The following is a 72089-nucleotide window of genomic DNA, read 5'->3' on the forward strand; positions in this document are numbered from 1 at the left end:
TGAGTAAAATAAGGTTTTTTAAATGCTAATTCCTAACTATATATGGTGTATAACCTATGGTTTTTTCAGTGAATTTTCAAGGTTTTGTAAATGCTAATTCCTAACTATATATGGTCTATAACCTATGGTTTTTTCAGTGAATATATATATATATATATATATATTCATTGAAAAAACCATAGGTTTCACACGTTATAGTTAGCTGAACATTTCTCTCATACAAAACCTTTTGAAATTCCTTCGTTATAGTTAGCTCAGCTAACTATAACTTGCGCGCCCGCAATGCACTGCTGATGATGTCACATATTACATCGCTCATGACATGGTCAGTGACATCACTCATGACATCACTGATGACATCTCAAATGACATCCCTGATGACATCACTGATGACATCATCCAGTGAATGTGTGTCTTTCTGAAAAATATTAGTTTTTTATATATGTATATGTAAAGGTCTATGGAAGAATAAATGGGTAAATAAGTGTCTAAATGGATGTTTATTTTTGTAAAATTGATTGTATAACTGACTTATTAAGTATATCTTAGTGAATAGGTGTACTAGCGAGTAATCTTTAAATATTTAAATATCTGTATCAGTGTCTCACTTTGTATATAAGTGGTTGCATGGGTTGGTGAGTAGCTACACGAGTGTGTACATGGGTTATTAGTTGGTTTTTTGAGTACCAAAATGAGTGTTTGTACGGTTCGGTGGGGAGTATTACTTAGCACACAGATGCATGAATGACTGACTCACTGTTTGTATGTGTTTTGAAGACAGCATGTGTGCAGGACTGCATGGGTGGATGAGTGTGTGTATGGGTGTGTTAATGAGTGAATGACTGTCTCAATAGTATCTTTATGAGTAACTACATATGTTTTAAATAGTATATGTGAGTATTGATGTATATAAGTGAGTATATCTGAGAGCGAGAGATTCTAAGACTTCCTGTATAAATAAGTATGTGTTTCTATAAGTGATTGGTTAAGAGAGTAAGTATGTCTACGATTCTGTAGAAGTTAGTGTAGTGTTGGGTGTATAGCTGTATATGCAAGTAAATGGATATTTGATAGTTTATTTGCATGTGTGAGTATGTGTGTGAGTAACTCTATAGATGAGTGTCGGTGTATAACAGGATATATAGGTGTATGAGTACATATGATGAGTGAGTATATGTATGAGTGACTATATAGAACTGTTGGTGAATGAGTGGATGTGTATGCAGATTTTGGGATTACTCAATAGGTTGTTCTAACTGGAATTGGTATCTCCATTTTTTTGAAAAATTTAGTTTCTATTTTTGATCGTGTGTATCAAAGGTTATATTACAGTAAGAGGAGGTCTGCCATAAGGATGATGTCATCAGTGATGTCATCAGGGATGTCATTTGAGATGTCATCAGTGATGTCATGAGTGATGTCACTGACCATGTCATGAGTGATGTAATATGTGACGTCATCAGCAGTGCATTGCGGGCGCACAAGTTATAGTTAGCTGAGCTAACTATAACGGAGGAATTTCAAAGGTTTTGAATGAGAGAAATGTTCAGCTAACTATAACGTGTGAAACTTATGGTTTTTTCAATGAATTTGCATGGATTTTTTAAATGCTAATTCCTAACTATAACGTGTGTGAAACCTATGGTTTTTTCAATGAATTTGCAAGGTTTTTTAAATGCTAATTCCTAACTATAACGTGTGTGAAACCTATGGTTTTTTCAATGAATTTCAAAGGTTTTGTAAATGATAATTTATAAATGTAATAATTATTATGTCTTTCTTTTTATACTAATTTCTTATATTTTTAATATAAATATTTATATTTATTTTATTTTTAGATTATATTTCATATTTTTATTATAAAATAATGACAAAACTAAATTGCAAAGTAATTTTTGGATGAATTATTGCTTGACGTCGGTTGCAAGTATAACACAGCTCCAGCAATTCTCTTGGGGCCCTATGCTCACAATGCTGTATCAAATCTTACACCTGCTTCAAGCATGTGCAAGGTTTTGACGCAGCATAGGCTCAAAAGTCACTAAATAAAATGTTATACATTTCACTCAGTCACTTTTAGGAGGGCTTGCTGCACCCCCTTCTGCACAAGAAAGCCTCTTCTGGCGCAGCGCTTTACAATGTAATATACCCTCCAGATGCGTCACATTGTTAATAGCACACACCATGGCACATCTTTTGCACCACTGCTGTGTCACAAAAGTGATGCAACGGCTGTGTAAAAGAGGCACAAGGGGATTGTAAATCCGCCTCAAACACATACAAATTCACCCAGGCACTTTCATCAGCAGTGCTAATTGAACCATAGACTTGTAACATATTTATGTACATATAATACATTCAAGTGCTTCGGACATACTACAGTATACTATAGATAAACACCTTATAGATTTATGCTGTAGCAGTTCCTTATAGTTTTGCACTTTCACATTCTCCATACACTAGTAACATATTTATTCATTCATTTATGAACTACACATTCATTCTGACAAACGTTTACACACTAACATAGAAATATAGTTATTTCTTTGACCAGTGAAGGTAGTTCTAAAAAGAACTGTTTTTTTTTGTTTTGTATTTTTTTGGTGTTTTCTCAACAAATTCCAAGCGGAACAAAAGAATGAAAAAAAGAACAACTAATGTTGAGGACAGCAATGATCCTGCATCCTGCTTTTCATCAAGTCTATAGACTGTTCCTCATAACACAAAAGTTTATCGCAATAAATGCATAGAATTTTAACTTTAGCAAAGTCAGAATGAATATGTGGGTGTGGACTGCTTGCTGAAAATGCTGCTGCCGCAGTTGATGTGCTTGGTGTAGCAGCAGGTGGGTTCTCGTGCAACCTCCGTCTTGCAGCTCGAGCAAAGTTCTTGGGGTGCAAGTTCTTCACGTGTCGCACCATATTTGCTGTGTCAAAGGAGTATTTTTTACATGGCTCACCCCTTGAAAGAGTTGTATGGCAAGATTTTACAGGTTGCCTTTGGAGCATTAACCTTTGTTTGACCTTCTGGAAAAGTGAAAAACTTCCAAATTAGAGCTTCTTTCCTCTTCTTTGGACGTTCTTCAGGAATGAAATCCCCCTCTGAAGAACTGCTGGAAGATGACTCCATTGCTCTTATTATTGTGATCTTCCTTCTATTTGAGAAGATTCTCAGAACAAATGCTTCTTCTTAGAAAGTCAAAGTCGAATAATTATAATGGGACGGAACTTTCAACAGGGAAAGTTATGAACCAATCAAATCTCTACTTTTAAAGTCACATGGCTTTGCGTATGCTTATGATGCGCTTGCGCAGCTCTTTCAATACGAGTACGCATGATGTTCTACCGCGATTTGTGTAATTCTTTTTAAAAGTAATATATGATTATTATAAGTATTAAAAAAATTCATACTTATCCCAAATGTCTGCCCTTAGTATGTACATTAAATACATACATGTTTTAAACCAAGTAGAAACATTGCCCCCTTTCACGTACAGAACGCCGTACATAACGTCACACCGAAGCTTTAATGTGATGCGTAACGTCAAAGCATATTCGTACCGAATGCGCGGGTACACGCTGAGTATGATAAGCAGTACAAACTATGGTGCGATCACCCTCTCAGAGACAAATCAGAGCTCAGGGCGCGCTAAGGAGAATGATTAGAAGTGCTGACTCATTGCAGATCCGGGCCTGCCTCTGCCTACATTATAACACCGCCCCCACCTCTCCCTGTTGTTAATTGTTAGTGCACACACTCATACTTTACATGCGTGGTGCACACCCGCCCACACTACCCACATGCCACCACCTAGCATGCTTGCTATCATTTAGCCTGGAAACCAATACATTACCCAATGGAATGTCCCCCAGGGCCATCATTCTTGCAGACCGCGAAAACGCTACCAATGACGGCCCTGGGCTTGGTTTGGTAAGCCCCCGCGGTTCCCATATAATGCGGGCACTGACGTGAGCATGCTCTCTTTTGCCTGCCTGTGATGTGGTGACAGACAGACTGTCCAAAACACCTCAGACTCAGCGAAACCGCAGCCTTTCAAGACACGACAAAAGACGACAGAAGCAAAGGTAAGAGAAGACGTCACAACATCAGCCTCCACTGTAAAGTGTATATGCATAATGCTATTTTTTTATCCTTCATATGGCTTTCCTACCCCTCAATGGTTTTAAATTGTACTTACATATTTGAAATATTTCTTTATAAGTCACGAGGTCCTATACACCTCTACTATTAAAAATTGTGCGTGCATACAGTTCTGTGTCGTATTTCTGTACTACGCCACACGCTTAGGCCTCTATAATTATTAATTGTGCGTCCATGATAGTATTTTTGTTTCTGCGTCACAAGGCCGTCCCAGGCCTCTATTAACTAATTGATCTTCCTTTGTTTGCTGGAGCTGCAACAGTCTTAACTACAGAATATTAAGGACCCACATTAAAATTCACTTTTGATAGTAGTTACGCAACTCAGTTTACGATGACTAATCAAAATGTCCTTTTGTTTCCTTCACCAAACATTGTTCAGAAGCAACAGCAATGGAATTCTATGCAACTTATTGAATATACTTTGAAGTATAGAAGCAGAGTTCAAGTCGAATGGTGAACTCCGGTGGCCGGATTCTTTATACAAGGTAAGCACAGCAGCCTAGATCTACAAAGCCTTCATAGCAATGCATTAGAAATAAGTCACCATAACGGGCGTCAGTAACGCAGTCGGCACTTCCATATAGACACCACTTGAACGCTGCACTATAACAACTGAAATATACCAGGTACACTGCACTTGTAAAACTGTAGTGTTAGCTTTATTTGTGAAATGAGAGAGGGCCATATTATCAAGCCTGGGCGACAAAATTATCGCAACTTTATCGGCAGGAAAGTGCCGCTAAAGTGGCGATAATGGGTTTGATAATATTCTCTATGGAATTCCAATCGAAGCTCATGTTAGATGTGAAGCACATCAGACATGAGCTTCGATTGGAATTCCTTAGAGCATATTATCAAACCCATTATCAAAACTTTCCTGCCGATAAAGTGCCGATAATTTTGTCGCCCAGGCTTGATATTATGGCCCAGAGTGCGTACTGTACAGCAGCTTCTCTGTAAAATCTATAATTACCTCCGAGCAGTGACAACAGATAGGTTACAACAGTCTGACAAACAGATCCACAACCTTATTACGCCACTTTTGAGTCACTTTTAACATGGGTAAAGTGATGCAAGGAGCTAGCAAATCTACATCTGACTTTTCAAGAAAAAATCTCAACTCCAGACTCTGCGACACAGTTTTGATGTTGTTTTCTCTCTCTTTCTCTCTCTCACTCTCTGTGACATCATTTCTCTTTCTCTCTTAAACTTAGACACTGCTGTCTTGGACGTGTAGACATTTAGAAGAATTGTTCAGAAAAGTTGTGACACCAACTGCCTGAAATTTTCACCCACCCTAGATCTACAAACCCTTCATAGGAATGCATTAGAAATAAGTCGCCATAACGGGTGTCGGTAACGCAGTAGGCACTTCCATATAGACACCACTTGAACGCGGCACTATAACAGAACTGGAATGTACGAGTCACACTGCACACGTAAAATCGTAGAGTTACCAAAACGTGTAGGGGCATAGGAACGGCAAAAAAATTATTGCCGTTTCAGCAGCAGGAAACTGCCACTAAAGCGGCGATATTGGGCTTGAAATTATATGCCCTTGTGAATTCGCATAGTAGCCCAGGTTAACACTAGAACCTGGACTGCTATGGGAATTCACAACAGCATATTATCAAGCCCATTATCGCCGCTTTAGCTGCAGTTTCCTGCCGCTGAAACAGCGATAATTTTATCGCCGTTCTTGATAATATGCCCCGTAATGCTTCAGCTCATTTACTCACATCTACATAATTCTAAACTCTAATTTTCTTTTTTCTTTTGCAGATTACCAATCGGACACCTTTTGGAATCCATTTCACAATTTGTTTATAACATTGTTTAAGTTTTTTTTCCAGTTCTAATATAGTTATAATTGAGTTTCGTTTATATTTATTGTTTAATAAAAGTTAATAAAAAAACTACATACTTCTTCTATTTTGTGGGGGACGGGTATGACGGTCCACAATAAAAATAATGTTGAAATACTATAGTAAGATATTCAAGACTAGGATTGAAAACTACTGAGTTCTAACTAACAGATATAATAAAAACAACGGTGATAAACTACTAAAATGGCGGTGGACGGAGTACGTAATCAAAGTTTGGTGCCTCGGCACTACCTTTCAAATAAATATATAAAAAATATGACTATTAATACTGTACAAAAGTACAGCAGCGTGTCAGGACTCCCAGACACTTAGTGGGGTGGATTGCATGGCATAGGAGTAGTTTTAGCAAGAAGTGATCACGAAGAATTCCTTGGACTGACTTGACTCGGAAGCGGCATTTCAAGATGGCCGCCAATTCCGAGTAGAAGTTAGCAGCCTAGTCTTTTGCTGCATCGCAAAAGAATCCAGGTGAAGCGCGCGTGAGGGAGAAGCTGCGCACTTCACCCGAGTCTTGACCGGAGAAGGAGCGTTTCTGAGAGAATCTTGACAATTCATAGAAAAAACGAGAGTTACGAACAAATACCCCCTTAATATCCTTAGTGAATATTTTAATCTCATTAAGTAATCTTTTAAAGGCAATTCTGAGCTCAACTAAATTCCGATATAGAGTCGGTCCTTTTGAACGTGAAGAGAGCAGAGTAACGGAAGTATCAGTGTGAGCGGTTCACACAGAAAAATACGAAGAGAACCTTGAGGCAATACCTGACAGTCCGGAATTTGGCAATTCTTGTGAGAAGCCTCAAAGTCCCGATCAGCTGCACCTGGAGAAGAGAGATGACAAGACTAAGCTAAGTGATACTAATGATTAAAACCTTGAAAAGACTGTATATTAACTGTAAATAGCTAAAGGAAAAGACGAGTGCTTACCTTATTAGTTGTAGGGTTCAACCAGACACACAATCCAAGGTGTTCTTCCTAAGGAAAAATAATAAAAGACATTAGGAGAGAACAAGAGATAAGGACAGCGAATAAAGGAATACAGATTTCCACAAAACAAGTAAGTTAGGGCCAATACCATATAATATTAGAGGGATAAAAGAATACAGGGAAGCCTAACATTCTCACATTTAATCAATAGGAAGGAGGAAACAAACAGACAAGAAGAGTAGACCACAACGAATAAGAGACATCACATGAATAGGAAGGAGTTTTCAGAAATAGTAAGTGAGTAAGATATATAGAGAGTGAATTAGTATATCGTTTAGAGACAGTGATTAAAATCCACTTGTGAATTTGCAGGAGAGAACTAATTAGGACAAGGCATACTCCATATGTTGAGAAGATAAAAGAGGAGTGGGTTCTGGAAAGATAACGGTAAGGGAGAGTATCTAAGGAAACTTAGTTAGAAGGGTAGACTGAGTAGATAATTAATGACATTCCTTCCCCTTAGGTTAATCCATTGATGGAAGTCTGCTGGCGGACAACCAGAGGAACCAACCAGGAAGTCTCTTCTCTTTTGTTATTGTACACACTTTCCCCTTTCCCCCAAAGGTAACGTCCTAAAGACTCATGAAAATCGAGCTTTGGGTTGTTGTCTAGGTGGATTCGGGATCTAGCATCTATGTTCCTGTGTAGTGTAAACCACAGTATTTTTTAGAGTCTGACACAGCGGATGACACACACAAACCGGGAAAAGAAAGCGACAGATTTACTAACTGATATAAAGAAAGGTTTGCTTGTTGAACTTGAAGAAAAAGAAAACGTGGGCTTCGAAACGACACTGAGCATGCAAAGAGAGTACAACTGCTACACCAAAAAAAAGGAAAGCTTTACATACTATCATAGAAATGAAGGAGCATATTATCAACAAAAGGCGATACATTATCGCCGCTTTTATCGACCGGAAACTGCTGATAAAGCGGTGATAATGTGCTTGATAATAGGCCCTTGTAACTTCCCATAGCAGCCCAGGTTCTGGTGTTAACCTAGGCTCCTATGGTTATTCACAACGGCATATTATTAAGCCGCTTTATCTGCAGTTTCCTGCCAATAAAAGCGACAATAGTGTATCGCCTTTTGTTGATAATATGGCTCATTGCTCTTTTTTTGACCAGTAAACTTAGGTGCATATTATCAAGGCCCGGTGTTACAATTATCACCGTTTTATTGGCAAGAAACTGCCGATAAAACGGCGATAATGACCATGATAATACGGCCTTGTTATTTCCCATAGAAGCCCATGTTAACACCAGAACGTAGGCTTCTATGGCAATTAACAAGGACGTATTATCAAGTCCACCCTCCCAACATTAATAAAAAACCATAGGCCCTTGTAAAGTCCCATAGCAGCCAAAGTTCTGATGTTAACCTGGGCTGCTATGTTTATTCACAAGGGCATATTATCAAGCCCATTATCGCCGCTTTATCTGCAGTTTCCTGCCAATAAAAACGACGAGAGTGTATCAACTTTTGTTGATAATATGGCCCATTGCTCTTTTTTTTTACCAGTAAACTTAGGTGCATATTATCAAGGACCGGTGTTAAAATTATCACCATTTTATTGGCAGGAAACTGCCGATAAAATGGCGATAATGAGCTTCATAATACGGCCTTGTTTTTTCCCATAGAAGCCCATGTTAACACCAGCACATAGGCTTCTATGGGAATCTACAAGGACGTATTATCAAGTCCACCCTCCCAACATTAATAAAAAACTCCAGACAATGTAGGTACCCGGAGCTGGAAGGTCATTTTACATATCACTGCCCCAGAAATGTGGCATTCCCCGCGACGTGTACAGGGAGAGAAAGAGAGCTCAAAACATATTTTTTTTTTAAAAAGACCCGAGGGGTGCCGCTCACCGAGACTGCGGGGAGTAGGACCGTACCCCCCCCACATACTTCAAAATAAAACCAGAGGAGTGCCGTTCACCAGTGCTCGGGGCACCGTACAAGCACCCATTAGCGCCGGGACACTCCCCGGAGTAGCCGTGCGCTATAAAAGTACCCCCTAACATAACATAACATATTATGCAGAAAACTTGCCCCCGTAATTTGCCCCCGGGACCTAATGAATAAAACGGACATCTACTTTTTTTTCACCTTTTCCACCGTGTACAAGTACTGCACGAGTACCCCGCCATTTTTTATTAAAAAATAAATAAAAATTAAGCCTAAAGATCCATGTACCACCCCTTGACCAAGACTATAGGCTCAGAATGTTTCTACCCTGCCCCGTTTCCTTATTTCTCAACTTTGTTTTACTGTTTTCATGTGACTCTGCTCTCCCGACAAACAACATGGCTGCCAACACTTCCTGGTTTGGAGTATTGACAGCCAATCAGCATGCAGCTCCTGTTCATAATTGTACATATTTCCATATGCGTACGATGCGATTTTTCTTTAAAAAAAATAAAAAATAGAGCCTAAACATCCATGTACGACCCCCTGAGCAAGCCTAGAGGGTCAGAATGTCTCTACCATACCCCCTTCCCTTATTTCTCAACTTTGTTTTTCTGTTTTCTGGTGACTCGGTTCTAGCGAGGCACAAGATGGTCGCCAACACTTCCTGGTTTCGAGTGTTGACAGAGAGTTCACAGCCAATCAGCATGCAGCTTTCGCTTGTAATTTAACAGATTTCAGTACGCGTGCTGAACTCCGTCTCTAGATATCGCTATGATTTTACTTGCAAATTTCTCAGAAACTACTGAACAGATTTACACAAAAAGCACAATCTGCGAACATAACTCTACCTCTCTGCCAAATTTTGCGTAATTCCGTTCAGCCGTTTGGGCTGTAACCCTGGCTAAAGGTCCCTATAGAAAATTGCATGGGGAAAACACGTTTTGGGACCCCCCCTTTTTTCTCGGCCTCCACTTGATGAATCACCCCCAAACTTTCAGGGAAGGAGCGGAACTGAGCAGGCCATTATATATATATATATATATATATATATATATATATATACATATATATATATATATATTACCTACTGGCGTCGCCAGTAGGTAGTTATAGTTAGGACCTATTATCCTTAGGAAATCCGCAACATTCTAAATAACTTTTGCGCCGATTGATGAGTCTTTGTGACATTTTCCAAACTTTTGGCCAGCTCTTGTCCGCTCCTATCCTGAAAGTTTTTGGGTGATTGGTCAAGTGGGGGCCGAGAAAAGAGGGGGTCCCAAAACGTGTTTTCCCCATGCAATTTCCCATAGGACCTTTAGCCATAGCTGCAGCCCGAACTGCTGAACGGAATTACGCCAAATTTGGCAAAGAGGTAGTCCTCAGTTCTGACTTGTGCCTTTTGCTTATATGGTGTCAATCTGTTCATTAGTCCCTGAGAAAATTACAGTTAAAGTCATTTATATATCTATGGGCGAGGTGGATCCGCAGAGTGTGCAAGGATCGTCATTGTACCATAAGCGCACTGTCCCGATCACGCGCTGAATTCTTATTGGCTGTCAAGTGGTTGTAAACATTCGAAACCAGGAACTGTTGGCAGCCTTTTTGTGCATCGGTAGAAGCGAGGCTGAGGAAGTTAGTGGCATATGTGTGCAAAACGGAGAAAGAGGGCAGGGTAGAAATAACTTCACCCTCTAGACCTGCTTAGGGTGTCCCAGAAGGACCCCCAGGGCCCACATTTTTTTTAAGCCCCCCCGGGCTAAAGTGAAAAAAATGGTGGGGGGAGCGGTAGAAGGTCCTCAAAGCCTTGGGGACCATCATCCCTCGGGGCTTTATGTATTTTGGGAGGACGACTACGTGGCCCCCCTCCTGGAGCACTTGAGGGCCCATTACCCCCGGGGCTACAAAAAAAGTCATGGCTGGGGAGGGGGGGCTGTAAGGTCTCCAAAGCCCCGGGGACCACCACTCCCCGGAGCTTTATGTATTGCGGGAGGGCCGGCTTTTGCAGTGTCCCAGGGTGTTTGCGAATTGAGGTTTGCTAATTCACGCAAATTCGCCAAAAAATCCGCTTATTCGCGGATTTCCCCGCGAAATCGCGGATTTCTGTGCAATTGCACTATACTCAACTGGAGTACTTTCTACTGGCTAATCAGTAAGTGCTACCTCGTTGGGTAAATGTATCGTGCTTTTCCTACACTACAGCTGCGTAGAGGCCCAGAAGAGTTGTCTTTAGTGACCCCGTGTGTCTGTAACTTTAACACCGCGCCCATAGGCGCCGAGGTCCCTCGAGTGAGCTGTCCATCACAGTGGGGGAAAGGGCGGAAAGAGGTTGTATAGCCTAGAGTGTGTGGGGCCGGGCTTCTGTGCGAGTTCACATGTCTCTTGTTTATAAAGGGTCATACACCGATCAGAGCAGCAGATGAGGAGAAAGTAGTAAGTGCTACTTCGTTGGGTAAATGTATTGTGCTTTTCCTACACTACAGCTGCGTAAAGGCCAAGAAGAGTTGTCTCCAGTGACCCCGTGTGTCTGTAACTTTGCCACCGCACCCATAGGCGCCGAGGTCCCTCGAGTGAGCTGTCCATCACAGTGGGGGAAAGGGCGGGAAGAGGTTGCATAGCCCAGTGTGTTTGGGGCCGGGCTTCTGTGCGAGTTCACATGCCTCTTGTTTATAAAGGGTCAGACACCGATCAGAGCAGCAGATGAGGAGAAAGCAGTAAGTGCTACCTCGTTGGGTAAATGTATTGTGCTTTTCCTGCACTACAGCTGCGTAAAGGCCCAGAAGAGTTGTCTCCACTGACCCCGTGTGTCTGTAACTTTGCCACCGCACCCATAGGCGCCGAGGTCCCTCGAGTGAGCTGTCCATCACAGTGGGGGAAAGGGCAGGAAGAGGTTGCATAGCCTAGTGTGTGTGGGGCCGGGCTTCTGTGCGAGTTCACATGCCTCTTGTTTATAAAGGGTCAGACACCGATCAGAGCAGAAGATGAGAAGAAAGCAGTAAGTGCTACCTCGTTGGGTAAATGTATCGTGCTTTTCCTACACTACAGCTGCGTAAAGGCCCAGAGGAGTCGTCTCCAGTGACCCCGTGTGTCTGTAACTTTGCCACCGCGCCCATAGGCGCCGAGGTCCCTCGAGTGAGCTGTCCATCACAGTGGGGGAAAGGGTGGGAAGAGGTTGCATAGCCCAGAGTGTGTGGGGCTGGGCTTCTGTGCGAGTTCAAATGCCTCTTGTTTATAAAGGGTCACACACCGATCAGAGCAGCAGATGAGGAGAAAGTAGTAAGTGCTACCTCGTTGGGTAAATGTATCTATCGTGCTTTTCCTACACTACAGCTGCGTAAAGGCCCAGAAGAGATGTGTCCAGTGACCCCGTGTGTCTGTAACTTTGCCACCGTGCCCATAGGCGCCGAGGTCCCTCGAGTGAGCTGTCCATCACAGTGGGGGAAAGGGCGGGAAGAGGTTGCATAGCCTAGTGTGTCTGGGGCCGGGCTTCTCTGCGAGTTCACATGCCTCTTGTTTATAAAGGGTCAGACACCGATCAGAGCAGCAGATGAGGAGAAAGCAGTAAGTGCTACCTCGTTGGGTAAATGTAACGTGCTTTTCCTACACTACAGCTGCATAAAGGGTCAGAATAGTCGTCTCCAGTGACCCAGTGACCCCGTGTGTCTGTAACTTTGCCACCGCGCCCATAGGCGCCGAGGTCCCTCGAGTGAGCTGTCCATCACAGTGGGGGAAAGGGTGGGAAGAGGTTGCATAGCCCAGAGTGTGTGGGGCCGGGCTTCTGTGCGAGTTCAAATGCCTCTTGTTTATAAAGGGTCATATACCGATCAGAGCAGCAGATGAGGAGAAAGTAGTAAGTGCTACCTCGTTGGGTAAATGTATCTATCGTGCTTTTCCTACACTACAGCTGCGTAAAGGCCCAGAAGAGATGTCTCCAGTGACCCCGTGTGTCTGTAACTTTGCCACCGCGCCTATAGGCGCCGAGGTCCCTCGAGTGAGCTGTCCATCACAGTGGGGGAAAGGGCGGGAAGAGGTTGCATAGCCTAGTGTGTTTGGGGCCGGGCTTCTCTGCGAGTTCACATTCCTCTTGTTTATAAAGGGTGAGACACCGATCAGAGCAGCAGATGAGGAGAAAGCAGTAAGTGCTACCTCGTTGGGTAAATGTATTGTGCTTTTCCTACACTACAGCTGCGTAAAGGCCCAGAAGAGTTGTCTCCAGTGACACCGTGTGTCTGTAACTTTGCCACCGCACCCATAGGCGCCGAGGTCCTTCGAGTGAGCTGTCCATCACAGTGGGGGAAAGGGCGGGAAGAGTTTGCATAGCCTAGTGTGTGTGGGGCCGGGCTTCTGTGTGAGTTCACATGCCTCTTGTTTATAAAGGTCAGAGACCGATCAGCACAGCAGATGAGGAGAAAGCAGCCTCCTTGTCACTGGAAGTACAGGGGGATTGCGCTCGAGAAACTTGTGGATGCCTAGACCTCCATCACGGATTACAGCTATTTGTAGACGGTAGATTTGGGGAGAAAGCACACCTGCCTAGCATCGACGGTGCTCACTAGATTCTTGGGCTGATTAATAATGCGTTACTGAATTTGAGCTTCAACTCGGGCACCTGCTTTATTTATATCTGTAAGCGCTTCCTGCTGAGGTGTGACAGGAGCCTCGTTGCCTTATTGTAACTATTCTCTGACCCTGCTTCGAGAGTCAGAGCAGGGTCAGAGAATAGTTGCAAGTAGGCAACGAGGCGCCGCTCAGGAAGCATGATGCGGAAAAGTAATGCCGTCCCCCAAACAGATAGAAGTTGTGCAGCAAAGGCGCTGGAGTTGCTCAGCCTACAGATTATGAGCCATGCATCCAGTGTGTGCACACCAGGGGGCTGCACTGAGCGCTGCGCTGGGTGCGCAACTTTTACCTTTTTCCGTTAAAAAATAGCCCCTATCAGTACTTTCTAATATTCCAGGGGATCGTATCCCTCGGGTCTTATAAAAAATGTTGGGGACCGTAAGGGGAGCCACAATGCCCCCATGGTCCTGCAAGCTTCTCGCGTTCTTCAGGAGCCGGCATTGCTTTTCCGCAAGGGGAGATGCTAACTTGCATATGGAAATGCAATCTGCTTTGGATTTTGAAAGTGAGAACAGATTTTACTGCTCTGTCTTTCAAAATGCAAACTAAGGGCCCATTAGGATGTCGGGCGGATCGCCGCCGCCATGCGGGGGGTGGTGATCCGCCCGGCATCCTAGTCCCCCGCCACCCATTTCCACCCGCCATATTACTATGGCGGGGGAACCGTGGCGGACGGAAACACCGTCCACCGTCTTTCCGCCGTGGTCGCCTTGCGGCCGAGGCGGAAAAGGGTCCATATTAGGATGGGCGTCGTCAGATGCTTTTCCGCCACGGAAAAGCATGCAGTCTTCACTTTGGGGACCCGTTGCAGGCCCCCATGGTACCCCCCTGCATTTGCAAACACAATGCAGCATTTATAACATTGCGACGGGTGCGGTGTAAACACCGCCCGCCGCATTGTTATAAATGATGCGCCCGCCAGTGTGGCGGGCGCATCATAATATGCATGGCGGGACCGCAAATGAGCTCGCGGGCGTCCTGTTTTCCGCGAGGATGGCGGGCGGGCAAAGTCCGCCCGCCATCCTAATGGGGGCCTTAGTTCGTTATGGGAGGGTGGAAGGCGCGAGATTCTCGCCTTCTCATAGCAAACTGCAGTGTCCCGGGGGTAGGCGCCCCGGGGCACTGTAGGAACCGGCCCTGGGCGTGGTGGTCCCCAGGGCCCACGAGGGCACTAGGCGGAGGGTCACGCAGCCTGCCTCCCACAATACACAAATCAATGGGGGCTGGTGGTTCCCAGGGCTTGAGGGGGTCATAGAGGCCCACACACTTCTAATTTTGTAGTGGGGGGCCTTGGAAGAGAAAGTGGTGCAAGGAGGTTGTAAATCTGGTACACAGTGTTTTGTTTTACTTTGCTTTCCTTTCTGTAAGTTAGAGGATCCAGGGTAAATATAACAGCTTGTGTACAGCCAGTACCTTTCAACCCTACCCCCAAACGGCTTTCTTCCTGTTACCATAGTAACAGTTTATGGAACACTTACATGAGCACAGAGGTTAGAAGTTCACCACACTATGTTTCTAATGGAAAAAGTTACTGTGCTGGAGTTTTAATACTTTTCCATGGGAACAGGTTAGTCGTAGCTATAGACTCTGGTAAAGATCTGGTAAAGAGTTAGCCTCAGAATTATACTTCAAATTATAAATATCATTTTTATTGAAGACCATCACCCCTCAAAAAAAGAACGTATATACTTTTATCATTAACTTTTATTAAAACAGCAATAAATAACTGGAAATGTAACTTAAAGATAACAATACAATAAATATCTAGAAACATAACTTTAACAAAAAAATATAATAAACAAAATGTGATATGGGCTAAAATAGAAATACGGTAGGTAATCTGCAAAACAAAAAAGAAAATTAGCGTTTAAAATTAGATCAATGTGACTAAATGAGGTCAAACATAGTCAAGGTAACATGAAGATATTTCCATATTTTTACGCGTGCAGTGTGCCTGATACATTTCACTTGTCTTATAGGCCTGCCTTCAAACGGTGTCTGTATGGAAGTGCCTACTGCGTCAGATTTACATTATAGATCAACAGGTTTTAGGGCTTATTTACAAGACGCTTGCTCCACTTTTGTGTCACTTTTCTTATGTTGAAAGTGACGCAAAAGTGGCACAAGGGGCTTGTAAATAAGGTATTTTAATTCTAATGCATTTAATCGGAGGGATTGTATATCTAGGCCGCTCTGCTTACCTTGTGTAAACACTGTGACCAACAGAGTTCACAACTTGAACTCAGCTTTGGTTCTACACGTCCGAGTGGACAGCGACATCCATAACTTTAAAAGAGAAAGAGAAACGATGTAAGAGAATGTGAGCAAGATAAAGAGAGAAAAAAACGACATTAAAAGTGTGAGAGAGAGAAAGTTATAGATGGAGCAATTAATACTGGAGAAAATACTCGTAGCTCACCTTTTGCCTACTTTGTGTGTCCAAGGACGTGCTGCTTCATAGTGCACCCTCCAGTTTAGTGATCTGAAAGATAGTATATAGAGTTGAGGTTCTGAGATTCTGAACCCGTTCCATAAATATCGTCGTATCATGACGATTTTGGTATCAGCGGACCGAAAATGGCGAGCGTAAGAAGTACGAGTGTTTTCGTCATGTTCGAGTAACAAGATCATCATGAAATCGTGGATTCCGTTCTGAACCCTTGGGTTCCATTTTGTGTACGGCAGCCATTTTGTGGTTGCCCTCACATAGGCCTTGACTAAGGCCGAACGAGTCCTTGGGACACGTACACCTTTAGCTGACTTCTGTGTGACCTGGGCAAGCTGACTCCGTTGCCCGAGGCCAAACTTGTTGAGCCAGTTCCTTGTTCGGCAGCTGGTCAAGATTGAGGATCAGGGCACAGGACATCATAAACCTTTTATTGCACACAACTATGTCTTATCTTACTCACACCTGTCTCTGCTCCTTTCTTTATGGTCCGTTTACGATGGGGAGGTGCCCGTTTTTATTAGGGGTCCGTTCAACTTATCTGATGAAGAGTGTTGGGCCTTCCCGGGTAATTGATGGTGGGCTGGACAGTGAAATGTGGGTTTGTCATGCAATGCTTTTTGTCGTGTACACATGGGATTGGTCAACTGTAAATAAGGAATGTTTGCCTGAAGCACAATATTTGGTATAAAAGGGATGGCTTGCTTTGTAAAATTGAGCAGTCTCCTACGAATATACAGCCGTTGTACTTCGTGGACCTCTGTTTCTGGTTGCAGCCAATAAATTCGATCTTTGACGTCACCAAGAAGATTCCGTGTCTCTGTGTTTAGAAGACAGGTGAACTCGGAGACTTTGGGCGTGTCCCCTGACGCCGCTGGGTCTTAATTAACCCGGTTCTTCATTTGGCGCCCAACATGGGGCGACTTCAGCGGTACCGGTCCAAGCCTGATGATCGTGAGGAGCTTCGTGTGGAAATTCTGGAGGAAGGCCTGCCACTTCATCGACCCCTGTATGTCGTCGTGGTCCGAAAGTCTTTGCTGCGAGGTTCCCCGCTTTCCGACGGCTACAAAGGACTGCTGCCCTGACTGTCGCCCTGTCTTCGAGCCTTTGATGATTTGTAGAGCAAGACGATAGACGGATCTTCTGGCGACGTCATCGATATTTCAGTTAAGTATGAGTGGAGAGTCTCTCAGTCCTTAGTTTTGGGTATCCCTTGGGATCTTTGATTTGGGTTCTTTGATTTGAAGCTTGCAAGCTCCAAAGCCGAGGGACTTGTGTATTCACGAGACTATCGTATTCGATATTCCCTTGAAGTTTAAAGCTAGACTAGAGAGCGAAGATGCCTGGTCTTAGCAGACTTGGAAGAATATTTTGTTGTGGTCGTAACAGGGATTCCCGATTGGAGGACTCGTGTCCGGTTCCTCCGATTGGAACTCCAACCTATGAGCTGTATGTGAAACATGGCGTGGGCCCCATCGCGTATAATGAAGTATGGATTAAGTACACAAGGAAGGACGGTGTCCTCAAATGGCCCCAATACGGTAGTTTTGACACGCAAGTTTTAGATAATCTGGAGGTTAGACTTTTTAAGGAGAAAGCCCGGCCGGCGATGTTTGACTCTTTCTGCCTATGGCGAAAGGAAGCCAAACAGAAAGAAATTAAATTAGCGAAGAAAAATAAAAGAGAAAGGGGTATATCGGTAATGCAAGCTGCTATACAGTTTAAAGATAATGAAGAAGAACAAGCGAGTGAGCAGTTGCATAGGCAATGTGAAATGGCGATAGATAAATGCTATCCAGCTTTGCCGCCTCTTCAGCAAGATGCGATGAAGGATCTTGTGAAAGATCCTTTGATGTCGCATTTGTTAAATTCGCCACCCCCTTATGCTCAGAATGCTACCGCACCTCCGCAACCTTTAGTTGCGCAACCACCGGCTGTTTTGCCTCATGCTGTTGTACAACCGCCAGCTCCTTTTCAGTTGTCCCCTACTCCTCTGGTGCAGCCTTCTCAAGGGCAGCCGACTTTGCTTCCTGCTCCGCCTTTAACCTTTTCTCAATCCGCTTTATCTCCTGTCCTGTCAACTTCTCCTTCTTTTCGACAGAGGATGACTGATACTGTCACTACTCTCTTGTCTCCTTTCTTTGGGTCATTTAGTGCGACCCCCGTTTCAGAGCGTAAACAGTTGCGTAGTCAACTGCCTGATTCCCGAGAGAGGGAATTATTGGATCATTTAGCGCATAAATGGGTCACTCGTCCTTTGAGATATGATGTAGAGTCTGTTATGGATGTCTTCCATCAATGGGAAGCGCCGAAGCAGAGATACGTCTTTGACAAGATGTGCACGTTCCTTCGTGAGGAATGGGAAGATGGTGATCTGGAACTAACCCCGCCAGATTTGTACAATGTGCAATCCGAGTTTGCAAAAGGCACGATTGTGGGTCCCGACGTCGAAAGAGCGGTAGCGACGCTGCTTTCGTTCAGGAATGAGTCTCCTTCTCGGTCATTGTTTGAGCCTGATCCCTCTGTTAGGAGAAAGGTGCGGCAATATCCAATGAGAGAGGTTCCTCCGGTATGGAAGGAAGCAGTTCAGGCTGATGCAGGTCTTAATATTGTAGCTGCGCCGGCTCATTTTCAACGTGTTTGGGTACATGTTCCGTGGAAACGTGCTGAAGTTTTGGCTCTTAAGCAGAATTTGCCTGACCCCCGTAAAAATCCTGCAGGGTATTATAAGGAATTATCACAGACCGCAGACTCATGTGTTATGAATCTAGCTGATATAGATATGTTGTTTGGAAACGTGGTCCCACAGCCTTTATGGGGTTTGATTCGTCAAACTGATCATGCGCTGGAGCTAGGTGAAACATGGGCTAATATTGGTGCTGCGGGCAATTTGGTGGTACTAAACCTGAGCCTTTAGTTGCAGAACTTCCTGGTAGGATCATTACCTACATGAAGACTTTAATGCCCGCTATGCGAGTAAACTGGGACAAATTATCTGCGTGTAAGCAGAAGAAGGATGAAACTGTATCTGATTTCTTCACTAGGTTCGAAGAAACGTTCATTGACCACAGTGGTCAAGACATGAGTACCGAGGGTGGTCAACGGTTGTTTGTTGATAAGTTTGTGCATAATTTACTCCCTGAGTTATGTACCAAGTTAAAAGATTCAGAGAGTTCTTGGGCTGTTTCCTCGTCAGCACAGATATTGACTACTGCACAATACCCTTGGGCTTTTTCTATCCTAAACCTAAACCTCACCCTTACTTGAACTTAGGTTATGACCAAGGCAGGGGATTTGATAGGACACCTAGTTTGCCCTCCTATCCTGTTAACACTCGACCAGAACCAGACTATAGCTGGTCCACGATTAATAGGTTGAATAATCATAAGGCGGTCACATACACTCCAATGTCCCTTAATAGCCCTTTAACCCTGCATAATAGATTCATGCCCTTGGCTCAGGCGGTTGAACATAATTGACGCCCAGCCATTACCACCCCTATGCTTAGACAATCTATAGGGAACTGTCCCCCTCTAGGAGTTCCCAGCAGAAAGCCTAAACTCATAAGCTGGAATATAGCCGGCCTTCGCTCAAAAAGGGAGGACAGTGTTTGGCTGAACCTTCTGAACCAATATGACATCATAGCCCTGCAAGAAACTTGGGACCGCGACAACAATTTCTGGGTTCCGGGGTTCACATCCTACTTTGTCCCAGCGACCAGATCTTCCAGTGGGAGGGACAAAGGGGGCATTATGATCCTGACTACTGTCCAACTGGCGGGAACTGTTAAACAAATAACCACTAACTCCCCCAACTTCTTGTGTCTAGAGATCAGCTTAGCCAATGGTAATAAATACATCCTTATTAATTTTTATAATTCTGTAGTAGATGGACACTCCACTGAGCATCTCTGTTCCCTACAGTCTTTTTTGATTAATCTTAAAGAACGTCAAACCTCTTTGTTGCACATTATAATTATGGGGGATTTTAACACGCATCTCTGTAGGCTTTCCTGCCACATTGAAGACACTGACTGCCCTACCTCAGGCGATTACCAACACTTTGAACACAACCCCAAAGGATTGGCATTAGAAAACCTCCTTGCAAACGTTGACCTCTATGAACCGGGGTTCAATGCCTACAGTGAAAGGGTTATGACATATAGTGCTAGAAACTCCGAATCCATCATTGACTACATTTTTGTTTCCCCTGGATTATTAAGTTGGGTCGTCTTTTACAACGCAGTTGTGGCTGCGTTTAGTGACCACAACCCAGTCATCCTTGAGCTTGCCTGCTCTGTGGGCCTACTCAAGGAGGGAACAACAAAAATGCCCGCGCAGGCTGTGCGGCCCACGGACCAAGGAAGAAGGCTGAAGTGGTCCAAAGTAGTTCCAACTGAGTTTTTTAACACTCTAAGCAGCAAAGCCCGCAATGAATTAGATATCTGCCAAGACAACTCTAAACAGGGGGAGGATGTAATCACCGCCTTTGATACCTTGTGTGCTTTAGTTTCTGATGAACTCACAGTTAAACCCAGGAAAAAGACTCGATCGACCAAGGGCTGGTTCAACAAAGCCTGCTCGAAAGCACACACTTGCCTCCTGAATGAACTAAAAAAATCACCTAGGGACAGAAGGGAAGTTGCCAGATTAAGAAAAGAATACTATAATATTATTCATGAACGTAAAGAAGCTCTTAAAAAGGATGCATGGGCCTCACTAATGGAAAAGGCCACCTTAAGAGACAGCACTAGCTTCTGGGCTATTATAAACAATCCCCTGTTTTCTGGAGAAGCGAATGATATCCTAGAGGCCAACATCAGTGAGGAGGATTGGTTAGCTCATTTTAAAATCATCTATGGGAGTGACCAAATATGTGAAACACCTACTATCCTCAAATCTAATCCCCTCAAGCCAGCACTCTCCTTTAATATGGTAGAAGTTGAAAAAGCCATAACCAACACAGTAGGGAAGAAAGCGCCAGGCCCAGATGGCGTCCCAGCCGACATGTTCAAGGCCAACGTCTCCTTTTGGGCAAACATCCTGACCAATGTCTTCAACGCCGCCATGAAACATAGCCTGCCTGTCTCCTGGTCACACGCCACCATCATTCCAATCTTCAAGAAAGGCCAGAGGGGAGACCCGAAGTGCTACCGCCCCATCTCACTTATCGACTCGTCTTTCAAAATCTTGGGGAAAGTGATACTGGCAAGGATCGACGAATGGGCTGCCAGTAATAACATCTTATCAAATGCCCAATACGGGTTTCGTAAGGGAAGAGGGACGGAGGATCAGTGCCTCAACCTACATCTGATCCTAGGCAAATATACAGTGGCATCCAGAGGATCAATCTACCTAGGGTTCATGGACCTGTCCACAGCCTTCGACCTAGTGAATAGGTCCAGGCTGTGGGACATCCTCTTGGAATTGGGGATGGACCCTTTCTTGGTTCATTTTCTGGCTGAGGCTCATCGGGACCTAGAAGCGTCCATCAGGATGACACAGGAAGGAGCCTGTACAGCTGGATTCAAGTCTACAAGAGGGGTGCGACAGGGGTGTATCCTCGCCCCAATGTTATTTACACTCTATATTAACCACCTTGAATCCACATTGGAGCTGGCAACACTCGACGTCCCGCGTTTTGGTGGACTGACCACTCCGGTCCTCCTTTACGCGGACGACGCGGTGCTCGTGGCACGTACTCCTCTTGGGCTACAAAGACTATTGACATCCTTCGATGCCTTCATGACCTCCCTTGAGTTAAAAATCAATACAGAAAAGTCCCATGTTATGGCTGTAGGTGGCAGTAAAAATAAGGACATGAAGACCTTCTATTGTGCTAATACTTCTATTTCCAATGTGAGAACTTTTACCTACCTGGGGGTAGTATACGACGATAAGGGCACGTGGGCACCTCAAATATCTGTCAAAACCAATGCCATGAAAAGAACAGCAGCCGCCATTGTCGGCTTCTCAAAACGTCTGGGAGGTAAGCCCACGGAAGCAATGCTGGCACTCTACAGAGCGAAATCAATCTCAGTAGTAAGATACGGGGCTTCCATCTGGGGTTATTCCAAAAATATAGAATCAATACAGATGGAAGAAAACAGATTCTTACGTATGCTACTAGGATTACCTCAATCTACAGCCATTTTTTCTGTCCATATGGAACTAGGCCAGGGGTATATCAGTGACATCATCAAACAATCCCCTATCTTGATGTGGTTAAAAACATGGCTGAACTCCAACTTAACTCTGAACCACACAATTATGAGAGACTGCCTACTTCTGGACAATATGAAAAATATCCCGTGGCTAGCATACATTAAAAAAACACTAACTTCCCTGGGCCGCCCAGATCTTTTCCATAAACCAGACTGCATCGTTAAGAATGACCTGGAATGGTTCAAAGTGACTTTTTCTAAAGTGAGAGAAATGGAGCGGGAGAGCTGTGAGCTTGCGAAACCCACTGTGAGGGAGCACTATATTTCCAAAACTACACCGGCCATTGAAACTTATTTAACAGTAGTGTCTATTCCATTACATCGCTGGTTATTAACCAAACTAAGATTCAACCAGATTCACTTGCTGTTAAATGACTCGAAGGCATGGGCCAAGCCAGAGGACTTAGCGGCCTGCAAATGTGATGGTTTTTCTTTGCAGGACACTGCTCATTTTATGTTCTTCTGTGGTATATATGATTTGCCCAGGAAAAAGTATATTGTCCCGTTGCTTAAGAACAAGGGGTTCGTCCAAATCAAGCCTGCCCTATTTTACTTAAAAAAGTTAGATTCACCACTATTTATGTTTAGTGTCGCTAACTTCTTGGTAGCTGCTTTCCGTCTTAAAAAACGTTCTGGAAATAGATAACTTATCAGTTTTTGACAATATCCGATGGAATTATTGAATTTTTTTTGCATTTTTTAAAATTTTGTAAATATTTTAATTGATCTATTTTAACAGTGACTGCAAACCGTTGTAACTGTACCCCTTAATTATGTATTTCATGTCTACGTGCTTTTTATGATTCGTTATGAATCGAAATAAAGTCGTTTTTGAAGTTGAAGTTGAAGTACTGCACAATACAACGAAAATAGGGATAAGGATGAGAAGGATAGAGCAGACAAAAAGACTAAAGATTTGAAGACGTGATTATCAACAACCTAAGCAGTTTCAGAGAAGCTCGCAAAGATTTGAGCCTTCTCAATCGCGTTTTCCTGTAGGTCCTAATCAATGTGCATATTGCAAAGAAGAGGGTCATTTTAAACATAGTTGCCCTGTTTTGTTACAGCGTATGAATGGTGTCTCTGATGCAAGAGGTCAAGGTGTTCCGCAAGCTTCTAGAGGTAGGGGACGTGGAGGGTTCCCCCAGAACACGCATTCCTTTCCTTTACAAAATTCAATGAATTGTTTTGATCAGCAGAATAATGCGTCTGGTAGGACGACTCAGTACTACGCTGACGACTACTATGTCGAGGGTGGGAATATGGATGGTAATGATTGCTAGGACAGCCATGGACAAAGAGAGGGAGTTGTTTCAGTTCCAGTAGATCAGAGTGGACCTTATGTTGAAGTGATTACATCGGGTGTGTCAGAAACTTTTCTGTTGGATACTGGTGCTACGAAGAGTTCTATTATGCGATCTTAACTCCCTGGCGCACCTTTGTCTGGCTTAACAAATGTTTCAGTAGGTTTTTCTGGCGCCACAGTTAGAAACCCAATTTCGAATCCTTTGTCTCTTTCTGTTGGACCTCGTGAACTGGAAGCACCCCTTATTCTGACGACAGGTTGTGGTGAGAATTTATTGGGATTGGATCTGTTGAAAAGATTGTATGCAACGTTGTACTGTTCTCCTTCGGGAGTACAACTTACATTGGGTAAGAAAGTGGTCTCTCCAATGTATTTGTCGAGGGATCAACTTCCGGCCGAATTGTCTTCTCTTCCTGATACTATTTGGGCTTCTGGTCCTAATGATGTGGGTCTTTTGGAGATACCGCCATATGTTGTGTCGCTGAAAGCGAACGTTAAAATGCCACGCATTCCCCAATATAGGATCTCTAGTGATGGTGAAAGAGCCTTGCTAGCGATTATCCATGATTTGATTGAGAAAGATGTGATTGAGGAAACAAGAGGTTTTGTGTGCAATAGTCCTGTTTTGCCTGTCTTGAAACGCACTGACTCTTCTCAGCCACCTGTTTACAGGTTTGTGATCGATCTTAGAGAGGTTAACAAGATAGTAGTTCCGCAATTTCCTGTTGTTCCGTATATCACTGCCTTATTGACCATGATTCCAGCTTCAGCCACTTGGTTTTCGGTGATTGATTTGAAGAATGCTTTCTTCAGCATCCCGATTGCCGAGGAGAGTAGGGATATCTTTGGCTTCTCTTTAGGAGGTCGAAGTTTCCGGTTCAAACGCGCTCCTCAAGGCTATTGTGAGAGCCCATCAATATATAGTCAGGCTTTGAAAACACAACTTGACGCGATTGTTTTACCTAATGGTGCTGCTCTTCTTCAGTACGTCGACGATTTGTTAGTAACTTCCGATACTGAGGAGATTTGTAAAGAAGCTACTTTGTCGTTGTTGCGTCATTTGTCTGACTTCCATCACAAAGTGTCTCTTTCGAAGTTACAGTATTGTCGACAAGAAGTGACCTAACTAGGTCATTTCTTATCGAAGGAGGGAAGAAGATTGACCCCAGAACGAATTCAAGCAATTGCAAAAATGAGTGTGCCAATTACACAGAGAGAAGTGCGCCCTTTCTTGGGTATCACGTCATATTGCAGACAATGGATACCGAATTTTTCCCTGCTGGCCAAACCTCTGGTGGCATTGACTTGTAAAGATACACCGAGTCCCCTCCCGTGGTCTGACGATTGTCAGAAAAGTTTTTCCGAATTGCGCAATGCATTGTGTTCGGCTCCTGTGTTGGGTACCCCCGACTACAGTAAGCCCTTTACACTTTATGTCCATGAGAGAGAGGGATGTGCGTTGTCAGTGTTGACACAATCTTTTGGGGACAAGCAGCGTCCGTGTGCATATTTCTCGTCGACCTTGGATCCGGTAGCTAGAGCGTTGCCGCGTTGTTTGAGAGCCACAGCGGCAGCAGCTGTTTCTATTCGACAGTCTGCTGGTTTGGTGATGAATAATGCGCTGATTGTGATGGTTCCACCTGCAGTGGATACCTTGTTAAACAGGACCAAGACACAGCACTTAACTAGTGCTCGATTGTCAGGTTTATGAGCTGACACTCTTAGCGAGTCATATACACATAAAGAGATGCAATACGTTAAATCCAGCTACATTATTGCCAATTTCAGTTGAGACAGACGTCTCTGAACAGCATGATTGCTTTCTCATGACAGAGGAGGAAACGAAAGGGAGAATAGACCTTAGGTACACTCCTCTTGCGAAGTGTGATGGTACCTTATGGGTGGATGGTTCATGCTTCAAGCTTCCGAATGGTGATACGACTGCGGCATATGCTGTTACGACTTTGCATACGATTGTTGAAGCTGCACGTATCCGTATCCCACATAATTCAGCTCAAGCAGCAGAATTGATTGCACTTACGAGAGCGTGTGTTATCGAAAGGAAAGAGAGTGACCATATATACTGACAGCCAGTATGCGTTTGGTGTGGCTCATAGTTTTGGACGCCTGTGGAAGGAACGTGGGTACCTCACGTCTCATGGAGAGAAGATTCAGAATGGTCAGTTGGTAAACGAGCTTCTAGAGTCACTTACCTTGCCATTGCAAGTTGCGATTGTGAAATGCAGTGCACACAAGAAGGTTACCGATGACATTGGTCGCGGTAACGCGTTTGCAGATGAAATCGCGAAAGAAGTGGCGAGGGATGCGATGAGTCGAATGTATGTTTCAGGCCCTGCAAGATGGATTGGTGATGGTGGGATGTGTGAGGATACGATAGAAAGTGTGAAGTCTATTCAAGCTGAAGCTACAGAGAAAGAATTGAGTGTATGGAGAGAGAGTACGGGTAAATTGGACGCGAATGGTTGTTGGGTGGAGTTGTCAGAGCATCAGCGATGGTTGTTACCCGACGCGTATGTGCTTGCAGTGGTTACGATGGCACATGGAATGGCTCACATCAGTGTGAAAGGGATTTGTAAATTGTTGGCTCCGGTATGGCAAAATGCTGGAATTCCTAAGTGTGCAGAGAATGTGGTCAAGAATTGTATGGTTTGCTTGAAGTACAATCCTGGTAAGGGAACTCCAACCCAAGCTGGTCACTTTGCGCCTCCGACGTATCCGTTTGAGGGTTTGCAGCTAGATTTCATCCACATGGAGAGGTGCAACAACCTGAAATACGTACTCGTAGTTGTTTGTGCCTTTTCGAGATGGGTGGAAGCATATCCCCTAAAAGATAATACTGCCTTGTCCACAGCTAAAGCCCTTGTTAAGGAATTTTTCCCTAGGTACGGTCTGCCGAGAATGGTGTGGAGTGATAATGGGAGTGAATTTGTGGGTCAAGTGATGAAGAAAGTGTGTGATGGGTTAGGAATCCGACAGAAGTTCCACGCTGCAAATCACCCACAATCAGCTGGACTAGTAGAGTGCTATAATGGCACTCTTAAGTTAAAACTTGCCAAAAATACAAGCAAGCTCTGGTCTTAAATGGCCGGACGCGTTGCCGTTAGCACTTCTGTCAACTAGAATGACTGTACATTCTCGAGTGGGACTTAGTCCCTATGAAATAATTTTTGGTCGTCCGGCAAACATATGGGGAGTGCCGAGGCCGACGAAATTCAGCGAGATTGAACACCCTGTATTGCTTGATTATTTGTATGATTTGACGGCTAAATTGCGTGTCTTACACCAACAGGTTCATGATACACTGCTTCAGGCTTCTGAAGATCCAGGACATGTCATCGATCCTGGCTCATGGGTGCTGATCAAAAATTTTCAGCGGACAAAGAACGATCAGCCTCGTTGGCTTGGTCCCTACTTGGTGCTGTTATCTACGCGATCTGCAGTGCAAGTGCAAGCAAAGAAGAACTGGATCCATGGCGTACACTGTAAGAGGGTTCCTTTGCCTCTGCCGTACGACCGGTGGGTCCAGGAGGGTATTCCTGATTCAGAAACTGACACTGTGCCTCGTTTTCTGCCTTTTAGCGATGCATGTTTAATTGGGACAAGTTCTGAACGAGAAAGCGACGATCTTCTACAAGAAGCTGTGCCACCGTCAGTTCGATTGGACACTACTGAACCTGAACTCCTGTTCCGAGATCAGACATTGCCTGGGAAAGGCCAATATAATTTGCGACCAAGAGTTTTGGGACTAATAAAATGAAAATCCTTTTTCTTTGCTATTTTTGAACATTCAGCTCTCTCATCTGAGAAACTGTTTTGACTAATTTTTGTTTTTCGAACCGCCATCCGGGTTCAGCTGAAGGGTCGTGGTGCCAAGTCTTTGGAGTGCAAGCCGGAGACACAAGGTGGACGGTTCTGGTTGGTCCTAGGGCGTTCCCTGGACTGACAGACGCATTCCTTAGCACGGAACACCCAACCGCCGCGAGCAGCACGGTTAGAGGATGGAGTTTTTCAAGATGGAGAGACCTGTTGGAGAAATGAATTCTAAAACCAGAATGTGTAAAATCATGAGCAGAAAATGTTTTTTAATATTATGTCTTTTTATGTTACTTAGCTTGATTATGTTTTTAACGGGATATATTATATTCTCTTTTCAAGTGATGTTTGCACCCACTACACAGCCCATACCATCTTCTACTGTTTCTTCGCATTCTTTTCATCCTCTGGCTGAACATGAGTCCATTAGGAGATTTGAATTCGCTAATAACTCCTTTGTTCAGCTTCTACACCAACACCAACTAGTAGTGAACACAACTAACTGTTGGATGTGTGGCCTTATGCCCCATACTACTGATAAGGGTATTCCTTACCTGGTCCTGCCATTTAGTTATAATGGTTCTGTGTGGGCATACAGAACGATGTTCATCTATGCTCGTGAAGTCTACCCCCTACGTTCTGTGAAGGACAATCCAAAGTATAGTGCTCTAGTTAAGGGAATAGTCGACATGATTAGAGGCGTTAGTTCCTATGAGACAATCCAGAGAGATGAGACACTGGCATATATTGGATGGAACGTAACTGGATATGGAGTTAGCCTGGGTGAGAACCAGCGAGCGAAAAGATCCTCTCCGATTTGGATCATACCCCATCAGGGTCATCTTTGTCTGCAAGGTAATGGCAAGAATCCGAGAGCTCAGTTAGGGAAGAGTATCTGCACTGAGACGTATGTTTTTGCGTCCCAGACTTCCCCATCGTTTCTAGCAGCTAAGGGTACCTATTTTGTCTGTTACGATAGAGCATACACATGGTTGCCCCCTGATTTCTCGGGCACATGTTTTGTCTCGTTCCTGTTGCCTCCTACCTACACAGCTGCGGCAGATTACCACAAGACGAGAGTTGTCAGAGGTGTCTTCAGTAAGGAAGATACTGCAGGACAAGAATTAGGAGATTTCTTGAAGGGTTTTCTGCCGTTTTGGGGACCGATGGTTAACAGCAGGAACATACTGCAATTAACGACAGTGGTTAAGTCCACCGTAGTTGAAACTGCCGGTGCCCTTAGTAACTTGACTGCTGAGCTCCAGTCGGATCGTCTTATGACTCTCCAGAACAGAGTTGCGTTAGACGTCATACTTGCAGATAGAGGAGGGGTATGTAAATTGATCCAATCGAGCTGCTGTGTTTTCATTCCAGACAATGCTCCGACAGTATACCAGGCCATTTCCAAGTTACATAAGATCTCCGAATCAATACACGTAAATAAAGGAGATTGGTCGTTGATGGGATGGTTCTGGGAACTGATATCCACGTGGGGATGGAAGATTCTGATGGTCATTGGGATGATCTTAGCCATCCTTTTCCTGTTCTGTCTTTGTGTACAGTGTGCTCCTGCTATATGTGGCCTCTGTGCTACATCGTGTGTAAGGAGACCTGTATCGAGAAACGTGCTAAGTAATAGGATGATGCTACAGCAACATCTTGATGATCTTGATGACCTGGATTCAGACTGACATGGGTTTAGGTTATTGCCTATGTAAGGTCAAAAGGAGGGTCTGAGGTTCTGAGATTCTGAACCCATTCCATAAATATCGTCGTATCATGACGATTTTGGTATCAGCGGACCGAAAATGGCGAGCGTAAGACGTACGAGTGTTTTCGTCATGTTCGAGTAACGAGATCATCATGAAATCAGGGATTCCGTTCTGAACCCTTGGGTTCCATTTTGTGTACGGCAGCCATTTTGTGGTTGCCCTCACATAGGCCGATGACTAAGGCCGAACGAGTCCTTGGGACACGTACACCTTTAGCTGACTTCTGTGTGACCTGAGCAAGCTGACTCTGTTGCCCGAGGCCAAACTTGTTGAGCCAGTTCCTTGTTAGGCAGCTGGTCAAGATTGAGGATCAGGGCACAGGACATCATAAACCTTTTATTGCACACAACTATGTCTTATCTTACTCACACCTGTCTCTGCTCCTTTCTTTATGGTCCGTTTACGATGGGGAGGTGCCCGTTTTTATTAGGGGTCCGTTCGACTTATCTGATGAAGATTGTTGGGCCTTCCCGGGTACTTGATGGTGGGCTGGACAATGAAATGTGGGTTTGTCATGCAATGCTTTTTGTCGTGTACACATGGGATTGGTCAACTATAAATAAGGAATGTTTGCCTGAAGCACAATATTTGGTATAAAAGGGATGGCTTGCTTTGTAAAATTGAGCAGTCTCCTACGAATATACAGCCGTTGTACTTCGTGGACCTCTGTTTCTGGTTGCAGCCAATAAATTCGATCTTTGACATCACCAAGAAGATTCCGTGTCTCTGTGTTTAGAAGACAGGTGAACTCGGAGACTTTGGGCGTGTCCTCTGACGCCGCTGGGTCTTAATTAACCCGGTTCTTCAGAGTTAGTAATAGCATAGTACATACAAATGCACACATATATTTTTGGTTTATTTTTTTGTACACTCAGGATACTATATTTCAACAAGTTCCACTGTAAGGAGGGGTCTGTGCGCTGTTTTTTTCCAAAGTACTATATCCCATGCATTCCCACTGCATAGCGGTGAGTTCTCAATATTGGGTATCTAGACTGTTGCACCCCATTGACTCGCAGAGTCCGGAGGTGAGTGTTTTCCTTGGGAAGTCAGAGGCATATTTAGAAGCTCCTTGCGCCACTTTTCTCATGTTAAAAGTGACAAAAAAGTGGCGCAAGGGGCTCGTACATCTGCCCTTCAAACTGTTGTAACCTATCTATTCTCACTGGCCAGAGGTAATTTTACATTCCTACGCAGTGAAGCTGCTGCACACTACCCACTTTCTCCTTTCACTGATGACTTGTCATTGTTTCGGAAACAAGCTTCTTTGCTCACATTGTGCCATTGGCCTGATTCAAAGAGGGTGCACTACGTGTCGAAGCAGCTTTCTCAGAAGTTGTTACGATGGCAACTCATCATTGCAGAATCCTTGAACGTTGAGTTTTAGAGGTGTTGGGGGGTGCCAATTTGTGAAACACAACCTGTAAGATAAAAAGGAAGGTAACATTGTGTGTAATTTTTTTATCAAAGGAGAGAGGAAGTGAGAGAGTGACTGCAAAGAATATTCGCAGCTCACCTTTCTGTCACCAGTGTGTTTTCACTACGTGCCGGGACATAATGCATCCTGAAGCTCTACATCTAAAAGATAGTAAAAGAAAGATGTTATGATTGTTACTATCTTAATGTGGGATTGAATAACATCGCCCTTTCACACATGTTCCCTCTCACATTTAAAAGTAACTATTTGTATAGTTTATATTCCGGACCTTTGACCAATTATAAAAATGTTCCTGCTAATTGAAAATAAATATATACATGCAATTTAATACACTATATAGGACTGCGTTCGTCTCAATCGCTGCGTCACTTTTTTGTATCCAGTCTGCTACAGCCCTTCGACTCCCTGTGATGCGCACCCAGGCCTCACTGCTCACTTTTTCATGGACAGGACACCTTCTACATCATGTAGTCCCGATCTGCCACTAAGAAGTCTCACATATGGTGCTGAGTGATGATATCTCTATGGCTAACGACATACTCGTGCTCCCATCATCATCATCGCAGGTTCATCACCCGCACAGTCCTTCTGGTACCACTAACTCAGTAACCAAAGAGGCCACGCACGTGGTGGTGGGCCCACTGTTCGGTGGTTCGGGCCTACATGAGGCGTCTGAACCACCAGGACGGGCCATCACAGCGCTTGCGATGGGAGCAACTCTAAAATGGCGTATATCACGTGCGCACCGTCTTTTTTATAGGTACGTTCACGTGTGTAGTGACAGATGCGTTTGATGGGTGTGGTGTGGGTGTATACCAGCCATGAGGGACTGTATGTGCCGCTCTGAGAACTAGACCTGGAACTAAGAAATCACTACAATGGAAATCTGGGCCATGTTTCATTTTTGTGTTTTCCTGGTAGCGTAAGTAGAGTGGGCTGGCCTGACGTACGCTAGTGCTGCGCGAGGCTCTGAAGCATGATTCCGGAGCTACGGGCATGGTCCCGTCGTGAGCTATATGAGAAATTAAGTTATTTGGGTGTCCGTTTTGTAATGCTGATGTCACCCGGGTCTTAAAAGCAAATGTGTCATTATATCACTGACTCTATATTCGATCATAGTTGCATACATAAAAGATGTTGGGTGGATGGACATGACGTATTTCTGCGATTATTAATGTTTATTGTACATTCAGTGGAGTGGAGTGTTGTAGCTGTAGTAATACAGGGCTGTGAAAGGTTTAAGTTGTAGTTTTTGTCACATGAAGGGCAGCTAATATATATACGTATGTGGTCATTCAGGTAGACTGTAGAACTTGATGCTGGAAATCAGTGTTCGAGTCTCGGAGTTGCGTCCACATCCTGTTATTGTAGAGTAATGACGTAATGTACGCGTGCCTGAAAATGTATTGTAAATACGGTGCTCATGTAAATAGCTGATATAGTTTTGGGTTGATTTTGCGCTATATAAATATGCTTTTAAAAAAAAGGAGGAATCAGCCCACACTTAGGGGTCGATTAGGATCGCGGACGGACTTGAGTCCGTCCGCAACCCCTGAGGAGGAGGGAACGTCCGCATGGGCTGCGGCGTTCCCTCCGATCTGATTAGGATGTGACCGCCAGGGTGGCGGTCACATCCACTATCTCTAACATTGCGGCGGGTGCAGCTTCAAGCTGCACCCGCCCCAATGTAAAAAATGCATGCACAGCATTTGCGTGCACAAAGCGGCAGGCACCGCGCGGTGCCTGCTGCATTGTGCACGCAAATGCAGGGGGGTACCATAGGTACCCCCCATGTGCACCCCCCACCACCCCTTCACCCAGGGGGCCCGCAACGGGCCCCCGAAGTGAAGGTCCGTATGCTTTTTCACGGCGGAAAAGCCGGCCGTGGAAAAGCATAGAATTGCAGACATCCCAATATGCCTGGCGGTGTCTGATAGACACCACCAGACATGTAAGTGCTTTTCCGCCGTGGCCGCCTTCCGACCGTGGCGGAAAAGCTGCGGACAGATTATCAGACCCACCAGCCATCCTAATTTGGTGGTGGGTCTGTGGAGGCTCCGCTGCGGTTTTCCCGCATCCTCCGGGCCGGCGGAGGCTTCCGCCGGCCCGGAGGATGCGGGAATTCCGCAATCATAATGACCCCCTTACTGTCACAGGTAAGTTGGTTGCATACGCTATTTATAACACAATATAATGTGGTAGGGCGGAGTAGCAGCATTTTACAAACACAATGAATATACAGGCACAGATAGATAGTTGAAGTGGGTACGGGCACGTGTGCTCGACTCCATTTTATTACGATGTTGTTGGTAACAAGTAGAATAGTAATCATGATATCATATACAGATATTTAATCATAACGGTTTATAACTTCTGTTGTACAAAGGTAGGAGCATTGTATGTGAAATAATACACAGAACATTCTATTGTAAAGGGTTCATGAGTTGAGGTGCACTGAGGTGGGGGCTGTTTGTGTGGAGCCTGCAATGATGCGTGGTTCAGGCAGACCGCACTGGTAAAGATGTGTTTTGACTATTGAATTATGCCGTAACAAGGGCATTTGGCAATTATTTACGGTGTACTGAGTTAGTGGTACGTCTGGTGTTTATCGTGTGCTCACACTGCGATGAAGCGTGGTCTGAGCGGGCTGTACTGAAATCCTTCACTGTTGCATAATGGACTATATGAACTTCGAGTGGGGAAAAAAAACTAACATCGATGGTTATCAATTGCTCTGTAAACTAGGTCTACTGATTGCCCCCATGACAAATTAAATGATTGCATTTCACGTAGTGCATTCTAACTTTCTCAAAATGGGAACGTATGTCTGGTGGTGATGTTGAAGGTGATGCCCCAGAGGTACTTGGTATTGCCGGTGGTTGAGGTACATTTTGGTGCAATTTTCTACATTCTTTGAAATCATAGTTCACAGAATGCAACGATTGAAGGTGCTTGCGCATACTAGCAGTGCAACAGCACTAATTTTTTTCTCTGCTTTAAATAAATCGAGGCTGAATTTAAAGCTGCCTGTAGTGTAGATGAAAAGGTAAATTCAAGTTGTGAACCCTACTGTGCACAGTGTACATGGAAGCTAGTAGTCAGTACAGTTATAGAACAATGCTTTTTTTCACTTGTTTTAACCAAATCTGAATTCATACAGTATAATTGTCTCTGCATTAAATAAATCAAGGTTGAATTTCCTACTGTCTATAGTCTAGATGCAAAGGTGAATTCAAGTTGGAAACCCTGCTGTCCACAGTGTACATCTTAGGGTGGAGTGCATCACCTGCAATTATAGTGGAAGTGGAAAATCGAACATGTATGCAGCGTGCATTTTATTATTCTACTAAATCTATAAGTGATATAAAAAAAATTTGAAGGAAGCATACTAAAGGGATATTATGTAGGGTGTGATAGGTGTAATACTTAGTTTGGTTTCCACTGAGTTAGTGGTACCTGAAACAACCAGGTTTTGTGGAGCCTGTGATGATGTGTGGACTGGGCAGGACGTACTGATAGTAATGTTGTTTGAGTTATGAATTCTGGGTTAGTAAGGCCAAGTGGCGATTTTGTGTAGGTTTGAGGGACGTTACTTTATTTCGTACTGCACTTTATACATAAATGAATGAAGAATCAGTTCAATTCTGCCTGAATACAGCCATGTGCTGATGAATTATGGTGCCCTGAGTTAGTAGTACCTTTGGGATTGAGCGTATATGTAACCTGCGATGATGCGTGGTCCGGATAGGCCCCCCTGAGGATAATGTTTTTTGACTACAGAATTTTGCCTTAATAAAGGTTTGTGGTGATTATTTATGGTGTACTGAGTTAGTGGTATGACTGGTGTTTAGCGTGTGCTCACCCGGCGATGATGCGTGGTCTGAACGGGCTGCACTCAAAGAATTGAATGTTGCATACTGGACTGTATGTACTTTGAGGGGGAAAAAAGTGCTATAGATGGTTATGAATTCTTCAGCAACAAAATTATCAGAATCAGATGATTCTTCCAGTGGTGAAGCCATTTTTGACTCCAAAAAAGAAATTCAGGTTTCCAATGAAGAAAAAGTGAGGTTCAAATTGTGACCTATGCTATCCACAGTGTAGACTATCATTAAGTGTACCTTAGCACTTGCAGCGTGAAATCTATTATTCAAGTAAATCTATATGTGTTATAAAAAAAGTTGTTAAAGGAAGCATAATGAAGGGATATTGTATAGGTTTTGATAAATGTTATACTTAGTTTGGTATTGTAGTCTGCAAATAATTAATCAACAGTGTAATTAATTATGAGCTCTGATGACCGCAGTGTTGGCAGGAGGCAGCGGTTAGCAAGAGTCCACGACTACCTGGCATTGATTAGAGCTCCACAGTTTTGGTAATTTAGTGTGTGTGCAGGCAGCGATGATAAGTGGTGCAAAGAGTTAGTGGCACCTGAAGCAACTGGAGCCTGCGATGATGCGTGCTCCGAGCAGGACACACTGGTAGCAACGTCTTTAAATCAAGTTTTCTAATAAATATTGGTTGTCCATTTACAGGAGTAAGTTGAAGTAGATTTCCAAAAACTATGATATATTTTCTTCCAAATAAGACATCTGACTCAATATGGTCACGTGGCGGTGATTTTTGGTGCACTGTGTTAGTAGTACCTTTGGCGATCTCCTTGTTCGTACCCTGCGATGATGAGTGGTAAATGGGTGGGCCGCATTCTGACCAATGTCTTTCTCTATTGAATTCTGCTTGAATACGGCCACGTGACGATAAATTAGGGTGCAGTGAGTTACTAGTACCTTTGGCACTGAGCGTGTACGTAACCTGCTATGATGCGTAGTCCAGGCAGGCCGCACTGGGAGTAATGTTTTTTGCCTAGTGAATTCTATCTTAATAAGGCCATGCGGAGATGACTTGTGGTGCAGTGAGTTAGTGGTACCTGAAGAACTCAGCGTGTGCGCACCCTGCCATGATTCCTGGTTCGGGCTGGTCGCACTGGTACAATGTCTCTTGGCTATTGGAATGCGTCATGTGCAATCGCCATTCCACCTGAATCGTGAGCCCTCATATTGTAGATCTAAGGCAGTTGTCAGCACAGATTTCGTCTAATAATTTTTGTGACTTATGTAAAAAAAATCTGAACACATACAGTAGAATTGTCTCTGCATTACATAAATCAAGGCTGAATTCCCTACTGTCCATAGTGTAGATGAAAAGCTGAATTCAAGTTGTGAACCCTGCTGTCCGTAGAGTAAATTTTGGCAGTAGTCCACAGAAACATCGACAAATGCTTTTTTTGTCACATACGTTAACAAAATCTGACGACAGAGTAGAATTGTCTCTGCTTTAAATAAATCGAGAATGAATTCACTGTTGTCTGTAGTGCTTCTCTGCTTCTGGTATCAAGTTGTAAAATCTGTTGATCGGAGTGTACACTTGAAGGTAGTACTTAGTACAGACCTAGAGGAACGTTTTTTGTGGCATCCATTAACAAAATTGACTCTGCCTTTCATAAATCAAGGCTAGCTTGAATGCTGTACGTAATTGTCTATGTATTAAATAAATGAAGTCTGATTTCCTACTGTTCAAACTTTTACAAAATCTGAGAACCTAGTACAATTGTCTCTGCTTTAAATAAATCGAGACTGAATTCAATGTTTTCTGTAGTGCTGATACGCAACTGGAATCAAGTTGTCAGTTCTACTGACCGCAGAGTAGATTGAAGGCAGTTCTCAGCATAGATACCGACGACAAATTTAGATCCAAAGTTGAATTCAAGTTGTGAACCCCGAATTGTCAATGGAAATCACTAGTCGATACAGACATACGTCTGCGTTGGTGTGGTGCTGAGTTCGCAATGGGCCTGTATCGAGGAGGCACACGGTCATGGCGGCAGCCACGTGGCAGGGTGCGGACCTTCGCTGCAGCGCAGTCTGTTCTCTTTGCAGAAGTGAACCACGCCCAAGGCGTAGACTAATTATTTATAGTCTTACGTTGACGTTGTTTATGTTGGACTAGCCCACTCCACTTCTGTTTCAAAGGGAGGGGTGAACACAGCTACATGACCAAAATATTCCCCAGTGTCTGAGATAATATGGTTGCGTCCACTATTCAGTACACCACACGTATCAATGGTATATCTACACACTGAAAAGTTTTTGATTTCTATAGTGAATTGTGTAAATTATTTCACCGGTAGTCTTAGCGTTGTGTACATTATTGTTGATGTTCGAGTTCTTTCCCTTATACATACTGGGTTGCCACATCTCTGTAGATTGAGCTAGTGTACTGTTGAGGCGATATATTATTTTGGAAAGGTCCGTTATCCTGTTTTGCGCTGCCTCTGAGGTAGTAGGGGGGAGGGGTCCGTGGGGATGGTTGTGGTGATTGTGGCGCTTGGTATTTTGATTTTGTTGGGTGTCGGAAGGGTATAATTAGAACCTCTATCACATATTGCTCTTTAAACATGGGTGTGAGTTGAATGTAATTCACGCAGTACATATTCGACGTTCTTACAGTACTTACAAAGTTGATGTTAATTTGTTAGTGGTAAGTGGAACTATGGCCTGATTTTTTAGGTGGTATTGCAGATTTAGTTTCTTGTTGAAAATATGGGGAAGTGGTCAACATTATAAGTAGGAATTGTCATTTAAAAAACCTTTGAAATTCACTGAAAAAACCATAGGTTTCAGGCAGGTTATAGTTAGGAATTATCATTTAAAATACCTTGGAAATTCACTGAAAAAAACATAGGTTTTAGGGCTGTTATAGTTAGCTGGACATTTCACTCATACAAAACCATTGAAAATTCCTCCGTTATAGTTAGTTGTGCTAACTGTAACTCTCGTGCCCGCAATCCACTGGCGATGATGTCACATTTTACATCATTCATGACATGGTCAGCGACATCACTGATGACATCACTGATGACATCTCAAATTACATCACCGATGACATCACTGATGACATCATCCACGTCACAATCTATAGGTAATTGATTACATGTTTGTGTAGATCTAGGAATGACTGAGTGGTTTTTTAGATACTTGTATTGGTGTGTCAATGGATTCAAATATGGTACTCTGTATTTTACAGTGAGTGATGAAAGATTATAGTAGAGTATGATGAGGTGAATCTGATTGTCACGTGGATGATATAAAAGTACACATTATCTGGGATAATAAAGAACATGTTTATTTTAATTTTAAACAACATATATAACTTTAGTTAAGCAACTTTTAAACAACATATGTAACTTTATTTAAGCAACTTTTAAAAAACATATATAACTTTATTTAAGCAATTACAAATCGTGTAAGGGTGCGTACCAAACAGTTCTTTTTACAACTACCTCTACTGGTTAAAAAAAGAACTACATTTCTATGTTTGTATGTAAAAGTTTGTCATACTGAATGTCATAGTGCAAAACTATAAGGCAGTGGTACAGCATAAACCTATAAGGTGTTTGCCTATAGTATACTGTACTACTTCCAAAGCACTGAAATGTAACATATGTATATAAATATGTTACAACTCAATGGGCCAGATGTACATAATCTCGATTTACCTACTCATAAATACCGAGGGCCCGATGTAGGTAATCCCAGATTACCACTTCTTAAATACCGAATCATACCGATTTGGTATTTAAGAACTGGCAATGGGGATGTAGGTATTTTTACCGAATTAATTACCGATTCGGTAAAATTAGTTAATTACCGATTCGATAATTACCGAATCTGTATTTGCCATTGATTCCTATGGGCCTTGAAGCCCATAGGAATCAATGGCAGATACCGATTCGGTAATTACCGAATCAGTAAATACCGAATCCTGCCAGGGGGAACAGGGTGTCACTTTGACACCCTGTAGCACCCCTGTTTTTGGCTTGTGTGCAATGTGACACACATACACGCCCTTAGGGAATGTATGTGTGCCACATGGCACAGGTGTACATGCACAGATGTGCATGTACACAGGAATTCCTTATTTACCACCCAATTGTATTGAGTGGTAAATAACAAATTCTTAGATGCCTCTAGCCCTATCAACAGTGCTACATACATTAGAATTGACAGATTTGGTATTTTTACCGAGTCTGTATTTACCGATTCGGTAATTTTACCGATTCGGTAAATACAGAATCGGTAAAAATACCAAATCTGTAAATAAATGCCTCCTACATAGGAAAATTGTAAAAAACTAGCAAGTGCCTGGGCTCAAATTTCAAATGGACTGTTTATTATTTCGTAGCAGCCATCGGGTTTTGTTTTTTAAAATTAGCAAAACACATGTATTAATTCATACAGTTCATTATGATTTTTTGCATTTATACATCAATTATACGTCAAAGGTTTTCACACACCTATACCGGGAAAATAACTGTTTCACAAAACAATATGACAAATTAGACATCAATGGAAACAGAATGAATCACTCAAATCAAATACTCAGCCCTGAGGAAGAACCCGGTCAACACAGACAAGGGTTCGGAAACGCGTCGGCTGTCCCAAGGAAATCATACCTTGGTTGGCTTTGGAATTGAACTCCACCACTCACACTAGGGCTTGTCAAGTCTGACTTTCATAAAAAAAAGTGATATGTTTTAAGTCAGGACTATATATTGAGATAAACCAATAAGCCCAATGTGATAAGCTATAAGTCAGGACTATATTGAGATCACACTCTGGTGTACCAACTTTTAATTCGTTGTCATAATTGATTCCATCATTAATTTGTATTTGATTTGAGTGATTAATTCTGTTTCCATTGATGTCTAATTTGTCATATTGTTTTGTGAAACAGTTGTTTTCCCGGTATAGGTGTGTGAAAACCTTTGACGTATAATTGATGTATAAATGCAAAAAATCATAATGAACTGTATGAATTAATACATGTGTTTTGCTAATTTTAAAAAACAAAACCCGATGGCTGCTACGAAATAATAAACAGTCCATTTGAAATTTGAGCCCAGGCACTTGCTAGTTTTTTACAATGATTGATTGTCCAGCCCGGGACCATAGGACAAAACCCCTCTAGTGTAAAAAGTCCTACATAGGAAAAGGCATTTACCGGTCGGTAACAGCCAAATTCAGCCGTTACAGACCGGTAAATGCCTACCTACATCGCGTCATTAATGCTGGTATAGAGATAGTGTAATGGTTTCATTGGCATATTTACAAGCCCCTTGCGCAATGTTTGACATTAATGCTGGTATAGAGATAGTGTAATGGTTTCATTGGCATATTTACAAGCCTCTTGCGCATCCAGTGAATGTGTCTCTTTCTGAAAAATAAATAAATATTTTTTATATATGTATATCTAAAGGTCGATGGAAGATTGAATGGGTAAATTATGTCTCTAAATGCATGTTTTTTTTTGTAAAATTGATTGTATAACTGACTTATTAAGTATATCTTAGTGAATACGTGTATTAGCGAGTAATCTTTAAATATTGAAATATCTCTATCAGTGTCTCACTTTGTATATAAGTGGCTGCATGGGGTGGTGAGTAGCTACATGAGTGTGTATATGGGTTATTAGTTGTTTTTTTAAGTATCAGAATGAGTGTCTGTATGGTTCGGTGGGGAGTATTACTTAGCGCACAGATGCATGAATGACTGACTCACTGTTCGTATGTGTTTTGAAGACAGCATGTGTGCATGAATTTATAGGTGGATGAGTGTGTGTATGGGTGTGTTAGTGAGTGTGTTAGTGAGTGAATGACTGTCTCAAAAGTATCTTTATGAGTAACTACATATGTTTTAAACTAGTATAGGTGAGTATTGATGTATATAAATGAGTATATGTGAGAGCGAAAGATTGTAAGAGTTCCTGTTTAAATAAGTATGTGTTTCTATAAGTGATTGTTTTAGAGAGTAAGTATGTATACGATTCTGTAGAAATTAGTGTAGTGGTAGGTGTATAGCTGTATATGCAAGTAAATGGATGTTTGATAGTTTATTTGCATGTGTCAGTAACTCTATAGATGAGTGTCGGTGTGTAATAAGATGTATAGGTGTATGAGTACATATGATGAGTGAGTACATGTATGAGTGCCTATATAGAACTGTTAGTGAATGACTGGATATGTATGTAGATTTTTGAAATACTGAATAGGTTGTTCCAACTGGAATTGGTATCTCCATTTTTTTGAAAATGTTACTTTCTATTTTTGATCGTGTGTATCAAAGCAGAGGAGGTCTGCCACAAGGATGATGTCATCAGTGATGTCATCAGGGATGTCATTTGAGATGTTCTTAGTGATGTTATGAGTGATGTCACTGACCATGTCATGAGTGATGTAATATGTGACATCATCAGTAGTGCATTGCGGGCGCGCGAGTTATAGTTAGCTGAACTAACTATAACAGGGGAATTTCAAAGGTTTTGTATGAGTAAAATGACCAGCTAACTATAACTGGTGTGAAACCTATGGTTTTTTCAGTGAATTTCAAAGGTTTTTAAAATGCTAATTCCCAACTATAACGTGTGTAAAACCTATGGTTTTTTCAGTGAATTTCAAAGGTTTTTTAAATGCTAATTCCTAACTATAACGTGGCTGTACCCTATGGTTTTTTCAGTGAATTTCAATGGTTTTGTAAATGAAAATGTTTTAATGTAATAATTGTTATCTTTTTTATACTGATTTACTACATTATTATAAAATTTTTATTTTTAGATATATTATTTTTTAAATTGCATTACATATTTTTAATATAAATTGATAAAAATGTTTGTACACCTCTCTGCAACGCAGCCCCCTGACGTGTTTGCAGAGGGGGAACTAATTCCACTTGCATACTGTGGGTCCCTGGGGGCCAACTAGCCCACCAGGAACCTCCAGTACTCCCCAGGGGGCTGCATTGCAGAGAGGTGTAATGAGGCCACACCCTTTTTTACACCTCTCTGCAGCACAGCCCACGGGCACGTTTGCGGAGGGGGAACTAATTACCCTTGCATACTGGGGGTCCCTGGGGGCCAACTAGCCCACCGGGTACCTCCAGTATGCGCCAGGGGGCTGCATTGCAGAGAGGTGTAATGAGGCTATGCCCCTTTATACACCTCTCTGCAACGCAGCACCCTGGTGCGTTTGCAGAAGGGAAACTAATTCCCCTTTTATATTGGTTGTCCCTGGGGGCCAACTAGCCCACCTGGAACCTCCAGTATGCGCCAGGGGGCAGCATTGCAGAGAGGTGTAATGAGGCCACACCCTTTTTTTACACCTCTCTGCAACGCAGCCCCCGGGCACGTTTGCAGTGGGAGAACTAATTCCCCTTGCATACTGGCGGTCCCTGGGGGCCAACTAGCCCACCTGGAACCTCCAGTATGCGCCAGGGGCTGCATTGCAGAGAGGTGTAATGAGGCTATGCCCCTTTTTACACCTCTCTGCAACGCAGCCCCCGGGCGTGTTTACAGAGAGGGAACTAATTCCCCTTGCATACTGGGGGTCCCTGGGAGGCAAATAACCCACTAGGAGCCTCCAGTATACACCAGAGGGCTGCGTTGCTTTGCCCCGGAGGGCGGCGGTCCACGGGGCAGTGTGGGGGGGGATTGGCACCCCCCCACTCTTCTTTATCACTATGCCCCCACAATTTGGTCCCCCTGGGGGGTAATTTTTAAATAAACATACCAGGTTTTTAAAAAAAACATTTTTGGCCTTGGGGGTCCTTATGGGACCCCATGAGCAGGCCTAGGGGGTCAGAGATTTTTCTAATTATTTTTTTTCTTTTTCATCTTGGGGGTCCCTGTGGGACTTCCTGAGCAGGCCTAGGGGGTCAGGGTGCTTCTACCCTGCCCCCTTTTTGAGTTCTACACTTTTTTTTCTGCTTTCTTGTGCCTCTACTGAGGCACAAGATGGCTGCTATCAATTTCTGTTTTGGAGTGTTGACAGACAGTGGCAGCCAATCAGCATGAAGCTCGTGCACGGCAAGGTGCGCGCACGGTGCGCGCATGGTGCGCCCACGGTGCACGCTTATAGATATATAATTGATTTTAACTTTAATTTTCTCAGCAACTACTGGAGGGATGTGCACCATTTAAACAAAAGCTTGATCTGCGTACCAGACCCTACCATTTTCCCAAATTTGGTGTAATTCCGTTCAGCGGTTCGGGCTGTAGCCGTGTCTAATCGTCCTATGGAAATTAACATGGGGAAAACACGTTTTGGGACCCCCCCTTTTTTCTCGGCCCCTGCGAATCTTCCTGATACTTGCAGGGAAGGAGCGGAGCGGAGTGAGCCATCTTCTTTGAGAAATTCGCAGAGATTCATCAACCGGCGCCAAAGTTATTCCCAATAGAATGTTGCGGATTTCCTATGGAAACTAGGTCCTAACTATAACTACCTACTGGCGACCGCCAGTAGGTAATATATATATATATATATATATATATATATATATATATATATATATATAATTCACTGAAAAAACCATAGGTTATAGACCTTATATAGTTAGGAATTAGCATTTACAAAACCTTATTTTACTCACACAAAACCATTGAAATTCCATATATAGTTAGTTGTACTAACTATATATCGCGCACCCGCAATCCACTGCTGATGATGTCACATATTACATCATTCATGACATGGTCAGTGACATCACTGATGACATCACTGATGACATCTCAAATGACATCACTGATGACATCTCATTTGACATCAATGACCACATCACTGATGATATCATTCATGTGACAATACAATGCATCTCTTCACATTTTAATATAACCTCTGTTTCACCCAGTGTTAAATACAGAGTATAATTTTTGAAACCATTGACACACCAATACTAGTTACTACATACGCACTCACTGATTCCTACGTCTACACACACCTTCACTCATTCACCCATACAATCATTCATACATACAATCACTCATCTTTACAACACTATCATATGCACTCATACACCTATACAGACACTCACAGTCTGCCACTCATCCATGGAGTTACTCACTCACCTAGTCAGTCATGTAAAGAATCAATGACACTTCCATTTTCTTGTCTATACAGTTAAACATAGAGCACCTTACATTTTCAAACATATACTAACACATACTTACCTTCTTATACAATCATTGATACAAGTACACATTGATCTGCACAGAGTCACACACCTCCCAGCCAGCCACACACACACTCAGTCTCCCATACAAATACTTGGGCAATCAATCAATAACCCATATAGTTACTCATACAGCTACTGATCAACACATGCAGCAGTTTACAGAACAACAGACATAATGATGCACAAATTAAGACAGTTTAGTCACTAACCCATGCACTCAGTGAGACACATTTAATCACTCACTCATACAGTTAGTCATGCACCTACTAAATCCTTCGTCCAGACACTTACACGTCCACTCAATCTTCAATATGTAAGACATATTTAAACTTTACAGAAACAAAAAATCACTGGATGTTGTTATCAGTCATGTCATCAGTGATGTCATTTGAGATGTCATCAGTGATGTCATCAGTGATGTCACTGACCATGTCATGAATGATGTAATATGTGACATCATCAGCAGTGGATTGCGGGTGCGCGATATATAGTTAGTGCAACTAACTATATATGGAATTTCAATGGTTTTGTGTGGGTAAAATAAGGTTTTTTAAATGCTAATTCCTAACGATATATGGTCTATAACCTATGGTTTTTTCAGTGAATTTTCAAGGTTTTGTAAATGCTAATTCCTAACTATATATGGTCTATAACCTATGGTTTTTTCAGTGAATATATATATATATATATATATATATATATATATATATATATATATATATATATACATATATATACATATATATATATATATATATCAAACAACCAATTGTCCTGTCGCAATGGGAGCTCTGTTCCGGTGGGTGCACGCGAAGAGACCAGGGCAGTGTCTCTAATTGATTTCATACAAGAAAAAAGATCGCGGCACACTTTTTGGTTTGAATGCAGTTATTTATTCAAACGTTACACAACACCTCCTACGCTTTCGAACCGTAGTTCCTGCTCACGGTAGTGATTGCGATTAGTCCCTTTTCGCTTTCCACATTTATATCATTACACACCCCATTAATTGGCTGGTGCATGCTGGCACTTGTAGTTTAATCAAATTATCACTTGCACTACATCATGCTTTCCAATATGCCGGCTACGCACACCAACGAGGAAAGTTTTTGTTACTGCATGGGAAAGCGTGCCTATTTTTAAAGGGGCTCTCGCTTCCTGGATGCTCGTGAGACACACGTGCGTATTAAATCAGCCAACTGAGTACCTGATGGCTGATTTTGTGCGTAACTTTAGACTAAATGTCTAGTGCAATTAATATATATATCAAGTACTCCGTTCCAATGCTCGCCGCTGCCAAGAACGAATGCAGACCCAATGACTTGTGCTTAAAGCTGTTTATTTCACCCGCACCACCACCACAACGCGTTTCACCGTGCTCCCAGGGCATAATCACATGACAGTTTCAGGACATTTTTCATCCAATAATATACACCCTTGTAGTTACGTCTACTCTTTTTTCCAATGAGGCATGGACATAGAGAAAATACACATTTTCAGAGCGCTCAGTCTGCTTTTTTCTCTTGCATTGTTACAACACTTCACTGTTAGGGTTGCTTCCAATAACGTGCATATTTCAAAGATTTAAATAAATATATAAATACATGATAATAAATATATAAATATACATAAATGCTAAAAGGATTTAAAACCATTTCTATTGCATAAAAACCTAAGTATTGGTGTTCCCTATTAAGTACCAGTTATAGCAACCGCAATTATGCAATAGCATGTCAAAGACATGTACATTGCTATGAAACATTTATTTCCTGAAGCGTAATTAGACCGCCACTGCGCTATGAACTGTACATCATAGGTTAATCCTAGTTCGCTCAATTAGTGCAATTAATATCGCCTGAGTGGGCTAAATGTCCATCTCCTCTTAAGTGTCACGTAAAAGTGCTAAGGGCAAATGTGTAAAATAGTGCTATAAATCCCAGGTTCAACTATCGTTAAAGCCTATAGGAAAAAAATTCATCATAGAAAACCATTTAAGAATGGAAGGTGCAAATTTGTGCTATGTGTTAAAAACATGTATTTTACTAAAAAGACATAAAATTTATATTGAATTATGCTAAAAAATTATATGAACTGGAATGGTCATTAGTGCATGATCTTAAACCATAAGGGATCATGAGTGGTTCTAGGGCATGCTATTGCAAGTTGTCTTAGATGGGTATAGAAATCCTCACTAGAGTTCATACCCTTCGGAGTCTTACTGTCCATGTTCAGGATATAACAGGTTTGCGTCCACCACCCAATAGCTGAAATCCTCCAGCTTACTGTTATGGCATTCAGAGAAGTGGCATGCCACCGGGTATGACATATCACCATTAGTTATCGCCCTCATGTGCTGAAGTACTCGTTTGTGGACCTGTAGCTTGGTACTTCCCATGTACCTCAGGCCACAGGAGCACTCCAGCATATAGACAGCGAACTCTGGGGCATATTATCAAGGGGGTTTATCTCCACTTTTTTGGCTTTAAAAGCCAAGAAAGCGGAGATAAAATTATCTCCCTATTACCAAGCTGTCGCTAACACCAGTTAGTGACAGCTAATAGGAGATAGCGACCATCTTGGGCCCCGCTTTGCATGTCAGTGATATTTATCACTAATGACATGCAAAGTGGGTGTGCCAAGATGTTAGCGACTGGAAACAGTCGCTAACATCGCTATCTCCTATTACCAACTTTTGGAGATATTCGCGCTAAGCGCGAATATCTCCAAAAGCTAACACCTGCCCTGAGCAGTTCTTCACCATGTTATCCAATGGGAGGTGGATAACATGGCTAAGAGCATTTGCTCGATAATGCATGAATATCGCTGACTTTTCAGCGATATTCATACATTGCGGCCGTTTTTTATCGCATTTGCGATAAACCTTGCTAATAGCAAGGTTTATCTGCGATAAAAATCGCCGCTGTGCGGCGATAATTTTTGTCTCTAAACAAGTTAGAGACAAAAATTATCGCTAGTTGTTGGTAATATGCCCCTCTGTTTTTCAATTAAGATGTTGCGATATGATAATTGGCTTAAGGCAAAATGGGCTAGTGTACGACAAATGATTTACTCCAAACTTACAGGCATTGCAAGAAGTGCAGCGATAAAACCCATTCCTAGCTGTCAGCCAGTTGCCAGATAATGTCACCTCTGGACTACTGCTCACAAGCATATTGCTCATGGATTGGGATTTTCTGAATATAATGGTAGGTTTTTTGGGAAGTTGGTCACCTATTATTGTGTCAGATGTTACCAGTGCCCAATTCTTGTTGACGATCTGCCTAAGTTCCTTATGTTGTTGGTTAAAGGTTAAGATAAGGCGAGTTTCTTGGTTCAATTCTTTCTCTGACAGTGGTTTGTCTGTGGTTTTCACTGTTAACGCTGCCTTTCGACTTATAGCAGTAGTTCTGGTTATCGCCTTATTCAAGATACTCTCTGAATACCCTCCGGCACGAAATCTTTTCCTGCATTCATTACGTGCCAGGATAAATTCTGATTCTGCACTGCTAATTCTGCGAATCTGTAGCATTTCACCATAAGGAATACTGTTTATTAGATGCTGTGGGTGATGGCTATATGCGTGGAGAAAGGTGTTCCCTGCCGTTTCCTTTCTATGTAGTCGTGTTTGTATTTGCTTGTCCTCAATAAATACCTCCACATCCAAAAAGACAACAGATCTACTGCTCATTTGTGATGTAAATTCCAGATTCAAGTTATTTACATTAATTTCTTCAATGAAACGATTGGCAGTACTCTCATCCTCTCTCCAGATAATAAACAGATCATCAATAAAATGATACCAGCATACGAGATGCTTGTTCATAGTGTCAAAGTGTTCAGCCATGAGGACCTGTTCCTCCCAGTACGTCATATGTAAACAGGCATAACTGGGAGAAAAACAGGCCCTAATGGCAACTCCCCTTGTTTGATGATATATATGATTCTGGAACAAGAAGAAATTATTCTCCAAACACATCATTATCATAGTTAACAACATTTTGTTATGCGCAGCCATTCCTATCGGTCTGTTATTCAGAAAGTATTCTGTGGCCCTGATGCCATCCCGGTGGTGTATGCTGGTATACAAGGAACTGACATCCAATGCAACCAACAAAATAATCATCTTCCCATACAATACTGGACAATTTGAGCAAAAAGTCACCTGTATCCTGTACATAGGATCTCAAAGATTTGACATGGTCCTGTAAAAAGAAGTCCACATATTTGGATACATTCTCTAAAGTACTGCCCCTAGCTGATATAATGGGCCGTCCTGGTGTTTTGAGAATATTTTTGTGGACTTTTGGAATTAAGTATATTACTGGCAGGATAGGGTAGTCCACCTTTAAGTATTTCAATTCATCCTTTGTAATCAGTCCTGCTGATTTCCAAGCCAGTAATTTTCCTTGGTAGTCATTCCATGTACCCTTAACAATGGACATTGTGCTCCTTTTGTAACAGTCTCTGTTATTTAAATGCAACAAGGCTTCCTCCATGTATAAGGCCCGTGGCCACAGGACCACGTTGCCCCCCTTGTCAGATTGTCTTACCATAATGTTTTTATTTTCTCTCAATTTCTTAACCAGTTGAAAATATTTATTGTCCTGTTCACTATATTTCTTCTTTTTGTACAAAATATATATATATATATTACACAAAAAAGCCTTTGTTTTCAGTGGAATCAGCCGCACTCTCATCCCGTATACTACGTAAACGGCACAATGCTGTCTGAATGCTCAATTACATTTTATTTTCTTCAAAATGCAGCAAATACCCAACAAATGACACTAACGTGTCTCGACTTGCGTCTTCAACCGGACAACTTTGCGCCCCCGCCATGCGCAGTTTTCTCATCAATAAGTTTACTGCCTATGTTGTATTGCTATCAATGATATCATAGAAGATGTCATGAGTGATGTAATACGTGCAGTAATTAGCAGTGCATGGTGATGACACAGTTATTTTCACCTCAGGGCATGAGTTATAGTTACTTGAGATAACTATAACAATGATTGCCAAATTTCTATGTTTTCATGTTTGTAGAATCTATACCTAACTATAACATCCCTGTTGCCTTTGTTTTTCTCAGTGAGTGGGTGTGTGAGTGGTTGTGTAGAGGTGTGAGAGAATGTGAGTGGGACTGTGAGTGGGTGTATTTTTTTTTTAATTGGGATCTAGATCCAAAGATTAGTTGTGGATCCAGATCCACTGATCCATCCCAGATTCACACAGGGGCTGTGATGAGTGCCTCGCATCCTTGCACATGCAAAAAAAATCTGCAATTTCTTCCCCATGAGGGAGCCCCTCACAGACCCCTCCATTAGCCCCATAGAGGTATCCTAACCACTTTTTTCTTATTTCTACTTTATTCCCTCCCCCGGGAAACATGTTCTGATTGACAAAATGACGTCTGTATATCTTCTCTCAGGTTACAGCTAGTCAATCACAACATTGCTTTAAGCAGTGGATTCACTGTGGATGCTTATATCTAGATATACATAAATATTTTTTCTTTAATAACTCCAGAACTACGGCACAGACTTACACAAATTACGCAAATCACTCTTTCTGGACCAATATCTAGCTTTCTGCCAAGTTTGATGTAATTCCATTGAGTAGTTCGAGCTGCTGTTGTTTCTAAAATCCTTTAGGGAAATTGCATTGGGAAAATGCATTTTGGGACTCCCCTACTTTTTCTCTGCCCCTGCTTGAAGGATTACCCCAAAACCTTTCCAGACAGCAGCTAAAGAGTGTGGCAAACTCGTTTTGAAACTTTTGTGAAGAGTCTTCAAACAGTGCCAAAGTTATTAGCAAAATAAAAACCATTTTCCTGTGGAAACTGAGGGCCTGTTCATGATCTTGGTGGATGGGATACTTCATCACAAACATGATGGATTTCCCGTCCGCCATATTACAATTCCATTTTATCATATAGAACTTGTAATACGGCGGGCAGGATATCCATCACGTTTGAGACAGAGTATCCCATTTGCCAAGATCGTAATCAGGCCCTAAGTCCTAACTATAACTATCTAATGGTGACATTTGAGATGTCATCAGTGATTATGTCATGATTGATGTAATATGTGGGGTCGTACGCAGTGCATTGCAGGACGTAAGTTATAGTTAGCTCAGGTAACTATAACTGCTGAATTCATATGGCTTTGTATGAATGAAATCTGAGCCTAACTATAACATCCCTGTAACCTTTGTTTTTCTCAGAGAATTTCTACGTTTTTTATGTTATTTCCTAACTATAATGAACCCTGTAACCTTTGGATTTGAATGGGTCTGTGAGAGGTAGTGAGAGTGCCTGAGTGCATCTGTAAGTGGGTGCATGAGTGTCTGAGTGGGTCTATGAGTGCATTTGAGGGTGTCAGGGGAGGTATGTGAGTGGGTGTGTGAGTGTGTCTCTGAGTGCGTGTGTGAGTGTCTGAGTGGGTCTGTGTGGGAGTATCAGTGCCTGAGTGAATCTGTCAGTGGGGGTGTGAGTGCCTGAGTGTGTGTCTAAGTGTCTGTGTGGGTTTATCAGTAACTGCGTGAGTGAAAGGGATACAAGGAACTGCACCTGACCCTTTATCACCACACAGCACATCATTGCATCCACTCCATGGCACATCACGACACCCACTTCTTCGAGCCGAACCACACCCATTCCATGCCACCACATTACACCCACTCAATATGGCACCACCTCACTCCTGCTCCATATGGTACCTCCTCAGACCCACTCCATATGGCACCACCTCACCCATTCCATATGGCACCACCTAACCCCCTCGATGGCATCACCTGAAGCCTACTCCATGTGGCACCACCTCGCCCAATCCATGGCACCACCTTGCCCACTGCTAGTGGCAGGGCATTGACTGGCTGACCCCTGGCACTGCAGCCACCACCATGCTGATGATTTGCTACATGTTCTGTTTTGGGGGAGCTCATCACATGCACTTACTAGGATGGTGTTCCGTTTTGACTTTTCCACCTGGGAACTTTGGCACCATTTCTGTAGAGTGCTCTCCATATGTTTCTATGGTGTTTGCTTGCCCCCTTCAGAAAAACTCCTTGTGCAACCTGTTACAGCAGATTTAGGAACTGATTAATGTGACCATGGAATAATTTGCCGGAAGTCAGACAGTGCTGTACAGTGGGGAGCAGGGATAATGGCTTGGGTCCATGTCTATTTTCAAGTCACTGCCTCCTGCTGGGGGCTTCTCAGGGTCTTTTGTCTCCACCTAAGCTGGAATCGCTGAAAGCCGTATCTGCCTTCACCGCCCCCCCCCCCCATAGCAGCTTTGAACCAACAGCACCAGTTCCTACAACCTCCCTACCCTGGACTCTGCAGGGCAGTAGTGTCTGACCCACCCCGGATTGCACAATATCTTCTCTGAATAGGCTGCACATTCGTCTCCTATAGATGTAGTGAGATGTTTTTGCTCATTAGACATCGGAATGTTCCAGCTGAGCGGTGATTTCATTTCCATCCTGGAAGTAGGCACTAAAACAAACTTATGGAAAGAGCGCGGTGATGGAGAACATGCAAAGAAGCAGAGAAGGGCTGGTGTGAGCTTGGTAGGGAACAATGTAACACGTAAAAGGGAGGGTAGGAGCAGGGTGCTGGAGAGTGGCAGCAGTATGCGGGCTGTGGATGGTAGGTTGGCAGATAGTTGTCATCGCAGGTTGTGGATGCACTTGACAAACTGGGCACAAAGAGGTCCAGTGAAGATTGGGTGCCAGGGACACCTAGGGGTCCTCACACAAGCTGGATCTGCAGAGTACCTGGAAGTGGCTGGGTCAACATGGTACCTAGAAGGACATGGATTAGCAGGATGCCGTGAAAAGGTTAGATCAGCAGAGTGCCTAGGAGAGCCAAGCAGAGCAGGGTGCCAACAATGCTGGATGATATGTTACTAGGAAAGTGGTACCCTTGCATAGTTAGTGCTTAGACACCCAGACTAGCAGAAAGGAGACAAGAATAGAGCCTCCATCGCTAGAATTCCTATTTGTGAAAAAAATAAAAGATTAGCATTATTTTCTTTTTGCAGAAGACTCTTGAATAATCCTAGATTTATTTAAATCCCTATGGTGGGTGAATGATGCAGGTGGGTGTGTGGTGCTATTTGAGGGTTGCATTTTCTGGCCAAGAGGACAGGATAGGCCACACTTTTTAACTATATTTCGCTCACTGTATGAGGGAGAGGACAACTTACTCACAATATGCACTTGTGCCAGCATGCCACAGGGAGGAGAGAGCCACATCTCTGTAGATAGGGTGTACTCCCACTCTCTCCCTGTCATGTAACGCAGTGCAGCATTTTTAGCTGCTGCACTGTGTTGCGTGACTTTTTTGAAAATCTGCCTCTAAGTCTGTTAACAAAGGACCATGCAGGTATATCTTCAAGTGTCGCTTTCCCAATGTCCCAAGAGTCAATTGAAAGTCACTGCAGCAATGAGAACATGCGAAAACTGAATATTGTCCTACCAATCTGCAAATCAGAGACATTCTTATTCAGTTTTATCCCAGCATTGAGAAGAACAAAAATACTTTTTTCCAAGAATGTGAGAAGCAAAGAGGTTGTAATGCTGAACCTGGGGCTATTTCCCTGTAGCCAACCTCAGTGATATTTCTCGGCTTCTAGAATGAACTGCAACCCCAACTACTGATTGGGAGATTTCACATTTAAGATGTTTTTTTATGTTTTATTATTTCATATCTTCTCCTTCTGACTGCCTGGTGGTTTGTCTGACTTCCTTGTGGTTTTTACTTCAAGCTCTCCGGAACTTTGCAGTTTGTTAGTAAACATACAGTTTAACCAGCTCGTAGAAAATAAATATGTCCGGCATAGATATTAAAAGGTTAGTTTGTAATACTTCGATTGTTTTTGTGCAGTTGATGACAAGCAAGCCTCAAAGATGCTGAAATATGCTGCACATATGAGAGTATCCTGAACATTTTGTTTTTCGTTCTGATAAATTTTTGGGTTCTTTCTAATGTACAATACTCTGGATCACACATTTTTATAAGATAAATGTAGAAAATTATATAGAAGATCTTATCAACCTGGGCGTTAAAGAATGGCGAGTAACGTAGTGAGGTTTCATAGTATGTTAGATTGTTGTTATTACATGATTTTTCGTGTGTGTTGACATGCAACAGGTTTAACCATAACGTTGTAGAAACGAATGATTTCAAATGTAAAATACCCTTCGACACTTACGCAGGTTCTGTAACATCCCCAACACTAAAATAAAAAAAAAGCAGCAAAGATATGAGAAGCTGAATTGACACAGGTTTTTAGTTTGTTCCTTTTTTATTGTAATACAGTTGTGTCATAGGGAAAATAAATGTTTAGTTTTTCCGACAGCAGTCACATTTAAATATCTAAGACCAGATGTCTTGATTTTCTAAACTCTAATTCTTTATCAGATATTTTATTTGACAAAGGCAAATTGGAAGGAAATTAAAAAGTAATTCCTGGTTTTCTGCAGCCAGAACAGGAAGTATAAGTAGTTGGGAAACAATAGGGCAGAGACAAGGGTTAATGAATTCTCGAAGCTTGGTTCAAATTACGAAAGGTTTGAATATAGCATGGACAGTGAAACAATAAAAAGAGGGAAGGAGCTATGAAAAGCAAGACCAAAAGATAAAAGTTACATTTTGGTTTAGAGAAGGGATTTTTAAACCAGTTATATAGCTTATAGTTTCAAATTCATTTAATTATGATCTTGGAACTCCGAAGAGATCCACATAAAAAGAAATCTCCAAATACAAAACATTAAAATATGATATACAATGCCCTAAGTACTATAAAACATCAGATAAAACCAACATTAGTAATTATATCCTTCATATAAATGTTTAGTACATATTTAAAAAACAATTAAAAAGTTAAAAATCCTTTGACAAAACATTTCATTTGGTTGTTCATAAATAGAATCTGTTAGTGCAGAGGCCCAAAGGATAGATAATTGTAGACAAATTGGCCTCATCCATTTACGCTGATATGATAATAGAGCAGGGCAGATAAATAGCACATGATTAACGTCCTGGATAGAATTATTACACAGATTACAAATCGGAGAAGGACCATACCATTTAGATAGTACGTTGTTTAAAGGGAGTATACCCTACCTCAATAATAACCAAAAGCGGCGCACTCCATGGGGCAGGTTCCAAGAGATATACGCCTGCACTTTATCACACATGAGTCTATGGCTGGGTGGGATCTCTCTTTAAAATGTGAGCTTCCCCATCCCTGGTGAAACTTAATTTCCAAGTGGCCTGCTTCAAAGTAGCCCTTAATTGATATGGCGATAAGGTGAAAAGTATGATTCATCCAGTTGCAGCAAGTCAACCGCAATTCTAAATTTTTTAACAATTAATGACCGCTCCTTTAAGCTTTTTAATATTTCTTTCTGGATTAAAAATCTTAGTGTGCCAGGATCACCCTTTACCAGGCTTGTAACCCATAGCACTATCCCTGCCAGATCCTGTACCCAACTACTTCTTAAACCAAATTCTAACCTTAGTGCAGCCACGGGGCAAGCAAAGTTGACTGAGGCTAGGCTCCTTAAAATGTTGCCTTCTGTTGTATTTAAAAAGCTCCATTTTCCTATATCAAGTAATTCAATCCCATAACAGGGAAGCAGGAATATTTTCACAAAATACCTCTAGTAAAAGTGCAATGTGTCTTTTTCCAGTAGATCTGTAGAGGGAGTACTCTCTTTTCCCCTGTGTAATAGCTTTATAAATGTTATTTTTTATATGGGCTTTGTCACTTAGGTTGCCGCACACCGTTTTTCCCAAGAAAACGTAAGGTTTTACAAGTTCCAGTTTTTGGCCAACTACAGACCAAACAAAATTTCCATTCTGTAACTTTTTCTTTTGTGCATGCACATTATTTTACTTTTAGATACATTTATCTTTAAATAGTGGGCCTCTGCATATTTGTGTAGTGCCTGCAGTCGACTATTTAATCCCCTCGGAGTTAAATCCAATATTAATATGTCGTCAGCATAAAGTAAACAAGCAATCTGTTTTCCCCCCAGTAATGGGGCAAGGCCCTCACTTTGAGACAAAGCATGAGGAAGGTCAGATAAATGTAAGGAAAAAAGGAGCCAATAAACATCCTTGTTTTAGGCCATTTGCAGTAGGGATGGTTTGGGAGAGACCTCTTCCCCCTCCCATTAAGACTCTACACCAAGTGTCTCTATGAAGAGCACAAACTAATTCCAAGAGAATGGCCCCCATACCTAGGTACAACAGTTTTCTCCACATCAAGAGACAATCTACTTTATCAAATGCTGTGGAGAAGTCTATAAACGCTGTGTACTCTTCCTTCTCGAACTTTAACATATTTTTCATTTATTACCTGTAGTGCCGTTAGGTTATCAATAGTTCCATGCTTTGTCCTAAACCCGGTTTGTTCAAATGGTAAAATTGTACCCGCATGCACACAATCATTAATTTGGATCAAGAGACATTTAGCAAAAACTTTCCCCACTGCGTCAAGAAGTGCAATTTGACGGTAGTTGTGTGGGGCATCTCGATCTCCTTTCTTAAACAGGGGGTCTAATATACTTCCCTTCCAAGAAGGGTGAACCATATTATTTGCATAGCAATAATTAAGCACCGAATAAAGAATTTTACTCCACAGTGTACTATTTTGTATAAAACTGTCATTGGTAACTCATCGGGCCCATCGCTCCGGAGGATCGCATTCCCTTGATCGCCATTTCAATTTCTTTTTCAGATGGCGATCCATATGATAAGGGGTCTTCCTTTAGTGCGATACAATCAATTGTTATTGCATTACCTGCATATAAGTCCTGAATAAAGCTAACCAATTTATGCTCCACAATGACAACTGGGAGTGGTCGAGATCTAGCTCCACATCCCTCCCCGATAAGAGACCAAAACGTTCTTACTTGGCCTATAAACGCTGCTTCTCTCAGTTTAATCCAGATGTTATCTTCCCTCTCTTTTCTTAACTTAACCTTTACCCTAGTCCCCCTCCTCTTTAATAGCAATATTCTATGATATCTTTCTGAGGAGTAATTCAAGTATTGTTCTCTAATTAATAAATTTTTTTCAAGATTAAATGGCAGAAGGGGTCTGGGGACTACTTTAGTACTTTTTCTTTGATTCGACTTCTTCGCAATATCTTTCGCTTTAATCATAAATGCATTAAAACTGGCAATTTCTATTCCATTCCAATTAGACAAGTTCTCTATAGTGGCCTCTAAAACACTGTCCAGGCCCAAAATGACTTTGATATCCCAATGACATCTCACGGTTTTCTTAGCAAAACTAACAGATTCACCGTTTAGGGCCCATGGATCGTTCAAGAATAAATTTAGATTTACGGTAAGAGTTAGTACTTTGTGGTCTCCTTAGAAACAATTGAAGACCCTTAGGATCTTTCAATAAGAAGAAAGCGGTACTTCCCCCTACCACATAGTCTAAAATAGATTCTCCGCTATAAGTTTTACAAGTAAAGGTAGCCGGTGTATCCGAAGGCAATCTTCCATTTACTATATTGCCATCAACCTTCATTAATTCATCAATAAGCATTTTCCCTCACTTAGTTGTTCTAATATTTTGTGGAAAGAGCGCTTGTGGGATCAGCAGAGATTCTTCTTTTTCTTTATTTCGGAATATATCCAGAGTAGAGTTAGAGATTTTACAATTCAGTTCCCCTACCAAGACTATATGAGGGGGAAGTTCTATATCAATAACTTACTTAATGTAGGAAAAAAACGTCTTTAAGAATACATTGTGAGAGACATCTGGTGGAATATAAGCATTTATCAACATCAATAGTGGGCGTTTTGCATTAGTATCAGGATTATACAATGTTATTGCTAAAAAAAGATTACTTGGATCTTTATAGTAGTCATAATTCCATGTTATCTTATTTGACAGTAAACAGGCCACCCCTCCCTTTGCATGCCCTCTCCTGGGTGGGGTTGCCTTGCAATCCAAAGTAAAATAGTCCTTACATAGCAGTTCCTCTGTACACCAGGTCTCCTGAAGACAAATCGTGTTTGCATCTAATGCGCATAAGTATTGTATTTTCTCCCTAGTCTTCTTTATTCCTGCAGCATTCCAAAATATTATTTTTAATTCATTGCTGGAAGGATGGCTGTTGTGGAAGTTTATTATTGGATCTGCTTGAAAGAACACCAGGTAACCAGATTGATTGTGGACTCTCTTCTTTGGAGTTCCATTTAAAGGAAAAGGGGATACAATCTATGAATTTCACTTGTCTGCCATATTTTGTAATACAGATTTTAATTCCTCTGTGTCATACGAGCAATCTCTACTGCCTGAAAGTAAGTGGGTTGACAAAGAGCTATTGTCGAGGGCTCTATTTCGGGGTTTCTCAGAGAATGGAATGACTTCAATCCCCCTACTGCATAGACCTTCTCACCATTGTAATATAAGGTTTGCAATAATTTTTTAATTAAACCTTACCCTCGTTTTATAACCAACTTTTGCTTTTAAGATGGAGACTAAACTTATATCACTACTTTGCATAAGTTTCAAACTTTCAATCTCCAGGAGACATTTAAGAAGCGAAGTCCTATTTAATATATCCGTATCAAACAAAGGAATAAAATCTAACTGAGTGTGTCCATACTTTCCCAGATGTGTTCAACATCATTTATCTCAGGTTTACCTCTCATTTTTACGATGTCAGAGAAGGAGACAGCCAAGGGATTAAGTACTGATCGGAGGGGGTTAACAGGCCTCGACTGCTCCGCTGTTATAAGTAATGGAGACCCCTCTGTTACAATATCATCAAAATCGCTTATGGGGTATGCAATATTCGAGGGGGAGGCCTTATAGGCCATCATTGACTCATTTGTTAGATCTTTATTCTCTGGGTTCACAAGATCAACTTCATCTTTCTGGTTAATATCTTGTGATGCATTTTGCGGCGTCTGGGAGGGAGATTCCTTACTAACTGAAGCCTCGATGTTTTCTTTACAGCAAATTCTCCTACGCTTCTTTTTTGAGAATCTTCGTAATTATTTCATCTTTTTCCCTCTATTCTTTTCCTTTTTCCCATTTCTCCCATTTTTTCTAAGTGTAAAGCTCCTAAGACATTTTCTTTCTCATCACTTAACTGGGTTTTGAAAATAGGGAACACTTCCTTGTCTATCCTTTTCACTGAATCCACTGAGCCTTTTACTTCTTGAGCTGAATTATAGATAACCTGTATAGATTCAGGTAAAGGATCAGGGGTCTTCTCTAAAATCGCCACTTTATTTATTTGCTTATCAATATATAGATTGCCATCATGAACAGTATAAGTTAGGTAACTACTAACATTCTCAAGTATATTCTCCAGATCCTCTTCTGCCTTTGCTTCCGCATCTACTTGTTTAGTATCAATTCTTGAACTAACCTCCCTCTCCTGATTGCTTTTTAACAATACCTTTAATATTTGAGTTACAGTTTGCAACACAGAGTCTGAACCTCCTACAAATTTTTCGAGTAGCGTTGGAATAGAGGAAAATAGATGTTCTAAGGATACAAGTGAATCCAAGACTATTATTTCCTTCCTTATAATTTGACTGGGTTGGGTATTGCTGATATTTAGATCAGGGGTCAGAGAGGGGTGTGAATGCAAAATAGAATACGTTGACTTATTGGATGGAGTACTGCTGAATAATTTTAGTCCTATAGGAACTGTTATTGCTGGAGTATTTGCTAGTTCTATAATCTTGCTAGTATCACAAGAAATATACCTCCTGCAGAGCTCTAAATCTAGATCAGGAAGAGTAAAATCTTTATTTTGGACATCCTCTACTGAATAGGGACCGGGGACTCTTCTACGATTCCGTGAGGTGTGTGTGGTGTTCTGTGTAGAATTACATCTACTGTTTTAAGAGATGGTATAGTAGGTCCAAAGGATGCCTGGAGGGCTGGAGAGCCAGTTAGGTCCCCAGGGCACCGTACTGGATGCCTCTGGTATTCTAGAGATTCTCCTCCTCCATGCTTACTACCGGCAGTATGTGAATCTACAACCTCAACCATATCAGGGACATTAATAACAGTATTTACTATTTCACCATCATTCCCATTCCCAATCACATTTTCTCCTCCATTCCCAATAGTTACGGTATTTGATCCAACTTGGAGATTTTTTTCCTTTACCATAGACTGAATAGTTGACTTTTTCCTTTCGACAGCATGCCAGAGACATCCTTGTTACTTAAGGGATTTGATTTAGTTTTTGCACAGGTCCTACCCACAAGTAATCGTGCTGACCTACCTCTTTTTGCCATCATTTTATTTAAGGGCTGTACAAAAGGTGCACTGCGTCATCTTATCTATTATTAATTAATTTGATATTATTGTTGACTTATTCTTGTATGCTCTTATAGACTGGTCTCGGACTTAGTTACAGTTACAATCCCTCGATTTTTGGCCCAGAACAAAATCGCTCTCTCTACTAAAGCTTGTTTCCTTCCCAGTGTAAGAATTGGCTTGGTAGTTTGGTTTGCCCTGTTCCCATCATGCACTGGGACAGGAACAGACTAATTTGCATATAGCCAGGTTCTGAACTGGGATGGTGAGCTAAAAAACGGTGTTGGATCTAGCCCTGATCTCTTGACTGGGTGAAAGTATTCTGCTTAATTCAGAAACTCTGTCCATCACCACCCCTTGTTGTTAAATAAAATGGCACCAGCTCAGGGGGAAGGACAGAAATGCGTCATATTGGGGAAATACTCATCATTTCTGCCCTTTCACTTTGGGGTAGGGCAGGGCAGCAAGGTGACTTGCTGCTCTGTGCTGCCCTACACCAAAACCCCATAAATGAGGCCATTGGTTTCAAGGACCTTTTGTAGGGAAATACAGGTCATATGGTAATAAAAACATGTGAGACTGAGCTAAAACATTTAGAACTAGGAGAATGAGATCTGTCACAGGTCAAAAAGAATATTATAAAATTACATATATCAGAGATGCAAATCTAAATGTAAGCCAGATTTCAAGAAACGTTGAAGATCCGAGGAACTCTTCTAAGAAAGAAGCAGATCTGAGGCTTGGATATAATAAATAATGAAGAAAGCCAATTATGGAGACAGATATCAAAATCGCAAATTAGATGATTACTGGCATGATTTAGAAAAGCATACCTATGAAAGAGAGAGACAAGTGGTAGAGAGTAGCACAACTTAGAGGCAGATCATAGGGGCAGAAAACACAGACACAGAGATTAAACTACGATCTCTGAGAGAGATAATAATCATTGTGAACCTTATTATAGAAACGTAACTCAGAGAAATACTTGTGCAAGGGACACATTCAAAAAGAAACTAGCCTGAGAGATAGATCAGAGGCAACTATCTTAGAAAATCAATATGACATGGCAACGTTACCCCACAGCCAAACACTCGCAAAGGCCATGACCCGCAACCTTTTATAATGAAGCAAACACAACGACAATTGTATGCAATCAATTAAAAGTACATTTAACACGCTGTTTTTTACAACGCATGCTAGAACAACCAAAAATCAATGTGGAAATATGTTTTGTTTTTTTGTAAATCGTTTCCATTGTATTTAATTTATTTGAAATAAACTGAAAATATCTGTTACACAATGTCATGTATAAACTATGGTTGGCATTGCATGTCTGCTGTGACCACACTTGACCTTCACAGAGTGCTAAGCCCATTTAACTTAGTTTCTCCAATTTTCATGCACCAACTTGAAGTTACATTTTCCACTTAGGCAAATTCTAAGGTTCACTTTCCTAATAATATTCAATATCTACAGAGTGCGCATCGCTAAGAAGAATGTCTCCCGTCCCATGCACAACAGCCATTCTTACATCTTCAGACAGCTGAAGGGCTGAGTCAGTCCTGTTATATCGACACAGTGAATAACAAAGAACACAACGGTAGAATTATGCATCAAGTGCTCCGAGCAGTCTCGTCGGCAGCAACCAAATCTTCCTTATTCTAAAAAATGTAAATATATGTTTAACTTTTAATTTACAAATATTTTAAAAGAACGCTTTTTACAAACGACAATACATATATATTTTTAAACGAATGTACTTTTTTGCATTCCTCCTACCTGACCATGATGGTGTGGCACTGCAAGCTGGTTCCGTAGACGTGTCCACGAAGGTGAGATTATGTTTGTAGTGCCATCTTGTTTATCCTGGACTCCAGTGCAACGTTTAAATGATGCATCATTCTCCAGTTCCTAATTTATATCTGCAAACCATTACAACTAATGTTCGTTGGGATGTGGGGTAAAAGGATTCGTCGTAGTAATTTGGGTCATGGACCCGAAATAAGAATTGGCTGCTTTGTTGCCCTAACACAAATTGGTGATAGAACATAGGAGTTTCTTTGGACAAGAGGCTGCGTATACGTGAGATAAAAGTAGCAAAAAAATAAATTTTTAGTTCTGGGAAGTTTAATCCTCCTTTTTCAATAGATAGTTTCAGTGCCGTCATTGACCTGCGGGCTTTTTTGTATCCCCATATATAGTTGCTACAAATGCTTTCTATCCTCTTAATGTAGGATTTATTCAGTTGTAGCGGGATAGATCTAAACAGATAAAGTATTTTTGGTACTATTTTCATTTTAATTGTATTAATGCGTCCAATCAAACTAAGAGGTATTTTATGCCAATTTTTGAGAGTGGATGTAATATCCTTTAGTAGGGGCTCATAATTTAATGAAATGATTTTATCAATGTTCGAAGTGAGTTTCACCCCTAGATAAGTAGCATCAGGGCATAAGCCTATTATCGGTTGAAGTGGTTTATAATTCGCAATCACTTGAGTTTTATTAACATTTAAGCGATAACCCGATATATCAGCAAAATCACTAGCTTCCTTAATTATATTAGGTATAGCTTGTACCAATTCGGTGGTAAAGATGGCAATGTCATCAGCAAAAGCTGTAATTTTTAAAGTATTGCCTTCATGTTCTATTGGAATAATATGGTCTTGGATCGTAAGAGCATTTAGGAATGGTTCTAAGGCTAAAGCAAAGAGCAGGGGTGAAAGAGGGCACCCCTGTCTAGTACCCCTTTTTATCGAGAAACTGTCTGAGTTATTTCCTAGATAGCTTACTATAGCTGTTGGTGTTTCATATAGGGATTGTATCCATCTCAAGTATTGTCCCTGTATACCAAGTGATCTTAATGTTGCCCATAAATACTCCCACCCCACTCGGTCGAAAGCTTTCTCAGCATCTAGCATAACCATTCCGAGTGGGGTGTGAGTAACCGCCGCAACATCAAAAGCAGTTATTGCGGTGTTGATATGAGCAGTAGTGTCTCTCCCTACCACGAATCCATGTTGTTGGTAGTTAACCAGATAGGGCATTATAGGGGCTAGCCGGTTGGAAAGTATTTTGGCGAAGATCTTTGCGTCAGTATTGATTAATGAAATTGTCGGTATGATCCCTGTTCTTCCGGTGGTTTGTTTTTTTCAAAAAGAAAATAATTTTTGCTATGCGCCAAGAAATGGGGGCACTACCTGTTTCAGCTATAGAATCTATCACCTGACAAAACAGAGGGAGTAATTCTTTTTTCGCAGATCTTATAGATCTCCATAGGTAAATTGTCTTCGCCTGCGGCCTTACCTAAAGGTAGTGAATATATAGCCTTTTTTATTTCTTCCATTGTGATTTTAGTATCGAGTATTTAGGTTTTTTCCAAATCTATTCTTGCAGGTCTGTGAATTTCTAGATAGGATTCTATTGTTTCTAGTGTGGGTATATTCTCTGGAGTATATAGATAGCAGTAGTATTTAGCGAATTGTTCTAAGATCTGTTCTGGTTTTTGATATTTTTTGGAATCCAACCCTTTTATTATTTTTATAGTGGTTTTAGCCTTTTTATCGGCTACTTTATAAGCCAACATTTTTCCCATTCTATCTCCCCCTTCATATTGTGTTAATTTCTATTTATGTATTTTGGAGCTATATTTTTCTCTAAGAGTTTTCTTCAAGATTGCTCTTAATGAGATGAGTGTTAGTTTTATCTCTTCAATATTAGTGCTACCTTGTGTAATAGCATCTGCAAGTTGTTGTTCGGCCGCTAAAATATTGGAAGTTGCTAATTTTTCAACTCTTCTCTTGTCTGCGTTGTCCCGGAATATATATTGTTGTGTATAACCTCTGATACTGCATTTACAGGAGTCCCATACATAGTTAACCGCAGTGGAATTAATATTTAATGATATATATTCTAGTATGTGGTTCTTCAAACCCAGAATGAATTTAGGATCAGTAAGTAAGTATCTAGGAAATGTGAATTGGCGAGTAGTTTGTTTAGTATCCAAGATTTTGAATTCAAACAGTATTGGATTATGATCGGAGGTAACTTTGGGACAAATTTCTATTTCGCAATCAGTTAGAATATTATCAGTTGTCCATACCAGATCAATCCTAGAGAAAGTTTGGTGTGGGGCGGAGAAGTGGGTGAAGCCGGGAATTGTAGGATATTTAGTGCGCCAAACGTCTTTCAAATTGTGTATCCTAGCTAGTTCCTCTATGGCATATCTCACTTTCCTCATCCTATTTCTAGTGCATTTACTTGTAGAATCTATAGTATAGTTCATAGCGCAATTAAAATCCCCCATTAACACCAGTTCCCCATCCCAATCAAGTAGTTCAACAGTCAAGTATTCATACAATTTGGGTATATCAACATTTGGGCCATAAATAATACAAAATACATAGTATTTTTGATTAAATTGTAGTTGAGCTATTGCCCACCTGCCTTTAGTATCACTAATAGTTTTGGTAACATTTAATTTTAACCATTTCTGTTTCAAAATAGCAACTCCCCGGTTGGTTGCATCTATAATTGAACAGACAACAAGATCGTAGCCCATTTGTGGTAATAATTTGCGGTCACTGTATCTAATGTGAGTTTCTGAGAGGAATACCATATGTGGTTTGTACATATTAATTTCTTCTTGTACCAGTTTTCTTTTACATTTATTATTAAGACCGGCAACATTCCAAACCAAACATCTAAGAGAAGACATCAATTATAATGGTCTCCCTAATCCTTCTCAATATATTAAGTTCAAAAATCTTGTTATACTTTTTTACAAATTTTTCTCTCTTGCAATAGTTCCCCCCCCCCTTCTCCCCCCCCTGACCACCCACTAGGGACAGTTGGTTCCCTCCCCCCTGTACCTACCCGGAACCCTGTACCTACCCAGTGGCCTCCCTCTATCTTCTGCTGCCGGTAGAGGGGCAGCCAGTCAGAGAGGATTCTCCTAGAACCCCATCCCTCAGTATTATTTTCATACACAAAGAAGAAATAAAGCACCTATAGCCCTTTTGAGAGTATCAACTTCACCAAATCAGCTCTAAAAAAAAAAAAGAAAAAAACCTTTTTGTAAATTCTTAGTGTCCATAATCATCCATAAAAGTCTGGTTTACTTTTCCCCGCCCTTTCTCTGATTTAAGAATTCATTTTGAAAAGATATTCTTCCGCCTTTTGAACATCATGAAAAAAATATGTATGTCCAGACTTTATAACTTTGAGACGGGCGGGTTCTTGAAGATAAACCGTTGCTCCATGAGACTTGAAGGAATCAATCATTTTGCGTAGCCCCCACCTTTTATCCATGGTAGCCTTGCTGAGGTCTGATTTAACAAAGAAAGTTAGATTGTCAATTCTCACCGGGGTGTTTGGTCTAGCTTTAATAGAGACAGCTTGTCGCAGTAAAAAATTGCCAAAATAGATTAAGATAGGCCGTGGATATATACTTTCTTGAGATCTAGGAATAATAGGAAGTCTGTGTGCCCGTTGAATTTGAGAATCCCAGTCCCAATCGGCCAGATCCGGGAATGCCCTTTGTAGAATTTTTACAATGTACGCCCTTGCATCTGCTCCCTCCGATCCTTCGGGTATTCCAAAAAGTCTTAGATTTTGGCGTCTTTGCCTATTTTCCAAATCTTCCACTTTGTTCTTCAAACTCTCTATCTCATCATTGTGTCGATCTGAAATGGTCGTAGTATTGGTTAAAGTTTCCTCCACATCTACTACTCTTTGCTGCAGATCTTCGATTTCTTTAGTTACTCCACTCAATTTGCTAGTGACTTCTTGAAGACAACTGTGTATTTTGCTATTATCTTCCCTAAGTTTAGAAAACTGTTCTTGTACCTCTTGGCGATGATCCATTAGTGTTTTCAGAATTAGATCCAGAGATGAGGCGTTAGCAGAAGTCGCTGTATCATTAGCAATCGGTGGAGGTAAAATAGAGAGATTAGATGATACCGTTACCTCGTTGTGGGGAGATGTGGAGACGAGAGATTTATCGTTTTGGCTCAATATAGTGTGCCCGATATTGTCTTCCCTTAAATTTACAATTGGCAATATATTCATAGAAGCAGGTGCAAATGAAGCCGGAGAGGCAGGAGGGGTTGCTGTAGTAGGCGGATTATCCAAATTATCCAAGTCTAGTCCTATTAGATCAGAACTCTCAGTTAGAGCAACTTGCGATTTTTTTAGATTGATTTGGGGGTTTTTCTCAGCAGTATTATTGTCCTCGGGACCATCTAGTGGCAGATTTTTAGGCCCCTCTTTTTTTTTATTTGAACCCATTTACTCAGCGGGCTTGACTCAGTAATCAGTTTCCCTCCGCTAATAGTGGGTATCAAGGAAGTTAATAATGCGGAAGGGTTCATGTTCCTACCTCCTCTTTTTGCTTTGGTTTTGGCTTTCCCTCTTTTTTTTAAAGCAGATAGTCTGTTAGGTTTTAATTGAGCTGAGTTGTAATCTGCATCCTTGTCTGCATCGTCAGTTTCTCCTCCCTCCACTAGCTCCTCATATTCTTCGTCGTCAATGTTGACCTCTGGAAGTATCTCATTCTCATTCTCAGTGTCGTCCTTTCTATCTTTGCCATCACAGTATTTATCAGCCTGACTATTGGCTCGCTCATCGGCTCTTTCCTCGCCTAGAGTCGATTCAGTGATTTGTAGTGCCGGTATGGAGATTTCCGTTAAGTTTTCTAGAATAGTCTGATCAGTTAGGGCCAGCTTGTTAAATCCAGGATCAATAATATGATTGCTAGCAGTAGTCTTATCTACTGACATTTCAGGAGACGTCGCAGCATCTTCTTCTGTATCTTTTTGTTTGTCTTTTTTTTTAGTAATTGCTGTTGTTACTGTGTTATTGTCTTTTGGAGTATTTACGACTAGTGGAGGAGGTTGAACAGGAGGTTGAACAGGAAGTTGAGGAGCTAGTTGTTTCCCCATTGGTTTCTCCGTCAGTCGAGGAATCCTTGCTACTACTGCTGGTGAAATTGGTTTGAGTGCTGATATACACACCTCGTCTGCTCCTCCTTTCACCAGAGTACCTGGAGTACCTTTAACTACTCTAGCTTTGATAAGCTTTGGCGCCATGAGCCCTGTTTTGCTCTCTTCTCCTGACAGTGGGCAACTCACTTCCCTCTCGTCTTATCCTATGCCTCCGCCTTGTAAATATCAGATCCACAGCGTGATATAGCGTAATGCAGTATATCAACAGAGTAATAGTAGTGTATGTTTAGTATTGGAATTGTATTGGAATTGTATTGGCTGTATTTCTGGCTCACAGTTCTCAACCTATAGTTTGCAGATCTTGAGAGACCTTGAAAAAACCCTTGTACTCAACTAACTCCAAAAAAAAAAATCTCTCCAAACTTCTCCAAAAACCCCCAGCAGCGCTGCCTTTTACAGTAATAGCGACAGTATAGAACAGAAAAACAGTGTGTCCTGCGCCTCGCAATTCGCCTCACTGCTCACTTCATTGTTCTCTGTTTGCAATTTCGCAGTTTGTTAAAAAAAAGAAAGTTTATTCAGTTTTCAATTTTTCTCGGTCCCAAGTCCTGAGTCCTGAGGTACCGACTTCAATCTTAATCCTCCTTCTCTGTCTCTGCCTTGCAGCTCGCAGCAGCTCCCTGGCTACCGGCACTCTATCCCTGGCTCCGACTCCCAGCTCCCAGCTCCCAGCTCCCAGCTCCGGCTCGCAGCCCCTCCTTCCTACCTCCCTCCTTCTTGCAGCGGCACCGGTACCAGTGTCCTCAGCAGTGCCTCCTCCAAACCTCCGAACCTCGAGCCTGGAATCACGATCTCATGCCCCTCTGAGCCTCAGTAATGTCGTAAGTTTTCTTTCTGCAGCGCCGCTCCTCGCACAGCGCCCAGCCAGCGCCTCGCCTCACCTCGCCGCACCTGTAGCTTTTTCAAAACCAAAAGTGTTTTCAGCTACGATGGGTTAGTTTTTTTTCACGTTTCACATTTTCCCGCTGCTAGCATCTCTTGTCAGCAACAGGCAACAGGCAGGCAGTCATCGCCGTTAAGCATTAAACATTGGAGCGCTATAGCATCGAGGGCTTTCAGTTCCTCTCAGCGCTTCGCAGCGCTAAAGCGTCAAGGCCTTTCGGCGCTCCTCAGTGCAATGTCTGTGGTGTCATCGGACCAGTCGAGGGTGTACGGGATTCAGCAGAGCGTCCTCTCTGTGGCGAGTCTACACCGCCATCTTGGCCCCCAGTGTGAGAGCATCTACAAAAGAGTTAAATTCAAGACTGTTAGAGCCCTCAAAAGAATCTGGGATCAAATTATAGACACAAATAAAATTCCCTTCTATAACGCTGAACTACCAATATGGGGGAACCCGGGGTTACCAAATATCTTCTCTGATGGCGCTAGCGCTCAATGGCTAGATCATGGTATTAAATCTTTAGGAGATTTTTATGGGCCAGAAGGTCTTCTAAGCTTCAATACATTAAAAACACTATATAAGATTAAAGATACCATGTATTTTAAATACATACAGCTACAAGATTTTTTGATTAACAAAAACAAAATTATGAGCGTTGAGCAATCAGAGATTCTTCAATGTATTTATTCGAATTCGAATCTCACTAAATCTCCTATCAGCAAAAGCTATACTCTGTTGAATAAAGGCCATGTTGGTGATTGTGGGAAGATAGCAGACAAATGGACTAATAGACTGGGAATTAATATCAATTCCAACCAGATCACCAGCTCATTTAAACAAATTAATCGAGTTGTCCACTCTTCAAATTTAAGGCTACAATTCTACAGGACAGTCACCCAATTATACTATACACCACAGAGAATCTCAAATTGGACATTTGGCAACTCCTCTAATGAACGTACCAAATGTCCAAAATGTAATAAAGAAGCCGCTGCTATCGAACATATGCTTTATCAATGTCCGAAACTTTCAGCTTTTTGGGCAGGAATAACAGAGGTTCTTAATAAAAAACAAATAACTTTTCCGGCCATATCTGCCCACTTAATCTTACTTGATATACAAGATAACAATAGTAACTTCAAGGATTTAATAACAATTATTTTTTCTTGCGCGAGAATGGCCATCGCGCGAGCCTGGATATCAAAAGAACCCCCAACTGTTATGGATTGGTGGTATCTAATGCACGAAATCTATACAATGGAGCTATCACTGGCTAAACTAAGAGGCCCAAAAGCACTAGAACGAAGGGAAAAAATATGGTGATCATTTATAAACTAAATGTATGATTCTATTGCGTTACCGGCACGCTCCCTTTTTTTTTTTTTCTCCTATATACAATGAATACTATATGTACAGTTTATTTTTTTCTTTCATATATGTATGCATAATTAATGCGATTTCAGTGTTGTAAATATTCTCTCTTGCAATCAATAAAAATGGTTAAAAAAAAAAAAAAAGGATTCGTTGTAAAGGATTCGTTGTAAAGGGTATTTACAGGCAATGGCAGGTAACTTCTTTGACTTACATTATATGACAGGCGAACTTTCAGTGCTAGTTATTTGCCTAAGGCGGGGGTCTAGACATCCTATCCAATGTACACTAAAAACTTAAACAAGGGATTAAGCTTAATTTTAAATGATGGCGATGCATCACCAAGACTTGTCAAGCTGACCGAGGTCATCAGAGCAAAAAAAGTTTGAAGCAACATTGTTTTAGTCAACACTTTTTTCCTAAAACTGAGAGGCTCTCTGCTAGGTTGTTGTGTATTAAATACTCCAGAGAATTATATGCATAAATCAAAACATGTTTTAAAAATAAACAAATGATGTTGTACTGCTTGTAAAATGAATGGGGTAGTAATTATGGCCAGTCATGTCAAACATTTTTGCATGTCCCGGGTCATACATTTCATACGGAGCCCAGCGATTGCTCCATTAATGCTAGTTGGCAGGAGCACTTGCTTCTAAGGGCCCGATCATGATGTCGGACGGACCAGAGTCCATATGATATCGTTCTGGAACTGAATGACCTCCTGTCGTCGGTTACAGCCCAGGAATTAGGATGAGACTGAACTATGTTTGGTTGAATACCTATACTTTCAAGGGGAGCATGCATTCTGAACGGAATGCATGCTGACCTTGTAAGGGGCAGAGGTGCAGTTCATCCCTAATCCCTGTGGCAGGCACCTCAATGTGCCTGCCACCAGGTGCAGGGATCAACAAGGGGGCACGGCCGCCATTCGGCGGCTTGCACCCATGGAGGCCCTGCTGGGGTCCGCCAAAGCTGTTTCCCAATGCGTGTATGTGGCGGAAAGGCTGGCACAAAAAGGCAGTGGGAAACTGCCATTGTAATCCCTCAGCCGGAAAGAGCCGGACGAAGGATTACTGTTGCCCTTCTGGAGTGCGGACGGGCTCTCCGAGTTCATCGCAAGCCATCTGGAAGACCGATTTGGTTTCCCTTCATACCGACTCCATCGTAATGGGTTGGTTGGAAGGGAAACTGAATCAGTAATTATGATGGGGTTAGGATGACTTGAACCGAGGGTTGGAGCCAAATCTAACTGCATCGATTCATAATAAGGGGCCTTAGTATAAAGAAAGCATCCTCCAGTTAACCAGAAAACACTGCAGCTCCAGCATTTGCCACCATTTAATGGCATGTCTGGGTTTAGCTGCTTAATCATTCATAAACAGGCATACTTGCTCTAAAACATATAAATAACTTTGCAGCACAAGTATGGAGCATTGAAAAAGCGTGGAGCTTGGGCATAATGGTCCCTTATCCCTCCTTCTTTTCAGCCGCAAACATTGGTAACTCCTTCTTACCTTTAGGTAGCCAAAGTTCTGCAACAGACCGAATGTTTAAGGACTACTGTCATAAAAAAAATTAGATAGCTATCCGAGTCAGATGACCAGGAGCAGTAGCATTTGTAAAGTGCTTAGCTCTTCATAATATGTAATCTTTTTAATTAGTGGCATTCTTCCATTCCCCTCACATGATTAGAGCTACAGCAGACACCCTCAAAAGCAGTAAAGTCTTATGAGACTGAACAAATAGTATAACACGAGGCATCATTGAACATATATGCGAGTAGAACCTATTAACAGTCATGTCTTGCAACCAACCAAAAGTCACAGATCCAATGCCATGGCAATGGTTTCAAGCAAATTTGAACTTGAGGGACACAGAGGAATCCATTTTATTTTAAACCATGCTACTAACTGGATCTCTGGACCCACATTCACTCCTACCCCAAACTCCTGTGCAATACCCAAGGTCCTCTATCTTCTTCACTCTCATTTTCCATCCTTGACTAACATGTTCCATAGCTCCACACCTCTACCACAAGTCCCATCCTGTTTGGTCGACACTGTACATATCCCATCCATTAGACCTTCCTAATTAATCTGCTCACCTCCCATGCCAGAATTTTTCAACCAATGTGTACCAACAGTATGCCAAGACCAATTTCTGAATGTTCTACCACTGGCCATAATGACCTCAGAATCCATATGCATCCCATATCTGCCCTTTTTGTTTCTTCAGAAGAAACCATTTTTTCTATGTTCAACTCATCCCTCACCTACACTTATACATATTACCCACTTGATATGGTCATAAACAATGACTATTTTAACAGGGAATTTTACAAAAGAATAAATAATTATCATTAAAAGTTTGTAAAAATTAAGAAATTAAAAGAAACAAACATGAAGGCCAGCGTTATTTGATCCATGGACACGGTCTCTCACAGTACCACAGGCCTCAAAAGCACTAAAATTATGAAAGAGTTAAACACAGAAGGAGTCACTTCGAATTCGGTTGATCACCAGATGTATCGCGAATCAGCTGGGCTCCCACCACGCTAAACTCCCAATTTTACCTCCTCTTTTATAGGTGGGCAAAGTTCATGGATAAAGGACCTCAACTCGTTCATTCTATGAAAATACTTAACCTGGTGGCCCATCTACAAATGAAAAACTAAGGCAGTGATACGACCTCATAATAATTCCTGCTAGCACTGAAAACTGGAAGGAGGGTTTTTATTCTGCAAAGAGCCAGCCAGAAATAGCTGAACAACTCCAATAGCAGTAAAAATAAATGATTATGCTTCCAGAAATAGGTTTTTCTGGATCATGTCCATAGTTTAAAAAAGCTGGTGAGAAGTTGTGAAACATCTAACAGATTTCAGATATTCAACTCCCTAGATGAAAATGACTGACTAGGGGATACTCACGTTGCAAAGTCATCTGTAACTGAGGAACCTAGGTTGATGGCCGCTAATACAGTTGAGGAATCTCCAACAGATACCGCTTTAGCAAACTCCAATGATCCAACCCTGATAGATGCAATTATATGTACTGGTGAAAATCAACTGGAGAACCTGATAACATCTTCAGTTATAATAGTTACTGATCCACCACATGAAGTTTCAGAACCTGAGAATCTGAGGGTCATTACATGGAATATAGCTGAGTTAGCCTCCAAGGTAAACACCCCCGTTTGGGATGACTTTATTAAACAGGGTTACGACATAATTTGTCTGCAAGAAACCTGGGACAGAGAGGATGTACACGTTGAGGGATATACCTCCTTTAGTGTGCAGGCTGTGGCATCTCAGGCTGGCAGAGCCAAGGGTGGATTAGCGACTTTGATATCCACTGCATTGACCGAGTTTAGTGTTAGCAATTATGTAGTACTAGGAGACCACGCTTCTGTTCTGCGCATGGTCCATAGTAGATGTAGAGATTTAATAGTGGTAAACTTCTACAATAATATTGCGGGGCACAAACGGGGAATGATCATTTCTGATATAGAGCAGGCCATTGACGTGACCTTATCAAGTACATCCAAACCAGCCGCAATCCTATGGGTAGGAGACTTCAACATCAAAACATGTAATCACGCACTCAAGGGGGCATGTGGCCATAGGGAGGAGTACTCGGGAAGGGAAACAAGTGTATATAACCACTTCCCACACAATAATTATGGCGGTGCTCTAAATAACCTACTTGCCAAATATGACCTGGACCTCCTAGAATGTAACAAGAATATAAACAATGTCAGGTGTCCGACATTTCATGGGAGAAACAGTCAATCATTCATTGATCACATTATGATATCTTGCTCCGTAGTTTATATCAATGTCTGGGTAATTGAACAAACTGTTAGTGACCA

This window comes from Lissotriton helveticus, chromosome 9 (assembly GCF_964261635.1).
Source record: "Lissotriton helveticus chromosome 9, aLisHel1.1, whole genome shotgun sequence".
Classification (NCBI taxonomy): domain Eukaryota; kingdom Metazoa; phylum Chordata; class Amphibia; order Caudata; family Salamandridae; genus Lissotriton; species Lissotriton helveticus.